The 71,867-nt window shown below is 44.0% G+C and overlaps 1 protein-coding gene and 1 pseudogene across 6 annotated transcripts; both read right to left on the bottom strand.

Moving 5' to 3' along the window:
* Positions 1–23,242: 23,242 nt before the first annotated feature.
* PCDH1 (protocadherin 1) lies at positions 23,243–46,131 on the bottom strand. Of its 6 annotated transcripts, XM_074212731.1 has the most exons (6): positions 46,037–46,131; positions 37,587–38,434; positions 32,600–34,795; positions 27,359–27,578; positions 23,769–24,153; positions 23,243–23,590 (listed from the first exon to the last, which is right to left on the bottom strand). In XM_074212731.1, the coding sequence occupies exons 1-6, from the start codon at positions 46,074–46,076 to the stop codon at positions 23,425–23,427; spliced, it is 3,855 nt and encodes a 1,284-aa protein (XP_074068832.1). In that variant the 5' UTR covers positions 46,077–46,131; the 3' UTR covers positions 23,243–23,424. The 6 variants fall into 6 exon arrangements, with proteins under 6 accessions (XP_074068832.1, XP_074068831.1, XP_074068833.1 ...); XM_074212730.1 differs by lacking the exon at positions 46,037–46,131 and having other exon boundaries at positions 37,587–45,337; XM_074212733.1 differs by lacking the exon at positions 46,037–46,131 and having other exon boundaries at positions 23,501–23,590; positions 23,758–24,153; positions 37,587–45,329.
* A 21,124-nt stretch (positions 46,132–67,255) lies between these two features.
* On the bottom strand, positions 67,256–70,556 carry LOC141506190 (chitinase-3-like protein 1 pseudogene; annotated as a pseudogene).
* Positions 70,557–71,867: the final 1,311 nt, after the last annotated feature.

Raw genomic sequence — 71,867 nt, 5'->3', positions numbered from 1 at the left:
TCAATAATAATAATTAATATTTAAAATATTTTATTTATTTTTTCAACTACCTGCAAATATAGTTTTCAAAAATTATTTTTGCAAGGTTTTGAGTTTCACATTTTTCTCCCTCCTTCCTTTCCTCCCCCTTCCCCTTTCAGAAAACAATCCAATATAGGTTATACATGTATATCATATTAAGTATGTTGTGCAAGAAGAATCAAATCAAAATGGGAAAAAAAACCATGATACATAAGACAACTTTTTAAAATAGAAGATAGTGCTTTCCGCCAGCTCCACCATATTTCAGTGAGTTTCCAAAATGACAAACACAAAAGGAAAAAGGAGAGGGACTCGATACATGTTTTCTAGGCCCTTTCATCCCTCTGGCTACATATATGCGCATATACAAGAAAGGTGATATTGTAGATATCAAGGGTATGGGCACAGTTCAGCAAGGAATGCCCCACAAATGTTACCATGGCAAGACTGGACGAGTCTATAATGTTACACAGCATGCTGTAGGCATTGTTGTAAACAAACAGGTTAAGGGCAAGATTCTAGCCAAGAGAATTAATGTGCGTATTGAGCATATTAAGCATTCTAAGAGCAGAGATAGCTTCCTGAAGCGAGTAAAGGAAAATGATCAGAAGAAGAAAGAAGCCAAAGAAAAAGGCACTTGGGTTCAACTAAAACGTCAGCCTGCTCCACCAAGAGAAGCACACTTTGTGAGAACCAATGGCAAGGAACCTAAACTGTTGGAACCAATCCCCTATAAATTCATGGCATAAATGACCTAAAAAATAACCAATAAAAGATTTCTTGAATTTTGGGGAAAAAAATAAAATAAAATGGAAGATAGTAAGCTTTGATCTAAATTTAAACTCCATAGTTCCTTCTTTGGATATGGATGATATTTTCCATCACAAGTCTTTTGGAATTGTCTTTGATTATAGTACTGCTGAAATGAATAAGTACATCAAAACTGATCTTCAATCAATGTTGCTCTTAGTATGGACAGTGTTTTTCTGGTTCTGCTCAATTCACTCAGCATCAGTTCATGAAAGTCTTTTCAGGTTAGTCTGAATTCTCATCCTTCATGATTTCTTATACAACAATAGTGTTCCATCACAGTCATATACACAATTTGTTCAGCCACTCCCCAATTGTTGGGTATCCCCTCAATTTCCAATTCTTTGCCAGATTGAAAAGAGCTGCTATAAATATTTTTGTACATGTGAGTTTTTTATCCTTTTTTGTGATCTCTTTGAGATAACAGATCTAGTAGTGGTATTGTTGGATCAAAGAGTAAAAACAATTTTATTACTCTTGGGTTAATTCCAAATTGCTCTTTAGAAAGGTTGGATCAATTCAAAACTCCACCAATAATGTATTAGTATCCCAGTTTTCCCACATCCCCTCCATTTTCCTTTTTAGTAATATTGGTCAATCTGATAGCTGTGAGATAGTCCTTCAGTACTTAATTTGCATTTCTCTAATTAATAATGATTTAGAGAATTTTTTCTAATGTTTGTAAATAGCTTTAATTTCTTCCTTTAATTGCCTTTTCATATCTGTTGATTATTTATTAATTAGGGAATGACTTCCATTATAAATTTGACTCAGTTCTCTATATATTTTATCAAAAACACTAGTTGTAAAAATTATTTTTCAACTTACTGTCTTCTTTTCGATCTCTATTGCATTGGTTTTATTTGTGAAAACTTTTTCAATCCAATGAAATCATAATTATCTATTTTGCATTTTATAATGTTCTCTATCTCTTCTTTGGTCCTAAACTTCTCCCCTTTCCATAGATCTGACAAATAAACTATTCCTTATTCTCTTAATTGGCTTTTGGTATCATCTCTTGTGTCTAAATCCTATAACTATTTTGATTTTATCTTTTTTTTTTTAGGTTTTTGCAATGCAAATGGGGTTAAGTGGCTTGCCCAAGACCACACAGCTAGGTAATTATTAAGTGTCTGAGCCCGGATTTGAACCCAGGTACTCCTGATTCCAGGGCCAGTGCTTTATCCGCTATGCCACCTAGCCACCCCATGACTTTATCTTGATTTAAGGTGAGAGATGTTAGTCTATGCCTAGTTTCTGCCATACTATCTTCCAGTTTTGCCTGCAGTTTTTATCAAAGAGTGCGTTCTTATTCCAGAAGCTAGAGTCTTTGAGTTTAATCAAACATTAGATTGCTATAGTTATTAACTACTGTTTCTTTTACACCTAATCTTTTTTGTTGCACCTAATCTAATCCACTGATCCACCACTCTATTTCATAGACAATACCAATACCAATACCAATACCAGTTTTGATAACTGATGCTTTATAATATGATTTAGATCTGGTATGGCTAGACTGCCTTCCTTTGCATTTTTTTTTATTAATTTCCTTGATATTCTTGACATTTTTGTTCCTCCATATTAATTTACTTACTATTTTTCTAGCAAAATAAAGTAATTTTTTGGATTTTGATTGGTATGGCACTGAATAAGTAATTTAATTTAGGTAAAATTATTATTATATTACCATGAGCAAATGACATTTGCTCAATTATTTAGATCTGATTTTATTTGTGTGAAAAGTGTTTAAAAGTTATTTTCATATAGTTTCTGAATTAGGCTTGGCAGGTACACTTCCAAGTTTATGTTGTCTTACAGTTACTTTAAATGGAATTTCTCTTTCTAACTCTTGCTTCTGTGTCTTCTTGGTAATATGTAGAAATGCTGATGATTTATATGGGTTTATTTTTATATCCTACAATTTTGCTAAAATTGCTTTTTAGGTGATTTTCTAGGATTCTCTAAGTATAACCATCATATCATCTGCAAAGAGTGAGAGTTTTGTTTCTTCATTACCTATTCAAATTCCTTCAATTTCTTTTCTTCTCTTACTGAATAGCTAACATTTATGTAGAACTTTAAAGTTTGCAAAATGCCTTACAAATGCTAATTCATTCGATCCTCACAACAACCCTGTGAGATAAAGAACAATTATTATCCCCATTTTATAGATGCAGAAACTGAGACTGAGAAAAATAAAGTAACTTGCCTGGGATCAAGGAGTGAGTGTCTGGGACAGGATTTGAACTCAGGTTCCAAACTCTTAACCACTGCACCACTTAGCTGCCTATTAAAGACCTTATAATTTATTAGGGGAATCCAGAAACTTATATCACATTTGTATACATGTCTATAACATGATGGAGCATTGATGGTGTGCAAAATAAAGTGGTACATAAAGGGGACACATTAACCAAATACCATTTTTTCTGGATGAGATGGAATTTTAGTTGGGTTTTAAAGGATGAGTAGGAAACAGCAAAGATGTGAAACTCATGGGGTTGGTCTAGGTTATAGACTTTGGCAAGAGTCTGGCGTGATCAATAATAAATGTCAGACCTTTGATAGAGAAGCTACAGTCATTAATGTTCAAGTGACATGAAACCCTCTTATTTCCTACTAAGGATTCCAACATCCTACCAAAAAAAGGGGTGGGGGAGGGGGAAACAGAGGTATTGTCTAGAAGAAGTCAGGCTTTCTAGACCAGGAAGATTGAAAATAAAATCTGAAATCATGGATCAAATCCTAATCAACTGGTGGTGAAAAGTGAAATTAATTGCCTTGGCCTTCTTCTGTCTTTATTATTAAATCCTACTAAACATAGTAAATGTAAGAACCCTGAGGACAGACTATTTTGATGTAATCTTTACATCTCCAAGCCCTGGCATTGTGTCTATCATACAGCTGAATTATTAAGTTGGATTGTCAATGGAAAATAAAATAACTATGAATCTCTGAGTCAAATATTTGACTCCTTCGAACCCTAATGTTCAGTAGGTAGACAAAAGAACTTTTTTCAATCATTTCCTAGGAAAAGTCAGAGAATGAGTGGTACCCAAATCATAGATCTCTCCTTAGATGAACTTTAGAAAAGATATGGAGTATACTTCTAACCTTTTCCCATCCTTCTGATTATGAAGTTCCTCTGGAACTCTCCCTCAAAGTTAGGTCATTTCCTAGTTAGGGTAAGAATGTACTGAGACTTTCATTGAAACAGAATAGTGAGAAAGAAAAGAGACCCCAGAGTTGTACCCAGACCATAGATTGAAGAAATCTGAAGGATTCTAGATGGCTCATCTTTCCTCTTCCATCTCATGCCACTTGCCTAAAAGACCCCTCCCTGTCCTGTTTTCCCTATCCCTGGTTGTTTATCTATCTGTTTACCTTTGAGCATGATGGTTTACCTGTAGGTGGGGTGGAGAGCTATATATGTATCTGTTGTCTCCATGTGTGGGTCCATCTGCATCCCCCATTGGATGCCTAAGTTAAATTGTATATTTCCGGAATCATCTGTTTGAATCACACGATCTTATTTTTAGACAATTGCTAATGCACAGGGTGGGGGGAAGAGCTTTAGGAAAGGGGAGGGGAGGAGGTAGAGAAAGCTAGTGAGGAAGTAGTTTGGAGAAAGTATTAGGCCTGGAACTAATGGGGCTGGGGGCTGTAGGGGAAATCACTGAGACTGTGGGAAAATGAGAGATCCTGTGTGGAAGGGAATTCCAGGCTCCCAGTATTCTGAAACTAAAGTTTGGATCTGGAGGGGGAAGGGAGAAGAAGGAGAACAGGTCAGGGGTCACCACTCTGGCATGTAGCTGTTTCCCTGGGGAGACTGAGGAGCCTGGGAAAAAAGCTGGAAAACTCATACACAGCCCTCCCCTGAGGCCTTTGGTGACAGGGAGAGAAGCTTCCTGCCTGGACAGCTCCCCCTTGCTCAGGACTGGGCCTTTAACCCTTTGGGTGATGTTGAAAAAGTGGATTAGGCTGCATCAAGTCAGGGCTCTGGTATGTCAAGACATGTGAGCACACCTACTTTATGTACATGTAGCTTCAGTTTCATGTACTCATATACCCATACAAGCATATCTGCCACATCTTCCTCTGGGTGCATATGAATAACAGAGCATAAACCCATTTACAGGCTGGGTTTGGCTGCCAGGTCCCTGCGTGAAGTCAGAACTATGAGAACTGTTTCAAGTTCTCTAAGGGAAAGAATATTCTAGGGGGTTAAGGAATCCTTTCTTTCATGGCAAATTAAAGTCCCCTCTCATTTAGACTATTGTAGCATCCTTCTTGCCTCAGGATCCTTGCAACTACAATTCATTCTCCATCCATTTGTCCAAGTGATTCTATTATAAAGCATATAGATGACTATGTGTTACTACCTGTTCAATAAACTCCAGTGGCTCCCTATTGCCCCTAGGACCAAATATAAATCCCAAATCTGGCATTTAAAACTCTCCATAACCTGAACCCTTTCTATTGTTCCAGTCTTTTTATACTTAACAATCTTCCTAGCCCTCTACAATCCTGCTATACTTACCTCTTTGCTGTTCCTCACACACAACTTTCCATCTGCTCTCTCCTTGCCTTTTCATTGGCTGTGCCCTCTGCCTAGAAGCTCTCTGTCTCCTCATCCCCATCTCAAGGAATCCCCAGATTCTGTCAAGACAGAATTTTGCCTTCTTCAGGAAGTCTTTCCTACAGGAAGACACATTATTTTACTTCCTGCATTTGTACCTTTCCTTCCAAAGTCATCTTATATATACTTGTATGTATCTCTAATGTATCTATTTATGTATGTGTTATCCTTCCCATTAGAACGCAAACTGTTGTTGATTTTTCTTGGTATCTCCAATGCAACACACTGTTTGACATATAAATTCTTCTTTTCTTTTTCTCTTTTTTTTTAATTTTAGGCAATGGGGTTAAGTGACTTGCCCAAGATCACACAGCTAGGCAATTATTAAGTGTCTGAGGCCAAATTTAAACTCAGGTACTCCTGACTCCAGGGCCAGTGCTCTATCCACTGTGCCACCTAGCTACTCCCATATAAATTCTTAATATATGTTTTTGAATTGATCGATTCCCTCTCTATCACCTATCACAGTGTATAATTGGCATTTAAATAAATGCTTATTAGGTCAAATTAAATCAAATTGGTATCCTATGAAGACAGATGATAAGGGGCATCTGCTAAAATTTGAATTTTTTTTTAATCTAGAGACATACCTACCACCCACCCAACAGTGAGGCACAGAGTATGGTAGAAAGAGTGCTCACCTAGAAGTGATTAGTGTTAGTTCACTATGACTATGGGCAATTAACTTGCTTCTCTGAACTTCCCTTTCTTTATCTGTGTAATTAGTATGAGAAATAGGAGATACAGTTGGTCTTTGAGTCAAGAAGAGGAGGTTTCAAATACCCACCTCTGACTATCTATTTAACTCAAAGCAAGCCAGCCCTCTGAGTGGATCTCCAAGATTGTAATCTGCACTCTTTTTGTGGTATCAAAGAATTTGAAATTGAGAAGGTGCCTGTCAATTGGAGAATGTCTGAACAAGTTTCAGTATAAGAATATAATGGCATTCTATTATGTGATGCTCTCAGAAACCTAGAAAGGCTTACATGAACTGATACAAAGTTCAATGAGCAGAACCAGTAGAACAATGTATATAGTAACAATATTGTATGATGATCAACTTTGATTACATTAGCTCTTCTCACTAATAGATTCATGTTGGAAAATGTTATCCACATGCAGAGAAAGAATTGATGGAGTCTAAATGTAAATTGAAGTATACTATTTTCACTTTTTAAATAGTTTTTTTCTTTTATTCTGTTTCTTATAACAATATGATTAATATAGAAATATTATTACCTTGAATGTATACAACCTATATCAAGTTGCTCTTCATCTGAGAAGGGAGGGGAAAGAGGAAGAAAATTTGGATCTCAAAAAATTTTATTAAAAATGTCTTTATATGGGGTGGCTAGTTAGCGAAGTGTATAGAGTACCAGCCTTGGAGTCAGGAGTAGCTGGGTTCAAATCCGACTTCAGACACTTAATAATTGCCTAGCTGTGTGGCCTTGGGCAAGCCACTTAACCCCATTGCCTTGAAAAATCTAAAAAAAAGTGTCTTTATAAGTAATTGGAAGGAGAATGAACTACTGTTTAAAAGGGGGGGAAAGAGATTGTAGGTTGCTTAGGTGTCAACTTTCATTGGTAGAAAGTTCTAGACCTGGAGCTTCTCTATCCATGAAATTTTTTTTTTTTTAGATTTTTCAAGGCAGTGGGGTTAAGTGGTTTGTCCAAGGCTAGGAAATTATTAAGTGTCTGAGACTGGATTTGAACCCAGGTACTCCTGACTCCAGGGCCAGTGCTTTATCCACTGTGCCACCTAGCCGTCTCAAGGTTTTTAAATTTTAAAAAATTGCTTTTAATATTACCACATTAAACTAGATCAGTAGGCCATGTAGATGTTCAGAGAGATATTCTCCTCTATTCCAAATTCAGGCTAGGAAGGCTCCTCTGGCACCCCTTCACTCACCTCCCCAAGAACTCTGATAACCTCTACTCTGATGGTCACTAAGACTTATAAGAAAAACTATATTAATATATATATATAATTTTTTTTTTAGGTTTTTGCAAGGCAAATGGGGTTAAGCGGCTTGCCCAAGGCCACACAGCTAGGTAATTGTTAAGTGTCTGAGGCCGGATTTGAACTCAGGTACTCCTGACTCCAGGGCCAGTGCTCTATCCATTGTGCAACCTAGCCACCCCTGAAAAACTATATTTTGTAAGTAAAGAAGTCATCTAGTCCAACCTCTATTTTACAGTTAAAAGAAACTGAGACCTAGGGAGCTTAAATGACTTGGCTGAGGTCACACAGACAGCTGAAGTAACTATAACTTCTCTGAATTCGTTTCCTCACCTGTAAAATTAGGCTAATAAAACTTGCAATTCCTACCTCACAGGATTATAATGAGGAAAACACTTTTGTAAAGCTGAAAGCATTATATATATATGTGAGTTTCTATTATTACTGTTGTTATTGTTATTATTACGTTTAGTTCAGGCTCTACCCTAGCCACTTCTATACCTAAAAGTCAAACTCCTTGTCTCTACAATTTGGCCTAATTTGGGTAAAAATGTATCTCTTGGAGCTGCCTGCCAAGGAACCGGGTTGGGGGGAGGGCAGTGAAACAGAATACTTGCCAGAGGCTCTGGGGTACCCACCCTATACAAAGACCTGGTCAAAAGCCAGGTTTTTGAGGTGAAGGGAAGGCTTGGAATGGGAAAGGGGGAGGGGGGGAGAGATCCACAGTAGGAATAAAATCTAGGCTAGATTCTGAGAAAGTCAGGGCATGACATGAGAAGAAGCTGTAGGGCCCAGCAGCAAGGTGGGTGGAGGGCTCCTGTGCTTCATAGCCCTCACAGCCCCCACCACCCTGGGGACTGGAACTGTTCAGCCTTTGCCAAGCTAGGACTGCATCAATATCAGGAGCTGCTTATCAGGTTATGGCTGAGCTGCTGTCTCTGCGTATTATCCGACCCATCCGTCCCACTACCCAGTTTACCTCGCCTGCCCCAGCTCTGGCGGCGCTAACTAGTTAATTGGATCTCACCTAAACTGGTTATAGGCCAAACCAATCCTGAATCTCTGTCCCTAGGGAAGAGGATAGGAGAAAGGAAGAGGGGTGGGCGAAGAGGAAAGGGAGGGGCAATGGCTGTGTTCTCTCCCTCTAGCCTTCTTTTAGGATGGGGAGGCTGTGCTTCATCCCCAGGAGAAATCCTGGTACCTGAGGCTATGGAGTCCCTTGAACCTTGAGTGGATCATTGCCTGGAATGAGAAGGGACTTTGGGCAAAGGAAACAGGATAGTAATCACATCTGGGAAACAAAATAGCAAAGAGCAAGGAATTCAGGGACCACAATCCCCAGCTGTTTGCTCAGAGGCATTACTCCAATCTCTTCAACTGTTTTTCATGCAAATATTATGCTAATGAATATGCAAATATATGAGAATGGAGGAAAAAAGAGGACTTGGATGTTTCTCAGGTTCACTCACACAGCTCAGCCTGGCCCTTTATTATTATTTTTTTTTAATGGGTTGGAGTGTGTCTATATGTGTGTATGGGAAGACTGCTAGTAAATTTACTCCCTCAGAAAAGTTTGTAAAACAAAAAAGTGAAGAAACACAAATACTGAAATTTAAACACTCAGAAAGAGATTGAAAATATTACCAAAACTAATGTCATCATTATTACCAAATCAAAAAACCTCTGTGGAACTTTTATTCTGTGTGACTGAACTATGATCCGAATTATTTAAATAAGCCATAGCCTCTGCCCTCGGGGAGCTTCCTTTCTACCCTCTACAATCTACATCAACAATAAGTATTTTCATTCCCTACAGAAATGATTTAATATTCAATGTGATCCTCAACACTGAAAATTAACTCTCTACTACTCAGAAACTTAGCGGATATTTGCCTGGTTAAACTGGAAAACAATCATAAAACCTAAGAAGGGTCTACACTTTGATTGTTTGGAGGTATTTTGGTTGACCAGGAATATCAGTTAATCCTCTGGTGAACAATAGACTTTAACCTCTGATCAAACATTAGCTCCTGTAGCTGAAAAAGCACCTGAAGTGAAGTCAGAAGGTCTGAATTGGAGACCCAGTTCTCCAATTTATTTTTTGTGTGACCTTGGACTAGAGGTTTTCAGTGTAGTTTGGGGATATGCAGGGCTCCCAAGTCCATTTAAGGGATTTCTCAAAGATATTTAAACAAAAGCATTTTGATGGGATGGGGGGGTGGCATCATTCCCAATAATTTTTAAGTGTAAGACCAAAAAGTTTGACCTCTGTCTTAGATAAATCACCTCACCTTTCAGGACCTCAGTTTGCTCATCAATAAAGTGAGGATAATGCTGTTATCTTTACTTACCTAATTGGCTCAGAGTGAAAATAAACAGAAATTGTCTCTGTTTTGACCTTAAATCCTAAGGGTCTTCCCTTTCAAGTTTATTTTTTTTTGACTATGTAAATGAGGTCATTCTTTTCTTTACCCCTTTCTTACCAAGCCTTAATCACTGAGTGGGTGTTATTTCAGTCTATTGAGAATGGTTTAAAGACCCTAGCTTAAAAGGCCAAGGTCTTCCAGGGTCCTCTCAATCATCCAGATTCTTTTCTTGTCACTAAATCTAGGTGGCTCTAGAGGAGAAAGTGAATACAGCCTTCCCTCACTTAAAACCAATTCACTTGCATGTCACGGCATCACATCCCTAAAAATCATAGTCCTCTTCAAAAATGAAGGATAATGGGGCGGCTAGGTGGAGCAGTGGATAGCGCACTGGCCCTGGAGTCAGAAGTACCTGAGTTCAAATGTGACCTCAGACACTTAATCATTTACCTAGCTGTGTGTCCTTAGTCAAGTCACTTAAGCCCATTTGCCTGCCCCCCCCCAAAAAAAATGAAGGACAAGCAACAATCTTTCATGGAAATAAGGAAGATATTTTGAAATTACAAAACTCCATATAAATGTGTTGTTAGGGGTAATATTGGGTGTGCCTGGGCAGCTAAGTGGTTCATGGATTAAAGTGCTGGACCCGATGCCAAGGAAAATTCATGTTCCTAAGTTCAAACTGGTCTCAGGTTTGAAAACTCACTGGTTGTCCTTGGGCAAGTCACTTATACCCCTATTTTCCTCAGTTGTCTTATTTGTAAAATGAGCTAGAGAAGGAAATGGTAAACCAGTATCTCTGCCAAGAAAACCCCAGTGGGGACACAAAGAGTCAGATATGGTTGAAACCACTAAACAATTGTATGTGCATGGTGTTAGAAAAAAATATCAAAATAGCAGCAACAGATAGACAGCCTTTGGGCTCTGAGATGAAACTATTGATGATTCCTATGTTCAGAGTGCTGTTGAAAAGGCCAATGTCAGTGCGCTGCCCTTCCCATACTAAAACGCCTTCGAAATTTGTTCTTTGATTAGTGCCTGCAGCCATTACCCAAAGTGACTGTTGCTGTTTGCAGCTCTGCCTCCAGGCCAGTAGAGCCTTTCTTCAGAAAGAGCTTTTCCATTCCTTAGCTGATACTCAGGGTCTGACTCAGGACCCCGCCTCGTGGCAAATACTCAATAAAGACTTGTTGGATTGAATTGGATTGCATTGAATCTAACTGAAATGAAGAACAGCTGCTGGGACACAAACAAATAAAGGGAAAGCAAGTTAGAAGCCCAAGGTCATCACCATCAGACTAAGCAGTTGGACAGTCATATTTTAATCTTGAATTGGAGCCTTGGAAGAGTGTCATTGAGAGGTAGGCTTCAATGGTAGGAAATGCAGAAAGACCTGGGTCCTCACCCTCAGAGAGCTTCTAAATGCATGGATGCCACGGTTCAGGAAGTCCTCTACCCTTTTCCTCTCTGACCTGTTAATGCTTATATTTTCTCTGGCCTTAGAGACTTGCACAGTTATTCAACAAACACTTATACAGTCTGTGTATTCAGGACTTTGCTAGAACAACTAAATTGCACAGTGGATAGAGTAACAGACCTGGAGTCAAGAAGATTTGAGTTCAAATCCACCCTCAGACACTTAGTGGCTGTGTGATTTTAGGTAAATCACTTAATTTGATTTACTGAAATTTCCTAATCTGGAGAAGGAAATGGCAAATTTCACAAAGGGTCAGATACAATTTAAATGACTGAACAAAACCAAAAAATTATAAGGTTAAATTTATTAAATACATGTGCAAGGCACTGGGATTACAAAAATGAAACAGTCCCTAATCTCCAGGATTTTTCATTCTACTGGGTGTGTGGGGGGGTGGAGATTTACAAACTGATTGGGAAAAGGAGTCTGCAACCATCAGAGATTTTTCTTGAGACTTTCTATTTTCATATTTTCATTGCTTCCAGTTTTCTACTACTACTACTTCCAATTTTCTACTACTAAATCCTGCTACTCCCAAATTCCCTCTAAACCCATATAATTTATCTAGAGGTCAAAAGATCCAACATTGTTCCTAATAAACCATATAATCTTAGACAAATCATTTCTCTAACCCTATTTCTCCCTCTGTAAACTGAGTCTGGACCAGACAATTTCTAAGATCCTCTGATGCCCAATGATTCTCCTCTCTAACCCCATTGTCCTTCTGTCCTCATACCTGCTCAGACTTCATGCTTGCAGCAGAAATCCACTCCAGAACCCTAAGGATAAATTCAGTGGGCAGGGGCCATGGGCAGGAACTGTGCCAAGCCAGGGAGCTTGGCCAGGAAGGAGTCAGCGCTGCAGATGCCTCCCCTCTCCTGCTGCCTTGATTAGAGAAATTGAGATGTTAATAATATTCCGAGATGCAAGGTGCTAATTAAAGTTAATTACTGTTTCCTTGTGAAGTAACCTCTCCTCGTGTTTACCAGGAACAAGTCTGCCAGCCGCTCCCCTGGCTCATGCCAATCACACTGACCGATGTTCATCCACTCTCCACACCCCTGTGGACTCAGCTGTCCAAACCTGAGGTCCCAGCCAAGTAGGGTAGGACTAGACCAACTGACCACTGTGCTCACCCTCTTTGCCTATTCACATACTAGGTTCTGCCAAGGAGCATAGTAGGTAGCCAGGTTAGCCCACTGGGGACTGTTGTGGAAACTGAAGGAGTCAATTTTTGGCCCACCCTTAACCCTTACTCTGTTTCATTCATAAAACCTTTTCCCAGCCTCAGTTTTCCAAAGCTCTGAATCTATTGACTGCCCTTGGCCTTTGAAAGTATAGTCACAAACATATAACACATGCAGTCATATATACACCTATATCGTAGAAGAAAATATTTATTAGTCTGTATGTTCATGAATGTATGATATGCAAACAGGCTATTCTTATTTATTTATTTATTTATTTAATTGTATGTGTACAAACTAACATTCCCTCCTTACACCTTCCCTTCTCTTCTACCTCCCTTGGCTTATTACTCATCTAGAAGGTATAAAGAAAAAAAGAAAAAGAAAGAAAAGGATCCCCCTCTCAGCTGATCCTGTGCCACAAAAAACTGTCCCATACTACACCTAGACCAGTTGCCTCTGTGTGTGTGCATATTGAGATGTGTGATTACAGTTGTGTCTCTGAACCTATACAGTGCTGGGAGGGGGGTAGGGCTTATCCCTTGGGAGTATTGTCCAGTTGCCATAACAACCATTGCAGGTATGAAATTCTGACCTTCCCTAAATGGTTGAGTGCTCTCTCTCTCTCTCTCTCTCTCTCTCTCTCTCTCTCTCTCTCTCTCTCTCACACACACACACACACACACACACACACACACACACACACACACACACACACCTTTAGCAGGAAGAGATACCTTATCTCTTGGATATCATTATCAGGGACTTCAGAAGGAAAAGAGATGGAAAGACAACTCTAACCCAAACTTTCCTCATACATATCTTTATTAAGTAACACCCCCCCCCCCAGAATTTAGAGGATCACTCTGTAAAGGATGACTAGAAATAGAGGGAATGAAGAAATTTGGGAAGGCACATGGACAAAACAGCAAGAGATTGGCTTTGACATAGGGTCTTCCTGGCCATCTTCTTATTTCATCTCCTGGGGCTTTTGTGCTAATGAGTTAATATTCCTGTCACCTTTGATTTGGAGCAAAGGAGACTCTGGAACGGCCTTAGGTAGGTAGAAAGTGAGCAAATAATTAAAGGGTCAGGAAGCCTTCTGCCCCTCACACTCCCTCCCCCATCTGGACCATCTGGCAGAGGATGCCACTCTAACCAATAAGGGTCTCCATAATCAGTAGCAGCCCAGCCTAGCTTTGAGCATTTCCTGTTTATAGGGTTGTTCCCTAGGATGGATGCTAGAGGGGGAGACATGGGACTGGGCATGATGCCCAGGAGAGATGGCGCCAAAGGTCTCTAAGTAGTCACAGGAAGCCTATTGCCCACTGTGTCTGCCAAACCTCATCGAACAGCAGCCCTAAGCCCTGAACCTCATCCTCCAGTCAGTCTTCTCCTGACCTTTTAGTCTCTCCTGTCCCCAGTTCAGCTTTTTCCCTGGTTCCAGTTCTCCCAGCCTCCTCCTCAGACCTGGAGCTATAAAATCTCAGCGGTCATCTAGTTCAAACTCTACCTGAAACAGGAATTCCCCTGCACCTGCCAACACAGCTCCACTTTCAAAGGAGCAGGGCTGATTTTTTTTTCCCCCTCTAGAGTTCATCTCTTCCCCTCATCTGCTCCTATTTCTGTCTCTGACTCCATCACCACCTTCTCCTATCAGAATATTATTGAGTCTAAGCAGATTTCCTCTCTCTCTACAGGAGTCATCTCTTTAGTAACTCTACTGGGGTCAGTCCAATGTATTCACTTCCCCAGAAGTTCCTCTAGGCTCCCCTTGCAAACAGTCTTACCAGCTCTCTTCACTCCCTCTAGACCAATAAAAGGATCCAAATTCCCCAGCATAGTATTGAATCCTTGACCCCATGTGAACAGCATCTTCTTTTCCTTTTCTCTTTTCTCCTCCAAACCTCTTCTCCCATCAAGAGTGTTCTTACCAAATTTCCCAGAGGACCTATTCTCCAAACATATGCACTACATACTCACTCAGTATCAGGATAGAATTGGGTAGGGGTGAGAGGGTGAGTTTCTGTTGTGAACCTGGAGGAGTTGGGTGGGGGGGAGATAAAAACTTACTGGCTTACCCAGCTTCATACTCCCAAAGTCTGGCAACAATATAGAGTTAACCCTCAGTCTAGAGCAGAGTAAATGCTAAACAATGACAAGGAAGACAGGTTTACTGCCCTCAAGAAGCTTCCAGTCCAACGAGAGCAACTAGACATAATCAAATAAACACAAACTGGGACAACAGTAAGGAACTTAATTTGTAGGTGTTATAGAGTAATTTTAGGCATACTGAATTTTGAATCTTTTAAAGTAATGAATAGAGGCTTTATAGTGTTAAGACAGATCATGAAGATACACAGATACTAGTACAAACATGTATCCAGATATACACACATTCAAGGCTTGCCTCAATAACTCCATACCAATTTGTCCTACCGTCCCATGAAATATTCATTCTTCTCGATTTTGCTCATCATTTACTATCTTCTATATAAATCACACCTTACCCCTACATTCACTCTATATTTGGGGAATGCAAGGTGGCAGGATTGGAATTGAGAGAAGGGTAAAGATCCAGAAGGCTCAAATAATCACTAGATTGGGTTAGACTCAGACAACTTGGGATCTAGAAAGATTAGAGATGATCTACAAGGGAAACTGTCCAGAGACCAGAGAAAAGAAAAAAAAAAAGGAGAAAGACAAAAGAGACAGAAATATAGAGGACTGACCCAGGGAGTAGTAAAGAATGGAGAGATGCTGAGGTAGAGGAGGTAGTAAGAGAATTTATTTTCCATTGTTTGGAAGCAAAGTCCATCTCTAATCCTGGTAGCCCTTTGAAAATCAAAGAGGGGGGTGGCTAGGTGGCATAGTGGATAGTACCGGCCCTGGAGTCAGGAGTACCTGGGTTCAAATCCTGTCTCAGACACTTAATAATTACCTAGCTGTCTGGTCTTGGGCAAGCCACTTAACCCCATTTGCCTTGCAAAAAAAAATCAAAGAGGAATTTTCACCAGCCAACCCCCATTCTCTTCCAGCCTTCACTTCCACTTATCCACACCTGTTTTTTTCTCTCACTTTCCTTCACTTCTTCTCTTCCCTCTTCCTCATTGTTTCCGGCAGAAATATCCTAACTAGTCAAAAGGAACTAAGGAATGACTTCAGCCTCCATATCAATTAGTCCCAAAAGGCAGAGAAACTTTAACCCAAATTCCACACCACTCCCTTTTATCCCCTCCGGGGCCTAGCGTGATCGGTCAGCTCTTTTTATGATCCCTCACATTACTTGTACTACCTGATTTTCCCTTTTTCTGCTAATCTATCCTTCATGCTCTACCCTCATCATCTTCAAACTCAAATCCCCTTAAACTTTGGCTTCCAGTCTTTCTACTTCCACCCCCATCCTATCTTTGGTCTATCTTCAGCTAAAGTCTTCAAGAAACTGCCTAACACTGCTTAACTGCTCATACTACAAGAATCAGGATGGGGAGGGAGGGGTGGAAAAGTATCTCTCACCCCCCCCCCCAGTATTGCCTTTGAAAGAAAGGGATTTCAGGTTTAAAAAAAAAAAGGAATATCTAATATCTTTCTAGATCTCTCTGCATCATGGGCTATGTCCCTCTGTCTTTCAGTCTTTCCTGGCTTCCTCTCTCCTTTCTAACATCCATGGACCAGGCCTTGTGGTTGCCATGGAGATTCAGTGCAGCTGGAATGTGAGTATGTGTGAGTGAGAGAGAGGAGCTGTGAGTGTGTGGTGACTGTGTGGAAAATATATATTCGTATCTGAGTGACTGACTGGCCTGTAAGAGAGACTGGACATATGTGCTTGTGTTTGTGTGATTTGATCTGGCCTTATTTGCTGACACCGAGACCCACCAGAAATAAAAACACAGAGATCAAGAGTTGAGAGAGGCAGATACATACATTAACATGGCTCCCAATGTTCTGTCAATCCCTTGGGGCAAATTGCTGCCCAGTTTCTTATCTGTCTCATTCTGCACCTGAAATCCAACCCAGAACCAAACTGAGTTTGGATATCTAAGCTCCACAAGAAGTTGGGTGAAGGGTTCCAGTGTGCTGGAATGGGACAGTGGATGGGACAGAAGAGCGAGCAAAAGCAGCCTCTGCATCAGTCCTCCATGGTTTTAAAAGCCTTTTGTCTACTTGTCTACCAGTCAATGAATTTGCAGACCCATAATAGGAAGGGCAGGAGGAACAATGGGACTAGATGTTTTGGAGAAGGAAATGTTTCTTACTTCAGCTAGAGCCCAACCCTAAGAGTATTCAGTAGCCTAGGGGAATAGAGCAGCTGGTAAGAGAATTAACCTGGTTAGATGGCCATTTGATAAAAAGCCACATCATCTCCTTCCAGGGGAAGGAGGGGATGGAAGAAGACAATAATAGCCCAAGTCAGAGGTCAGAGAAGCAGAATTGGAGGCACCCCTCCTCCTCCTCAGTCAACCCAACTTCTGAGCTCTGGACACTTTTCTTTGGAGCCTAAGGATGAAGACAATAGTTATCTTAAGCTAGTCCCTGACATTTCTTTACCCCTTTCTATTTTCCTTTCTACCCCCCCCCCTTCCTGATCACGAACATCACAATACAATGTGAAGATCTTGGTCTTGTGATTGGGGAGACAAGTCACTGGAGCTCTGGGACCAGAAGATAGATATTATTCTCTCCTATCTTGTCCCAGTTGGGAAACCAGTATCATAACCTACTTTATTGCCCTCCCTGCAGTCGCCCAAATGGAAATTATATGGATAAAAAAACTCTTCCAATCAATCAAACCCTCTTCTAGAGTGCCTTTCTTCAATTCCAGAGATTGGATTGGAGGAGTTAGCTTTCTGTCCTTTGGGTCACCTGACTCCAACAGGTGGAGTGACAAGGTAAGAGCATTGGCCTAAACTTTTTAGTCCTCATAGTCAATGCTTCATCATCCTGCCTCCTGCCTTTAAGGATTGGATTTCAGTAACTGGAGAGTTCAAGAGAATTTGTGTGTATGTGTGGGGGGGAAGGTGGGGGTAGAGGTGGCAGGTAGAGAAATGCAATCTGAGAATCTTGAGCAGCTCCTAATCCCCAGGACTGGAAAGATTGACCCAATCCTGGAGTTTTGAGGGTGATCCTAGATAGGGAATATCGTAGTTTCTTCTCTCCTTTTCTTCTGTTTTCCTATTCAGCCCACCTCTATCGCTTTGAGGCTAAGAAACACTATAAAACTCAGTGATATTATCTAAACATACCACTGTCACCTCACCCCCTACCCTCAATAGTGAATTATTTAGTTTATCTGAAGACCAAAGACCCAAGAGAGCCAGGTTTAGGTTTGCAGAGGTATATTGGACCCTGATCCAATCTAAAGCACCAGGTCCAGTGGAGCCCCAGAAGACTGGGGATGAAGTAGTGTTACTTGGAATTCCAGCGCTGCCAATCCCTCTCCAGCCGATTTCATTCGGCCCCCCTCCCCCCCCAGCAGCAAATCTGACTTTACTCCGAAGCTCATCCCAAGATTACTCTGCGTTCCACTTAATCTTGTAGGCTGCCGCGGCTCCTGGACATGGGTTCCACGAAAACCCTGCGCTGCACCAAGGGCCAAACGACTGCGACTAAACACAGCACTGGAGAGCTGAGGGGCTAGGCAAGGTAAAGGCCGGGATTCGTGCTGTCCCCAAAAGAAGAGCGGTCACTCAAGTGAACAATGAGTTGGAGAAGTCCAGATCAGAGATGGGAGGACAGGACTGGAGTGGGGGAAGGTAGAATTTCTGGTTGGGAATGGGTGTGGGGCAGAGAAGGGTCTTACTTGAGAAAGTGGCAGCAGATCAGAAAAAAAAATCTCTGGGAGGAACGCCTGAAGGCGGGGCTGGATCGGAAAACCGGCTGATCCGGTCTCTGTCCTTCGGCCTCCCCGAGAGCCAGTCTGTTTACCCAGGAAAGCTTTGGGAGGAAGGAGTGCTAGAGACCAGAGAGGGGGAGGGGAGCTAGGTTCTTCCCCCTACCAAAGGGAGCCTTTTTCTCTATTCCCTCCCTTTGGGATTGAGTCCAACTTCGAGGTGTAGTGAATTGTTGCCTTTTTTTTTTCCAAAGTGTGCAACTAGAAAGCAGAGAGGTAATTCCCACCCCTGGAGTTTCCCTCTAGGTCTCGGTCATCTCCAGGCTCTCGAAAGTAGGTGAACCCCAACCCTTTCCCTACGCCAGGACTCCTCTCTAAGACAACTCGGATCTGTACTTCACCCCCCCACCCCGGTGCGATTCGGCCCCTCATCCTTCAGAGTGAGGTGGTGGGAGGGAACGACAGGAAGGTTTTCCAATCTGCGCAGTTAGGGATGACTATGGAGTTCTAAGGATAAGACTACGGAGGAGCTGAAGAATGGGGGCTGGGAAGAAGGGGCTGTCAGGAAGCAATCCCAACATTCCTCAAGTCTAGGGATCAACCTAGTTTTCCGCTCTCCCACCTTCTCGACCCCAATCCGGAGGATGCAAATTGGACAGTGTCCAAAGACCGGCACCTCTGGGATTTCCTTTCAAAGGAGTGGGAGTGGGGGACAGGGTCGGTTTGAGTGAAGCCAGCAGGGCTACCATAAAAATGCTTTCATCCTCATTTCGAACTGAGCCCTAGCCCCTCCCCCTTTAGAATTGGGGTTAGGAGAGATGGGGATGGGCAAAAAGAAGAGCATTGTGCTCTGCCCACCTGGCCCTGTAGCCTCTTCCACTTGGCTCATGGGTGGATGGGGGGCATCTTAGGCATCATTGTGCACTTCCTGGGAGATCGGACCCCCAAACTCGGTTTCTCCCCCAGCCCTCCCAGAGCAGGGTCCTGAGCAGTCTTTCCACCCTCAGTCCCGTACGTAGTCTGTCAGTCCGTGTCTGGGCATCAGTACGAAAGAAAAAATAAACGCGGGTCCGGTTTTCACACTTTTATTGTAAAGCTTAGGAATAATTACACAGGTCTCTTCATTGACAGCTCAGCAAACAAACCGGAAACGAACCGAACCGGAGTGGGGATGGGAAGGAGAGAGTGGTGCCTGCGCATGCTCGAGGCGCGGGGTAGAAGGGTTTGGTGTGAGGTGCAAAGGGGAAAGAGAAAGAAAGACAGAAAGAGAGACGGAGAGAAATCATTACAAATCAACGGGATTGTGCTCGCAGCGCCGGGGTTGGGACTGGGAATTGGGGAGGAAGGGCCCTTCCCAGGGGAAGCGAGGCGATGGGAAGCGGCACGGACCAATAAAACACGACCCCAGTGTGGGCGCCCTGACACGCCCGAGTTCACCCCCTCCCCAGATGCCTCAGTGAAGAGACATGCCCCACCCCCCACTCCGAACCCCCAGGGGAGACACAGCCTCCCCTTCCCCTCTAAACCCCCCCAAGGGCAGAGACCCCCTCCCCCCAGCCTTCCAGGATCTCCCACTAAGAGAGACAGTCCTTTTCCCAGAGAAACCCCACGTGGAGACACTCCCCCCACCCACAGAAAATTTCTTGTGGCCAGATACTCGGTCTACTCTTGCTCCCTCCCCCTCATTCAGAGGCATTTCCCCCCACACCCAAGAGGAAACGCTCCTCAGAGATTCCCTAAGAGAGAGACACATTTTAGAGATTATTCAGAAGAGAGAGAGGCTCAATAGGTTCACCTGCCCACCCACCCTGAAGGGGAGAGAAATTCCCTAGGGAAGAGAAATACCCCCCCCAGACTAGTAGGGGAAAAACATGTCTCAGAGACCCCCTCAGTAGAAAGCTATCTCTGAGAGGAAGAGTCATTCTCCAGACACCCCAGTCCCACCCCAGGAAAGAGACATGCTCAAGAGATTCCCTAGGGAAGAGACATGCCAGAGACCCTCATACCCTCCAAGGAGGAGAGATGTACCCCTCCCAGGAGAGAATCAAGCCCAAAGATTCTACAGGGGAGAGGCATGCCACAGGGTTCTCCCCCTTCCTATGAAGAGACATGCCAGAGACTCCCATCCCTTCCAAAGGAGAGACATGCCCCCAGGGACATGAAAGGGGTAAAGGTATCCCCTCTAGAAACCATACTAGGGAGAACATGCCCAAAAATTCTTTAGGGAAGAAATGTCCCAGAGACAATCTCTGAGAAAGGGCCCTCAAAAGACCCTTCTTTTTTCTCCTCCCAATCCCAGATCATGCCTCAGAGATACTCAGAGAAGAGATCTCAGCTCCCCTCCCTTGTGAGAAGAGTCAGGCCAGATTGGGTGGGCTCTCCATCTCTCATCCTCTGAGCAAGCTCCACCTGTTCCCACATAAATCTGTACCCAAGACAAGGCATTGGGGAGGCTCCATGGAATAAGGACCAACACTGAAGGCATTGGGGAGGCTCCATGGAATAAGGACCAACACTGAAGGTCTGTCTGCACAGGGCACTACCCTCAGCCCCCACCCCCCTCCCCACCCCACCCCCACCTTTGGTTTTACCTCTCAGGTTGCCCCAGAGCAGTGGCAGACCCAGTGCCCCACCCCCTCCCAGAGAGCTAGAGGCTCTGGCCCCTTCCCTGTGTGTGAGGATGGCTCCTACTCTGTGCTTGTCTGCCCTGGTGGGGGGACCAACCCCTTCCTTTCTGGCTTAACAATTGTGCAAAATGCTCCTTTTCTCCTAGATGCTCAGAGGATCCTCTGGACCCAGACAGGGTCCCCAGTGCCCTAGTGACTATAGAAAGTACTCAAAGAAAGGAACCCCTGGAAATCAAGTGGGGTTTTTTGATACAAAGGGGCTCCCTTAGACCAAGGCAGAGTGCCCAGTTCAGAAGGGTTCCCTAAAATAGGTAGAGGTCCCAGGACAGAGGAATTGCCTAAGATCAAGACAGTCCCCGACACAGAGGGATTCCCTAGGACCTAAGCAGGATCCCCATAGGAGGGACTTCCTAGGACAAAGTTACCAATTAGACTAAGACTCAAGCAGAGTCCCTAGGATACAGTTGAGGTCTTCTCCCCATACCCTGGCCTGAATGTCTCCCAGATTATCATTCCTTCTCACCCCACCAAGGTGCTCGTTCTGATTAAAACTACAATCTTTCTCCCCACTGAAGGTAGCCTTCAAGGTCATAGACTGCTGTCCCCAGGAGGATCCTCTCCCCCCAGGTTATGAACACCCACCCTTCACTATTGCACCTGCCCGGCTGTGCAAGGAGAGGAGAAGGGGGAGACCCCTCAATCCTTCCCTCCCTCATCCCTAACCCATCCAGTGGGCCCTAAATTACAAGCCTGAAGGAATGAACCAATCATTCAACTCTATTTCTACCCACTTTCCACCCTCTACCCTGCCCTCCTGAGAGTATGTTTGCAAGGGGCAACCCTCCCCCCATCCCCCCAAGCCTTAGAGGACAAGGAGAGCCCTCTTTCCCCAGCACCATTACCCAAAAGACAAGTGGTAGAGGCTAGGGGAGAGGGAAGGGCAGATTCCTGGCCTTTGAGCTTTTTCTAGGGTGAGCTTCGGTGGAGAGAGGAGAGGGCGAGGCATGCAGAGGATTCAGTCCTAACCCTAGGAGCACAGCCCCCAAAGGTACAGGACCACCCTGCAGCCCACACCTCTTCCACACATTGCATCCCCTGAGCCCCATGCCCATGACCAAACTAGTCCAGGGCCCCCACCCTGAGTTTTCATCACCCCCCCAACCTAGGCCCCGGGGGAAGAGGGGTATGGCAGACTGGGCTAAAGTAGGTGGGGATGAAGAGGAAAGGGGGAGAGGGTTCTGTGAAGGAAAGAAAGAACAGCCAAAGGCCTTGGGAATGGAAAATAGGAGTTTTGGAGAGAGCTCCCTGCCCCTTTCTACAATGGCAGAGGGGTTGCCACAGCTGGTCAGATTGCTCTATCTCTATCCCATTTTCCAAGGCTGTTCTGTGACCATGGCAAAAGGGAGCCCAGGGAGCCCAGTCAGGGGAGGAAGGATAGCCCTGGGGCTCAGGCAGCTCTTCCAGCCCCCTGAGATCAAAGGCAATGATGGTTTTACAGGCTGAAGGGTTAGAGTCATGGCAGGGGCTTTTTGTTTGTTTGGGGATGGGGGGGGTAGGAATAGGACATAGAACCCTCCCCTCCAAGATGGGGACAGTGGGCAGCCCAGAATCAGCACTTCCCCCACCCCTGAGCAAACCTTCCCTTACCCCAAATTGCCTAACTAGGTTAGAGGCACCCCCACCACACACATACCTCTCACCTTCCAGCTGTCCCCCACCCCAGGCTAGGGGACCCTTCAAGTGACACCTATCTGGAAGCAGGGGGGGCAACCTCAGCTGCCTCTGCCCACCCCCCCCTTCCAGGGCACAGCGCAACAGTTCCAAAAAAATAGAGATTTGTATTAAAAAAAATTAAATAAAAGCCCAGCTCTGCTGATAGGCCAGTGTCCCTCCCTCCCCCCTCCCTTTCCCCTCCCTTTCCAGCTCCGCCCTCATCCCCATGGCCCCAGAAGTATTTACAACATGGAACAATAGGGCCAGGGTGAGGAGGGGCACTGCGGCTGGGGAGGGGGGGGCAACAGGCAGGCCCCCCACCCCCAGAGGGTCCCTAGACCAAAGACAACAACAACAAGAAAAGTTGCAAATCAGGCAGAAATGGGAACATCATTCCAAGGTCCAAGGTCCATATGTACAGATGCTGCATGACCAGCAGGGATGGGAGTGGGGGGTGGGGCTGGGAGGAGGGAGTGGAGCAGGCAGGAAGCCCCAGGGCTGCATGAGTGAGGGAGCCCTCCCACCTTTTCCATTGCCCACCCCCCACCCAACCCCACCTTTGGTAACTAAAGCCCTTTGAGGACCCCCACTTCCTGGACCCCACCCCACCCAAAATGCCCCCTTGTAGAAATCTCCAGAGAAGGATATTAGAGCTCTTAGATGCCCTGACCTTCCCCCACCCCTCCAGCCACCAAGGAGATAATGGATTAGTTAAAGGTGTATGGCCCTTGGACTCCCTTCCCTCCCCCTGGAAGGATGGGGTAATCCCCTGGAAGTTTGGGGGAGGGAATTTAGTCATTGAGAGGGGACCCACCCAGGATTCCAACTCTGCAGTGGCTTCTGCCCCCCAAGGTGGGCAGGCTGGGGGAGCTGGACACAGGAGAGGTGCTGAACATGGCGGATCCAAGGCCTGGTCCCCATGTGGGGCAATGTGTCTCCCAGAACGGGGCACTGGACCTGTATGAGGATGATTGGATTCTACTCCCAGGGCCAGGGAGAAAAGAGATGACATATAGGAAGTTAGTGACCCTGGGATTGGCTTACCCAAGGGATTGATTGGAGGGGACAGGGATACCTGGGTACCCCCTTGGCAGGTGAGGGGCTGGACATGGGTTGGGGCTCACTTGGGGCTCACAGGTAGATTTCTCGCTTGGCCGTCTGGGCAGAGGGTGTGGCCGCCGGCGGGAAGTCCGAGGTCTGGGTGAGAGGGATCTCCTCCAAGGTAGAGTCCTTGCAGGAATCATGGCTACTGTTGGAGAAGGCACTGTACGAGGGCAGCAGGCGGACGGGGGCCATTTTGGTGTTGCGTTCTTCCGGGGGGCTAGGGCTGCCGGCGCCTGCGGGCTCCTGCCCGCCTCGGTCCTGGTAAGGCACGAAGGTGGAGAGTTTGAGGGCGCTGCTCTTGGACCGTCGGCTTGGGGAGGACTGGCCAGGCATCCAGCATGTGTCCGAGTGGCCAAATTCACTGCACTCCCGTGTGCATGTGCCCGTCATGGCTACATCAGGCAAGGGTCGAAGGTCTGAGAGGAGAGAATAGAACCTTATTAGGAGGAAGGTCACACACACACACACACACACACACACACACACACACACACACACACACTCTCACTGTTCTTACTTATCTTTAGTACTCAGTTACACATAGAAGAATCAGATTCTCTTTCTTAATCTCACCCTTTTCATGAGTGTACCTATTGAGTGTACAACTCAGTCAACTTAAAGTGTGTACACACACACACACACACACACACACACACACACACACACACACAACACAGGCCCCTCCCTTCCACCACCCCTGCCCTGGCTCCCCACCCTGAATACTCCAGGGAACAGGAGTTGGCCGCCTGACATCACCAGTAGCCAATGTGGTTGCTGGGCAGCAGGTCTCCACGGAAATGACTGGCACTGGGTGAGAAGTTCCTGAAGCAGCTGCCCCCTGTCTGCCCTCACCTGGGGATGGCAGCAGGTAGTGAACCCCACCCCAATTCCCTCATAGGTCGGCCTCAGGGATATAGCTGGAAAGGTGGCCGATGCCCAAGAAAGGAGCTCCTTTGGCACCACTCTATTCTGACTTGGCCTCTTGCCCAAAGAGGTACCTGCTATACAGTGCTCATTATTTGCCTCTTGAAATTCTGGGGCCCTGAATCATAGGTGAAAAAGACAGGAAGACAGGAGAAAAGATCAAGCTGCCCACCTACCTGGCGTCTCTGCCTCATGGCCTGCTCTGGCCAATAGGCTCTGTTTGGGCACAAAAAGGAAGAGATGGCCCACTGGAGATTGTGTGTGTGTGTGTGTGTGTGTGTGTGTGTGTGTGTGTGTGTGTGTTGGGAGTAGGGAAGGGATCAAAAGTGTGAGATTCTGAAATGAGGACAGGGAAGAATTTGAGACCAAGCAGGTGGAGAGAGCTCAGAACTTTGATTCAAGGGCCTAATCCCTAAGTAGGGGGCCTAAGACACATAAAACTTTTAAGAACTTTAAGTCTGAAAGGTAAAGATCCAGGAGACTGATAATAGTCAAGAGATCCAAGGTTAACTCCAAACGGAGAAACTATGCTTAGTCCCTTATAACATACAGTCATTCTATAGTCTCATTGACAGTCTACACAAACACTCTGACCCACATACCTCAATACCTTCTCCCCAATGTTCTTTCCTTCTACACTTCTAGCCCCACTGGCTCTTCCACACACTGACCTCAGTGATGTTTCCTGCAAACTTCATGACTTTATTCCTCCTCTAGCTGAAGTTCCAGGGTCATCCCATTTTCTTCCCTCTCTACTTCATTTACACTACCTTCTCTCTTCCCAGGGGAACTGATCTAAGTACTCACGACTTTTGACCTCCTTACCCAGACTAGAGAGCCACAAGACCACTCTGGGGTCCTCTGTCATTGTACTCCTTCACAACTCTTGTGGCTAAGGGTAAGTCCTTTGAATATTTGGTGTTTTTTTTAACATTCCCTGTGTCCCCTTATTGTTTTTAATTTTTAATTAATTAATTTATTTATTTTTGCAGGGCAATGGGGTTAAGTGGCTTGCCCAAGGCCACACAGCTAGGTAATTATTGTGTCTGAGACCAGATTTGAACCCAGGTACTCCTGACTCTAGGGCCAGTGCTCTATCCACTGCACCATCTAGCCACTCCTCCCCTTATTGTTAATGAAATCCTTCACAGATCTTGGGGTATCCTCCCTAATTTCAGGATATTTCATTATTTCTAGGGTCCCCTTGGCCATTCTCAAGTTCTCTTCATTATTCATGGCACACAAAAAAGACTGGGTTTTAGAGTCAGAAGACATTGGGCAAATCACTTCATATCTCTGAGTTTAATTTTTCTCATCTGTAAATTTGAAGCACTGGGTTAGATGATCTCTATCTTTAAGGGTCCCTTTCAAATCTGTATGTGGATTCTTTGCCATTCTGAAGTACCTTAATTCATCTCAGTTTTCTCATGTTTCCTCATAAGTCTTGGGATTACCTGTCTCACTGACTAGGAAATTTTTTTCTTTTCAAATCATGTTTATTTAAAACATTCTTTTCTTTTTAAATTTTGAGTTGCAAATGCTCTCCCTCCCTCCCCCACTCACTGAGAAAGCAGGCAATATGATATCGTTATATATGTGAAATCTTTTTTTTTTAGATTTTTCAAGGCAATGGGGTTAAGTAGCTTGCCCAAGGCCACACAGCTAGGTAATTGTTAAGTGTCTTGAGGCCGGTTTTGAAATTAGGTACTCCTGACTCCAAGGCCAGTGCTCTATCCACTGCACCATCTAGCCGCCCCCATATTAGGGAACTTCTGATGGGAATTTCATCATTCTCAAAAGAACTACCATAGAAAGCCTTCACTCTAACCCACAAGCAAAATACTCAAATTATAAGTATTAGCCCAAAGATTAATAAAAATGTGCATACCCTTTGATCCAGCAATACCACTACTGAGTCTATACTCTGAAGAGATTATGAAAAAGGATAAAAACATCACCTTTACAAAAATATTTAAAGTAGCTCTGTTTGTGGTGGCAAAGAATTGGAAATTAAGTGATTGTCCATCATTTAGGGAATGGCTTAATAAACTGTGGTATATGTATGTGAAGGAACACTATTGCTCTATTAGAAGCCAGAAGGTATGGGAATTCAGGGAAGCCTGGAAGAATTTGCATGAACTGATGCTGAGTGAGATGAGCAGAACCAGAAGAACAATGTACACCCTAACAGGAGGGTGATGATCAACCATAATGGACCAGCTCATTCCATCAGTGCAACAATCAGGCAGTTTTAGGGTATCTGCAATGTAGAATACCATCTGTATCCAGAGAAAGAATTGTGGAGTTTGAACAAAGTCCAAAGACTGTTACTTTTAATTTAAAAAAAAAATCATTATCTTATTAATAAATTTTGCTATCTTTTATACTTAATTTTTTTTCCCTTAAGTATATGATTTCACTCTCATCACATTCAACTTAGATGCATGGAAACAATGTAAAGACTATCAGACTCCCTTCTGTGGGGGGTGGGGGGAGCAAGATTAGGGGGAAAATTGTAAAATTCAAAATAAATAAATTTAAAGTGGAGGGAAATAAAAATTAAAAAAAATTATTATTAGGAAATTTCTCTCTTCTACCCAACTCACCCCTCCTTTAGAAATATACACAGGCATGCACGAACATACACACACATACACACACACATGCACACATACAGGGTTGTTTAGGTGTCCTCACCATTCTCAGGATGCTCCATCTCTCCTATGCTGCCATCAGGGGTGGTGCGTTCATAGTGGTCCTCAGGCAGTGCCAGGGGCCCAAGGCGGGGGCCAGAGGATGACTTGCTAGATGGTGTCTCTGATTCCTCTAGCCCACTGTCATAGTAACTATGCTGGGAGGGATCCTGCAGCTCCTGGGCCTGACTAGTCGCCGAAAAGGTGACCCGGCGGTGAGGTAACTGTGGAAAGAGTTAAGGTTACAATTGGTCTTGCCCAAAACCCATACAGAGCCCTGCAGTGGCCATGCTCCCTCACCCTTTATCCAGCCTCCTTAGATGCCAGCAAAGCACCCTTCCCCAGGCCCCAGCAAAGCCACCATCAGCAAAGTCCCCACTACCTTTCCTTTTTCATGTTACTCTTCCCATTCTGCATTCAGATCCAATCACCCCTTGCCTATGATCTGGAAGCTCCCCAAGGGTTAGACTCCCTTCTGAGCCTCTCTTATTCCTCTCATCCTCTCATCTTGTTTATGAGACTCTCTAACCTGAACCTTAGAAAGAAAAGGAAGCAGGGAAGAGGTGAAAGGAAAGAAGAAAAAAATGACAATCTAAGTAAGAGGAAGGAATAGGACCCAGGTAGCCTAGCTCCTAGTGTAGTAGTTGACTTTCTAGACTCAATGGCAATATTGCAATTCCTTTGGTGGGAGAGGGGGAGTCCAACTGAAGGTATCACATTCCCAACTGGAACCCTTCCTGCTACTAAGAACATGGCTAGAAAAATTCAGAGAATAAGAACTTCAGTTATTCCTAGATCAACAGGGAATAGGTTGGAATCCTAGAAGGAAGACACTGAGAAAATAAGTGTACCCCAGGAAGTGATCTGAAGAAATGAAGGCCTGAAAGGAAGCAGAGATTAGCGAAGAGTTGGGGGCAAAGGTTGGGCAGTATGGAGTCTTGTTCAGAACCAAGAAACTCTATGGGATCAATGATTAACTAAGAAGCCTAAGAGTTTGGTACCTGTCATTTGGTACCACCAATGAGCCATCCAAGCACTCCCCTGGGACTGCCACCAACTAGGAATGAGGAGTTGAAGAGGCATTAGGGAAAAACCGAGTCAGAGAAGGAGACAGGGATGGGGTGGGGTAGGCTTAAAGACATGAGAAACCAGGATACTTATTTCCCCTTTTCCTAGTTTTGAGTCATCATCCTTAGTTCTCCAATAGAAGCACCTTGAGCCAGAGGGGAAAAAAGATAGGCAAGACAGACCATGGGAAGGTAGCCTAGGAATAGACTATAAGCTCTGAACTCAGTTCTCTCTACCCATCTCTGTCTTCTTCAAAATCCTAGTTTCTCATCCAAAGGAAATGAAATATAAATATCAATGAAGCTTAAAAACAAAGCAATGAATTTGAGGTGCTTTACTGGAGAGGAAACAGGGGAGAGACAGAGAGGAAGCCAACCCCAAATTACTCCATTATTAGAAATGCAATACCCACCCAAGATTCCCTAAGTATATAGGTCTTGATATCAGGGGAAGGAATGAGTCATGGATTCTGGTCATTTCAGGTTAAAGGGTATAGAAAGCAGGGTATGGAGAATGAACTGGAATCAGAATGGTGGCAGGGGTGAAGGATTTAAATGTGGTCAAGGTTCAGGCATAGATTCTGTTTTCCATGATCTGCACTGTACCTCTTTTAGAATCTGACTATTCTTACACCTTCAACTATCTCTTTAGATGACTCCCAAATTAGCATCAATATTCCTGAGCTTCAATCTCCTATCTCCAGTCACTCATCAGATATCATCTCCATGGTCATGAGGTAGTCAACAATTGGATATGGAATTAAAGAACCTGGGTTCAAATCTTGTTCTCTTCTGTTTACAGTATGTGTCATCTGGGGGTAAATTATTTTCCTTCAGGACCTAAATTCTTTCATTTGCAAAATGAGAAAACTATGTTAAGATCTTTTCAAGCTCTAAATTCTACAATATCATAATATAAATGAACCACCATGACTTCATAGTCAATTATAACCAAAATGTCATTTTTCTCCTTCAAACCAGTGTTCCCTTCTTAAATCCCTGTTCATCAATTACCAATACTCTCAGTCAAACAGGCCCAGAACCTTAGTCTCATTTGTCTCTCTTCTCAATTTTCCTTGTAGATTGCCTTGAATCCATTCCATTCTTCCTCATAACTATTGCCCCAAGTCAAAGTCTTTACCACCTTGGTCCTAGATCATTACAATTGACTCTTCCTGTTTCTAACCCATTTAACATAAGGCAAGATTAATCTTCCTAAAGCATGGTTCTGATGTCACTTCCTTTTAAAAAACCTTTCATGCCTCTTCATGTCCTAGAACTAGCTTCAATTGTAATGGTCAGATCCCATCATTCAAGGACGTTTGGCATGGCCCCAGTCTACCTCTGTAGCTTGTCTCTCTGCTTCAACATTTTTGTCACCTCCTAACACATCATACACATTCCCACTCCCCACTCCATCCCTTTTATTTAGCCCATTTTCCTTGCTGAGAATGGCCTATTCAGGCCCTCCCACATATTGAAATCCTATCCTTCCTTAAAGGACCAGCTCAAGCCTCAATTCCTCAGGGAAGTCTTTCATGATCTTCCCAGCCCTTAGTAATTCCTTTCAATTCCAGTAGCAATCATTAGCCATACTACTCATGTGGCACTTACCCAGACATGCCTTCTGAGACTTGTCTCCCCATCTAGACTACAAATTGCCTCAGCTCATCTTATACATCTTCCTGACCCCACCCCCTAGAAAAACAGGAGAGGGCCCTTTTTTTTTTTGCACACAGTAGGCACACAATAAATGTATTCTTGAGGACGATGTGTACTGGGCATTGGGGTGAGTCTGGATGTTTTAGAGAATTTTAGTAAAGATGGATTTAGGGGTAGGGAATAGAGGAACAAGCTGATTCCAAGAATTTTCTGAAGAAAACCTCAGAAAAGGAGAAAGGGTAAAAATGAGAGGAGGGGAGGAAGGGGGTGGGAAATGAAGTGAGGAAAGGGAGATGAGAGGACAGAACAAGGAGAGAAGGAAAGGGGTGGGGAAAGTGGAGAGTAGGAGCAGATGTGGCATTCCTGTCCAGTTGTATACCAAGTTGAATAAAACCCTCTAACAGAGCTGAAATGCCTTCTGCCTCACCCATTCCTGAAACTGGAGAAAGGGTCTGAATATTTGGAGGATACAGGAGGATCAGGATAGTTTGTGGGCAGAATTCAAAGCTTGGAGTTGCTGGTCTGTGGCTCCTGGGAGTGGCTCTAGCCTCCCCGTCACCATGGAGATGCAGTCTTCTCTCACCTTGTAGCCTCCCCTAGGATCTGGGGTCCCTCACCCTGGCCTTGGATAAAGCATTTCCCTCCTCCCCACTTCCCTGCACACATCTTTGAGCAAGTGAAGGCATACCCAAGGGGCAAGAAGTGAGAGATGGAGAGAGAGTGAGCGTGAGCAGTGCTGGGAGGCTAGAGTGAAAGGCTGGAAGGAACAAGGAAAAAGGCTGCAAGGAGGAGGGTGAGTTGGAGAAGCCCTTAAGCCCCAAACAAAGTCTGAGCCTTTCCTACCACACTGGGGTGCACAAGGCAGGCACCTTGGAGCAATCTGTATAAACATTTTTGGTGGCCAGTCCCATTCCATCTCCTTCATTATCCTTTCCTCATACCCAGTCTCCTTCCTTGCAGCCTCAGTGGTGGGGGGGCACAAAAGGTAATATGAATGCTTTTGGGGGTTGGTGATGGGTAAGGGAAGGGAAAGGAGCAAGATCATCAGGGGACATAAAGAAAAGCAGCCAAGCTAGCAGGGCATTTCTCCAAGGATCTTCTGCCCACCTTGGAGTCCAGGAGGCTCCCAAGCTTTAAAACAACCAACCTCAAAGCCCTCACCTGGGGCAGCTGGCCTGGGCACTTCATCTGGGACCTGGATCTTCTCAGATTGAGGTGGGATGCGGGTGGGGAGAGGATCAGACCAGGAAGGGTAAGGGATCAAACAATTCAAGACCTTGGTTAAAACTCTGTGATGGGATCTAGGCCTGGAAGTTGATATGTCAGAGGATTCTTCCCGCTTTGTAGGTGAGGAAGGTCAGAGAGAGCCCTATTCCACAGAGGGCTTGGATAAATTAGGAGACAGAGAATTCTACTGGGAGGCAGGGTGAAGTGGGTATCATTCATTCCTTGGGAGAAGGGTCTTTCCAATTCTATAGGAGTTTGGGCCCAAGGGGGAAGTGAGTTACAATAAAGGATTCTGGTGTAGGGCATAGGAGGGGAAGACAAGGAGGCTAGGGTGACATGATATGGGAAGGGGGAAGTAGGAAATGATGGGATATGGGATGGGAATGAAGGGAGGGAACAAGGGGATGCTTCCAGTCTCTCTCACTCCTTCTCTCAGTTCCAGGTGAAAATAAGAAACAAAAAAACTCCAAAAATAGAAACTTTATTTTCAGTGACAGAATATAGAAATGCTGGGGCCCAGCCCCTGAGAAGCCCCTGGGCTGGTTGGATATGACCCTGGGAAGAGGAACAGGTTAACATACAGCACACAAAAAAAGGCACAAATGGAGTTGGTGGGTGTATGTGAAGGAAATCCACTGTAACAAGAGACCCCCCAACTCTCACTTCAAACCTAAACTAAGACAGGCCTTGTCACCCAGGCTCCCAGGACTCTGGCCTCAGTGAGAGATCCTGAATTCAGGAAAAGCTCAGTGCCTCCTCCCCCCATTCATCCTCTCCCTGTCCCTACCATCCCCCTTGAAACACCCTATACTTGGAAGTAATATCTCCCATGGACAGGAAGAACTAAGACCAGGCAGAGCCTCTTCCCTGAAGTGGAGATGGAGGAAGCCACATGGACTAGGAGCAAAATATCTTTTGCTTCCTCTCTCTCCATCATCAGGGAACCACTGCCCTTGCTTGATTCAAAAACCTCACTGCTCAGGTACCTATGATGTACCCACACCTATATTAAACTGGCTTGAGACTTCCCCCAACTCCTTGTTCAAAAAATAATGAGAAAACAGACTGCTAACCCCTTTCCTCCCATTTGTGGCCCCACCCCAACCCCTCAAAACCTAGGGGCCCTCTAGTATCAGGGATGTGTGCATGTATGTATGTGTGTGAGAGTGTACTTAGGGGTAATTGCTGATACATCAGTAGTTCACTCACTCCCACACTTCAGTCCAAATGGCTCCTCGGTAGGGGTGGGAAGGGGGCCGGGGGGTGCTGAGCCTCAGCGACTGGCCTACCTGCTTGCTGGGGTATTTGGGGGGGTTGGTGCGATAGCTGTAGTCCGAGTACTGCTCCGAGCCCGTGGACGTGGTGTCCCCGGTGCCCACGAATGTATTGGCAGGAGGCAGATCTTGCACCACCTGGTGCTTCTTGGAGGCTGAAGGAGACTGTGGTTGTAGCTGGATGGAGGGTAGTGGTGAGTTGGAACGATAGTGGCGTCCCAGATCAGGACTGCCTGGTGGGTAATTGAGGGGCAGGTGAATGCGGGGACTGTCGCCAGGCGCATCACTCATCAGGTTGAATTTGAGGGATTTCTGCAGTCCAGTATCATCTTCATCCTCCACAGGTTTCACAGGTTTGGGTGATTTACTCTTTCTGCCCTTGCTCTTGGGACCTTTGGTGCCTTTGCCACCTGGCTTGGGAGCATACAGATCCTTGGTTTCCTTCTTGCCAGCTTGATAGCCACTCTTGGCCTCTCGCTGGCGGCAGTAACGCACAAGCACAGCCAAGGCAATGAGCAAGGCCACAGCCACTACACCAGCTACCACACCAAACAGGATGTTGCCACGCTGCTTGGAGCGCTCATATTCTGGATCACCAGCTATGTCAATGTCCAGTGGTGTGTCCAGGCTATGACCAAGCAGGTTCTCCAACAAGGTGCGATTGGCTAGAGTATCATTGACATAGAGGTGGACCAGTGCAGTACCATGACGAGAGGGTTTCCCACGGTCACTGACCTTCACCACCAATCGGTGGAGCCCGTGATGACGCCGTTCAATTTCCTTCTCCAGAGTGATGGCACCAGACTGTTGCCCAATCTGGAACAGCCCGTAGGGGTTGCCGCCTGCAATGATGTAGGCGAGCTCAGCATTAATGCCCGAGTCAAAGTCTTCAGCTGTGACCTGGCTAACTGTCTCACCAGGCCGGGTCTGAGGAGTTAGCAGCCTGTGGGAGGTATTAGAGGGGGCAGTGACATAGGGTGCATTGTCATTTTCATCTAGCACATTGATGGTGACTCCAACATAGGCTGAGCGAGGTGGTACACCCCCATCCACAGCCTTTAGTTGGAAAGTATATGTGCTTTGCTGCTCTCTATCAAAGCTCAGACTGGAGAGGATGGTACCAGTGCCATTCTGGATGACAAAGTCACCATTGTCTTGTTCAACTGTGAGCTGCACACGGGCATTTTCCCCCTTGTCCCCATCAATAACAGTCACCATGCCGACAGGGCTTAGGGCTGGCATGTTTTCCATCACAGAGAAGTTGTAGCCACTCAACATGAACTTGGGGTCATTGTCATTACAATCCAGCACATTGACGAGGACTGTGGCTGTGCCCTGAAGGCTGGGGTTGCCTTGGTCTGCTGCCACTACCTTCAGTTCATAGCTGTCCCTTTGTTCTCGATCAAGGGATGTCTTCACCCGAATTTCACCACTCTCAGGTGAGATAGTAAAGAGGCCCTTGGCAGCTGGCTCGGGCTCTAAGGAGTAGATCAGCTGAGCATTGGAACCAGAGTCAGCATCACTGGCACTGACCTCAGTGACTAAGTCTCCAGGATTATTATTCTCAGGGAAGGCAACTTCAGTGAGACTCTGGGTAAAAACAGGGGCATTGTCATTCACATCAATCACCTGCACCTTGAGGGAGTTGGTGCTGGAAAGTGGGGGGTTGCCAGAGTCCACAGCCACGATCTGAATAGTATAGTCTTTCACCTTCTCATAGTCAAGTGGTGTGGTGGTCTGAAGGAAGTACTTCTTCTTGCTATCACTTCCAGTCTCACTGGCTTGGCGCAGCTGGAACGGGACATCCCCTGCCACCACGCACATGACAACTGCATTCTCTCCCTCATCACGATCTGACACCTGCACCAGGGCCACAGCCGTTTCCTCTGCCACATCTTCTGATATGTTAGCCATGCCATCCTGGTGAGTGACCAGCCCAATGCCCCGAATCTCAATGGAAGGTGCATTGTCGTTCATGTCTTTTACCGTCACCACCACTTGAGCACGGGCACTTTTGGGATTAGCCCCTCGATCCTTGGCTAACACAAAGAAGCGAAGGACGCTCACATCCTCCCGGTCTATGGGACCCTGAACTGTGATCAACCCCGTGGTTCGATTCAGGCGAAGGAGCCTCCGCACAACCTCAGGAGCCTGGTGGAATGTGTAGTCTATTTCTGCATTCACACCCTGGTCGGAATCATTGGCCTTTACCTATGAAGGTGGAACAAGAAAACATAAGTGGAGTAGATTTAGGATCCGGGACTATTCCAAAATGGAGAAGGAGGTGAGGAGATATATGGTGGTTTAAGGAGCAATGCAGTGAAGGAGAAGATTGAACATCAAAATAGATGTCCTAGTCTCAGCTCTGTCAAAAACTAGCAATGTAGGAGCAGTTAGAAGGTACACTGGCCCTGGAGTCAGGAGGACATGAGTTCAAATGCAGACTCAAATATTTGATACTTAATAGAGGTGTGACCCTCACTGCCTCAACAAAAAAGAAAAACAAAACAAAACCTAGATGTGTAATTCTAAGCAACTCATTCAACTTTTATGAGCCTCAATTTCTCCATATATGAAATAGGGTAGTATTACCTATATCTGCCAAATTTATGACTCCTAGGAAGAGTAAGTATTAAAGTATTTTAAAAAAACAAAAAGTAGAACACAAACGTAAAGAGGTATTATTATTATTATCTGACTCCCATATCTACTCTGGATAATGAAAGGGGACTGAAAAGCAGAAGGGGGGGGAGGCTGACTATGTTTGTGTATGTGTGTGTGTGTGTGTGTGTGTGTGTGTGTGTGTGTGTGTGTGTGTGTATGTACTAGCCCCAAGCAAGGGGTCTCTTTCTAAAGCAATCAGGTGGGGATGTGGGTCAGAGGGAAACAGTCAGTGCCAGAGGCCTAGCCAATACCGCTCTGTCAAACTGGGGGAACCGGTTGTGGAAGCTGCCAAGGAGTACTGCAACATGAGGAAGCCGGGCCTCAGCCTGGGCTGCCACTGGGGGCTCCCTCAGTCAGGAGGGAGGAGGGGCTGGCAGAGGGCCATGAAGACGGCTGGCTGCTCCTGCCTGACAGGCTAGGCTCCCAACACCAAACAATAGGTTGTCTGTCCCTGCATGGTGGGCACGCCCTCCTACGCCAACACCAACGCAAACCAAGGCCCCATTCAACCCAAACATGGGTGGCATCAGAGCACTAGGCAGGCATGATGGTCACAGAGCTGAGCACCATCCCATCATGGGCTTTCTCAAAGAGGTAGCATTGAGAGACAGAAGTAGATGGAAGAGGAGCTATGGGGTGGGTAGTATTCTCTGGGGCCATACTGGCTTTCCCAAGGAGCTAACTACCCTAGAAATTTCATGCAGATGTCTAGAGGGTCGGTCAAGAAGACTTTCTGTTTCCCTAGTCCCAGCATAGCTCCAAATCTTGAAAGACCTAAAAGATTCTCCCTCTTCTCTTGAGTTCCCATTTCTTCCCTCTCCTTCTGCAGGTCACTTCCTCTCATATGATGGTACATTTCTAAGATAATTCTGTTTTTCATTTCTGTCTGTCTCTGGCATCTGTCTCTCTGGTTTTTTTTTTTAATCTGGCTTCTCAATCTTTGCCTTTACCCTGTCTCCATCTGGATATTTTTCTTGGTTTCTGTCTGTCTCTAGAATTCCTCCATTCCTGTTTCTCTATATTCCCCACATCTTTGCCCTTTCCTGTCTGCTTTCTATCTTTGTCTCTTTCTCATGTTTTTCTTCCATACCTACATCATTCCTTTCCTGTCTCCAATTTCTCTCCTATCTTTACCTGTCACTTCCTGACCTCTTAGCTTCCAAATAAATTTGAACATGAGTTGAGGGATGGGGGAAAAAGGGGACGGTGTTTCAGGCTTGGCAAGGTCATAGGCCTGAGACCAACCTGGATCTGCCCATATTAGACATTTCTCTCTTCAGTTTTTTCCCCAGATTCATGGACTTGATCTAGATTTTTTTGTTATTCTTACCTCCCCAAATTCCAAAACACTCCAATACTTCTAATTTCTATTCCTTTCTTCTCCCTTCTACAAGTCCCTTCCTATCCTATGGCTGTAAATCTTTGTCTAACTGTTTTTCTCTGTCTTTCTATCTATCTCTGGCAATCTCAGTTTCTCTCTAGCTTTCTCACAGTCATTGCCTGGCCCTATCTCTATCTGTATATCTTTCTTGGTTTCTGTCTGCCTCTAGAATTCTCCCACCCCTGTTTCCTTTGTATTGTACCTATCCTTGGTCTCTCTTTTTACCTTTTTCTCAGCTGTTTCTCAGCTGTACCTGCCTCTCCCTGTTTCTCATTTCTATCTCCCAATCTCTCAAGTATTATCTCTGTCTTTCTTCAGTTTCTATTTCTATTCCTATATTTTTCCAAGTGTTATTTCCCTCCCATTTCTTTCTGTCCCTGTTTCTCTTTTATCTATATTTCTCTATCCAAATTTCTTTGTAAGGCCCTAAGATTCTAGTGGGGGGGGCGGGGAATAACTCCCTTCTACTTCAGATCTCAAGAGGAGGTATATCTTAGAGAAGATAACGGTGTCCAGAGAAGAATGACCACAGGGCTGAATTCTTCCCCTGCACCCTGACTTCAAAGGTACAGTTCATGGGAAATTAGACAGGAGCAAAGGTTGGCAAGAGGCCAGAGTCCAAGATGACAACAGGAGATACACCTACCTGTCTGGAAAGATGGCTCCCTTAGTCCTAGACAATGGCCCTAAAAGTCCAATTGGCCCCTGGGGTTGTTCCCATGGTTTTGCTAAGGGGAACCTTTAATCAATGAACCAGATATCCCTCCCTGAGCCAGCTGTCTAGCTTCCTAAGCCATGGGCTCCCAACCTGGGAAAAGCTAGTTGGGGAAACCAATTAGGAGGACAGAGTACACTGAAGGGCCAGGAACCAAAGGCTATTTTCTACATTGAGCAGCCTCAAATTATGAGAGCCATCAGAATGTGTGTATGGAAATCTCACCTGATGTGTGGTCTCACCTGGATGACAGAATGACCCACAGGGCTGTTCTCGGACAATTCTGCCTCATAAGAGGGTCGCTCAAATTTGGGTGCGTTGTCATTGGTATCCAGAACAGTGACCCGGAGCAGGGCACTGCTGACCCGTGGTGGATTTCCCCCATCTTGTACCTTGATAGTCAGGTCATAAGAGTCACGGCGTTCTCGGTCCAGGTGGCCCATGACAATGAGCTGTGGCTGCTTCTCCTCTTGGTCTTCAGCTACTTGAAGCTCAAAGAGCTTGTCAGGTACTGCCTGTAGCTCATAGGAGGCGACACCATTGGGACCAGCATCTCGGTCAGAGGCCATAGGGATGGGAAAGAGGGAGCCCACATTAGTGTTTTCTGGAATCATCAGTGAGATGACTGGATTGGCAAAGTTGGGTGTGTTATCATTGATGTCTTGCACTTCAATCTGGCCCTCCAGGAGTCGGGGACTGCCGTTCTGAACCAGGTCTGTTATTGAGACCTCAAATTCCAGGATGCAGGGCTCCCCAGGCAGCTGGTTCTGGCACTCACGAAGTCCCTCACGGTCAATGGAGGTCTCAGTAGTGAAAATGTCACCTGTCTTGCCATCCACTCGAAGGTATGGGGCGCCTACTTCCAGCTTATACAGGTGTCCCACATCTGGGAAGCCATAGTCAGCAGCCAGGCTGCCGATGAGTGTATTGGGTGGCTGTTCTTCCTGTACCTTGTACACCACCCTTGTGGCAGCTCCTGGGGAGGGTGCAAGTAGTAGGGCCAGCAGCATGGGGGGTAGCAACAGCCTCCACCAGGAGCCGAGGCTAGACCTTGGGGGCCCCATCCTGGCAGGCAGCGGGGTCGGGAGGGCTAGGATAGAGGAAAGATACACAGGCAGACTGTCAGCTACAAACAACCCCTTTCTTTGGAGAACCAAGCCCCCCATCTTGGGTCTGGCCCACTCTTGGGCAAGAAGCCCCAGTCTAAAAGCTAGATTCTAATTAGCAGGTGGGCTCAGTGGCAGAAATAGAGAGCAGTTGGGAATCCAGGTAAGAGGCAAAGCAGCTCCCACAGGAGAAACACCCTGAGCCAACTGACAGGAACTCCCCAGTTCAGCTTTCTTTTTTCCCTCTCTGACTTTGCACCTCCCTCACACTAGCACCTCTACTTAGTTACTCACTGTAATTACCCTGATACTGAGATAGAGAAGGAAGACAATACATGGAACCTCTGTCCAAAAGGTTTTCTATTCTGGTGTGTCTGGAAACTCCAAATATACCCCTAGAGCTTATAACCACTACTGATGCTGGCATACTGAAGGGCAAGCAAATTCATGTCATTTTGTAGGACAGTCCTTTAAGGTTCAAGACTTGCCGGGGGGAATGTCTTAGTTCACTCATTGTAGAAGTTCTTAAGTTGGGGTGTGTAAAATTGGTTTTGTTGTTTTCTTAGATTTTGATTATTGTATTTCGATATAATTGGTTTCCTTTGTAACCCGATATATTTTATTTTCTATATTTAAACATATTATTCTGAGAAGAGTTCATAAACTTCACTGACTACTGAAAATGTCTGTGACGCAAAAAAGATTAAGAACCCCTGGTCAATAGCCTTTACTTTACCAACCACACAGGGACTTCTGCCCAGTAAATGAATATGAATTTAGCAAAGCTCTTCAGGAGTAAAGGAGAACAACTTAGTGATGAGAAATGAAAATGGTATATGCCATGCTTGTGACTGGTTAAGACAAGAGTAGAGGCCAAAATTGGGGTCAGAGCTAGAGGTGGGGATAGAACAATGGGGAGTTGCCCTAGCCTGTCCTGACCAAGGACTCAAGCAGGTTGGACTAGGAGAGTAGCTGCCAACCTTTCTTGAACTGCCACAAACACACATACCCCTCCCTCCCTGCCTTTATTTTCACCACCCCAAGTATACCCAATCTTTCCCAGTTCCCTTCTGTCCTTTCATGTCCACCCTACTTCAAAAGAAAGAAAGAGTGGGAAGAAGGAAGGAAGAAAGACTGAGGTTCAGGAACCTTATTCAATTCCAATAAAAGCTATTCAGCTTGATATCCAAGACCCTTCATCAATTTCACACTTCTCCCAGTCTCCCATTCTTCTATCTACTGAATCTTCAGTAGAATCCCCGGTATAACAATGTCTTCCAAGTCTGACCCAAGTCTCTCCCCCTTCCCCCACGGGAAAAAGAGGTACTAGATTTTTCTACTTCATTAAAATTCAAACTCCTTGACCTGGCAACTAGTCTACCCCCAATCTCTGGGAAGAGTATGAAGCTAAACCACTTAATTCAACTCTTTGGGTTTCAGTTTCCTTCCATGTAAAATGAGGGGACTAGGTTATAAAATTTCTAAAATCTCTTATAGTTATAAATTCCATGGTCCCATGATTTCCAACTTCATCTAGATTCTCCTAGGACAGGATTTCCTAATTTTTTTGTATGTATCATAGACCAGTTTGTCAGTCTGGCAAATTTTACAGGCTCTTAAGAATAATGTTTTTTAAAATGCATAAAATAAAAGCAATGGGTTTACAAAGGAAACGGATTAGCTTGGAAGCTATCAAAATATTTTATAAAAGTTTCACAGGTCCAAAGTCAAGAATTTCTAACCTAGGAGAACCCCTCAGATGCAGCCCAATTAGTATATTAACCTTGTCCCCTCCAGCTTTTAATTAACACCTTAGGCAGGTGAATTACCTTTGCTCCCCCCACCAATGAAAAAATTTAGCATTTAAAACTCACTTCAAGAAACCACTACTCCAAGAAGCCTCTCACACTAATCCCCTCCCTTCCTCTGAACTCATAACATTTTTTTGTATCATCTATTAAGCAACAAATCAACTAACAACACTTCCATTATTATTGGGGTTATTATTACTTAACCTTTCATCATTCTTAAGTGTTATCTCCCTACCTAGACAGTAAATTCCAGGGACTACATACATCCTCTATCTCTCTTTTGTATTCCATACAAATAAAACTTCACTCTTAACTAATTGAGAACAAAGGAACACACCTTCATTATTGGCACCTACAACCACAACCATATACACATACCCTAGACCCGTCACCCAAGATTCCCAACTTTTAAGGTAAAAGGAATCATCAAGTATCTGGGCTTAAAGCTATCCTATCAGTTCTGAATTTGAAAGCCTTATCTTGAGGGCCCTGTCCACAATTTACTGTACAACTCTAGAATAGCATAAGACATATATTTGAATGAAAATATTTGTAGCTTCTAGTGCTATACTCAGGAATTGAAGAAACAGCATAAGAAATACAGGCTAGGTCCCCTGGATAAGAAATAGAAGCCATAGTTCCAAGAATTTCATAATGACCAGAAATAACAACCCCTACAGATCACAAAGAGCTCCATGGGTTTAGGGTCAGAAATTTTCTTAGCCCTCTGGGCTTGCTACAATTAGTTAGGTTCCCAAAATGGGATAGAAGATAAGTCTACAGCAGAAGACTTCGGGAGGAGAGGTACTGAGAGATCATACTATTAGACCCTACATACTAACCCAGAGGGACCTAGTATTCTAGGAGAGAATTAGAGCAAGAAGTATCTGTAGGAGGAGTGAAAAAAGGGATTCTAGGAAAGGGGGTCAAGGCCAGTGAGGCCATAGCAGGTAAAGATTAGGTTGAAAAATAAAGGGGTGGAAGCGGCTAGGTGGCACAGGAGATAGAACACCAGCCCTGGAGTCAGGAGTACCTGGGTTCAAATCCAGTCTCAGACACTTAATAATTACCTAGCTGTGTGGCCTTGAGCAAGCCACTTAATCCCATTGCCTTGCAAAAACTAATAAATAAATATTTTTTTTTAAAAAGGGGGTGAAACATGAAGGGAGAGCCTGGCGACATAGAAAGGATGACTTTGAAAAGTGATTAGTACATGGTTTGGAACAGTCCATCTTTAGTGAGAACTTAGAAGCTGTGAGCCTCTGGTTACGGAAGCCTCTGCTTCCCTGGAACTTGGGGGGAGATAATCCCAGAAAAGGGAATAATGCTGATATTTTTTGGGAGAGAGGAGGGAAAAGAGTTATGAGAACCCTAGCTCAACTCCTGCTGAACTGGACAAGAATCACACTAATACAGAAAGGCCCACAGGCAGAGACTGGTTTCATTAGCTTGGGTGGAGCTGTAAAACAAGTGACAAGCTAGTTCCCTGCCCAGCCCCCCACCCTGGACTTTGTCCTAGGAAGATATTGGAAGTTATCTACCCCAGTCAGAAGCTTAGGAAATTTTCTTTCCAGTCCTCCCTCATTCCCCACCCAGATTCAAAGAAAGAGCTCTGCCCCTCCCATCCACCCAAGAGATTTCTCATCCACCTGGGAGACGGAAATCTGGTTGTAGGAACTAGGGTAATGGGGAAGGAGAAAGAGTGAGTTCAGATTATTGAAAGGAAATGGCTTAATCAATCTGGATTCTAAAGCCTGAGGAGGGGGTATTTTGAGAAAAATCTGCTTATTCTGGAACTGGGAGGAAAAGGAGAGGGAATTCCAATGGAGAATAGGGACCTGTTTTCAGGTCTTCAACCCACCTTACTCCTACCAAATCAGAAGGTAGCTGGCAGGGGGGTGGTGGAGGGAGAGGAAGAATCTATCAAAGAGAGGTGGGGAGAGGGAGGAGAGGAGGGAGAAAGAGAGAGAGAGACAGAAAATCCTTTTCCTTGAAGAGCTTAATAGTTTGAGGATGGTAAAAACACACCCAAAGCAATTTAAGACAAATTACAGAACAATGTATCAACAAATAAAAATAATAAAGTACTAATTAAAAGTATGAGGACAAAGAAGAGACAAAAAAAAGTTGTGATCATGAAGTGAGGGTGACCAAGTCACTGGTGATTTTGTGAAGGTTTCTGGAAGGAAATTGTGAGATCAATTCCTATTTCTTTTCTTCATGTCCCAAGTCCCTTAGTTTTAAGTTGTCTCAAAAGTACATCTACTGATGCCATGCCATAGATTCTGGATCTGGCCCCATGTTCCAGAAGTCTCAGGAGACAGGAACCAGACTCATACTGTTCCCTTTACTGCCCAGGGTGGGCCTTTATTTTTCCACTATCCTTTTTTTCTAAATCAGTCACAAGTTCAAGCTAACTTGCATTTCCCAGAAGGCTGATCTTCCCTCCTCTGGACATATTTTCAAGTCCCATTGCTAACCTCCTTTTTCCTGGAAGATCTATTCCAGGACCCACTGAAACTTTCTCTTCACAACATGCCTCTCTAGGCTGACCAGGTATCTTAGTATTTGAAACTCTCCTTTGTGCTGAATGGACAAACTGAATCTTTCCACAAAATACACCTGGTATTCCCCTAGAGTAAGTGGAACTTACTGTCATATTTCCCACCTGTCAGTGATGGTTCTCTGCCTTCCTCCTGAGCAACAAAGCAATTTCAAACTCAGAGGAAATGGGCTCTAAGGAGAGGGGGAGGGGAACCTAAGGGAGAGAAAAATGAAAAGAATGGGGGAATAGTTTCTGATGTGGCAGGGGCAGTTGGCCTGGAACCTAAATGACTGGACTGGGTAGATATCTTCTCCTGAGAACCTGAGAAGACTAAACAGTAAGAGTCTATTATGCCTTAACTGGAGAAACCAAACCTTCAGAATTTTCTTTTTTTTTTTTTTAAGTTTATTTGCAAGGCAAATGGGGTTAAGTGGCTTGCCCAGGGCCATACGGCTAGGTCATTAAGTGTCCGAGGTCAGATTTGAACCCAGGTACTCCTGACTCCAAGGCTGGTGCTGTATCCACTTGGCCACCTAGCCGCCCCCGCCTTCAGAATTTTCTGACCAGTTTATAGGTAAGGATTTCCCCCAATGTGAACATTACCTCCCTAGGAGCTCCCTGAAATGATCCCAACTCTTCAACCAGGAGTAGTTTTAATTTAGCATTCCATCTAATCAGAACAAGAAGCTCAAAAGCTAAGAAGGAATGTCAGGATGATGTGGTTAGATGGGGAGGGAAGGGTAAGGGAATCACAAAAGTTGTATCTCAATAGGAGTGTGGGGGATAGGGGGCATCATTCATTGGCAATTAATCCCAGGGAATGGAGGGAAGGGGGAGGGAAGCAAAAGACACTGGCCGGAAGTGGGGGAGGAGATGAATATGCCCCTGGGCCTCAATTTCCTTCCCTCTCTAGGCCAATTCCAGTCTCATTCTAAAGTAATTAGAAGTCCTCAACCTTCACCTTCTCTCTAGGGGCAGGTAAATCCCCCCAAAAATAGGCAATGGGGGGAAATTCTTCCCTTTCTCCTATTCCAAAGGGGAATGGGGTGAAAATGGAGGTCAAGCATAGAAGAGTCTGGACAAATAAGAAAGAACTAAGCCAGGAGGGCAAAGTGTGTTCCATGTTTTACCCAGTATGACTTTGCATGTCTCTCTGAACTCAAATGTGTATCTTTCAAAATAATGGTCATATGTAGATGCATTACTGATCCTTTAAGCACTGGAGCCTCTTCTGCTGGGCTGGGCATGACTTTTATGTGACATCACTGTCTTTTTAAAGGCCAGATCATAAATCCAGGTGTGCCCTGGTGACACAGGTGTGTTTGGGTTAATGTAGTGACACAATTATGTGTGGGAGCCAAAATAACCATTCCTTGGCAGAGATGGGGTTAACATAACCACATAGGGCCACCTTCCCAGACTAGGTGCCAGGCACCCAAGACTCCCAGAAAAGACCACTCTTAAAGCTTCAGTCTCAACTGACAATCAAATGAGTATAGGGTGGATCAAAGGACTCAACTGAGGATTTGGAGGAAGGGGCAAATGTTCCCATGAAAGCTACATTTCCTCAAACATCAATCTACTCTCTACTCCACTAGGTAATTTTCAAACCAAATATCTCTTCCAGGTCATTCCCCTTGTATTTGTGGGTTCCCCCACCACCACTAAATGAATGTAAATTCCAGATTAAGGACTGCCTTCATTTTTTATGCCTCCAGTTTGGAGAACAGTACTTATCACATAGTAAGTAGTCAATAAATGCTTTCTGATTCATTCATTTATTCTGTCTCCCTCCGTACCATAATCAGAATTACTGACTGATGAGCCCAAACTGTAAGCAGAGAGGATTTAAGATATTGACTACTAGAGGGAGATGAGGTTGAGGAACCGGCAGCATGGAGAAGGACCCTGGGTGAAGGGAAGAAACAACAGTCTGAATCTTGAGCAGAGAACCGAGGAGTAGCAGCAGCAAGAGCTCTGGCACGCCTGACATTTATAACAATGTCGTGATTCAAGTAGGAAGACTACAGGGCAAATCAGGGGAACAGGGTCCCTGAGGGGTGGCCAAAATAGCCTTCTCCCATCCCAATTTAGTCACCTGGGGAAAAAAGGAGGCTGTGTGTGAAAGACAGAGACAGTGTCTTGGGGAGTGTACTGATAGGTAGGTGTAAGTGAACACTGTGTTAGTGTGTGTGCCTGTAGGGTGTGTGAGAGAGAAGCACAGTATGTTGTTAGGGTGTATGTGAGATGGAGTGCTGGGGTGTGTGCTCACCCTGATGTGTCTTCGTGTTTCTCTGAGATGTTTTTATGTTGATGCCTTTGCATCAGACTGTGTAATTTATAGGGGGGGTCTATATCGCAAAATGGGGGTGGGGGCGCACTAAGAAGCGCTCCAGGGAGGCACAACAAGTGTTATTGAGGGGGGAGGGCTAGAGAGGTGGTGTGTGTGTGTGTGCGTGTGTGAAGGGGGAGCTTCACTGGGTAGATCGCTCTATAGAGAGCCACCTCCCTCCCACCGCCCAAACGCCGGCAGTGCGCGTACCCCGCAAAAAAAATCATGCGTTTACCGCATCCCAACCCCCGAGCCTCTCTTCTTCCCCGGCCCCCAAGCTCTCTTCCCCTTGACGCAGCTTCTAGGTTCTGCATCCATTCCCCTGCCCACTCCCAGAGCTGGGACTCCAGGCGGGAACTGGTCCAGGCAGCCGGGCCAGAGCTAAAGATGCAAAGCGGATTCGCCCCCACCTACCCCCAGCCCCCAAGACACACACACACACACACACACACACACACACACACACACACCCCAAGACTGTGGGAGACGAGGGCAGTGGAAGAGGGCAAATAGCAAGAGTACTCCCAGGGAGCCCCCTCCCCCGCCCACCACTGCCCCCCGCTCCGGGCACCTCCCTTCCTGCGGGCCTTAACCGGGTGGGAGCGCCCCCGACACCAAATCTCGTTCCTTGCCCCTGGTCTGGGGGGTGGGGTGGGGAGGGGGATAATCCGCCTCAGGGGACCCGAACATCTGGGTTGACCAGGAGCAGCCACGGAAGCAGGGACACGATCCCCCAGATCACTCTCTCCTTACCCCCACCCATCCTCCCCATCCATCCTTCACCCGGTCCCCTCCCCCACCGGGCAAGCCGGCCATAGCCGCTCCGGCCGCTCGGGTCCGGTCTCCGCTCGGTTCCTGCAGCCGCCGCCGCCGGGGCACGGGCTCCGCCGCTCCTTACCCGCCTTGAGGCAGCGCCGGCTCCCGGCTCCGCTGTCCATGAGCCGGCTCCAGGCGGGGCTCGGGAGGACTCAGCTCGAGCTCCAGGCGCACCAGCCCCGGGCAGCTCCGAGTCCGCGCCGAGCTTCGGCTCCTGGAGTGTGTGAGGCGGCAACGGCGGCGGCGGAGCGAGCGGAGCGGAGCTCGCAGCCCGGCCCGCCCCCTCCCTCCCTCCTTTCGTTCCCTCCCCCTCCCGGCCTGCCCGCCTCCCTCCTCCCCTCTCCCCCCGCAGGGGGGTGGGGGGTGGGGGTGGAGCTCCAGGACCAGTTCTGTGCCCAGAGGAGACCCCCCCCAACAGCCCTGAAATCACAACACTTGCACCCCCAAATGCCCCATCCAATTCCCTCTACTGAAGACTCCCGAACCCCCGAGAACTAGATTCCTGGACTCCGCTCTCACTGGGTCCCAGACCCATTGCCCCCTGAATTCTATCCCTTACCACCAGTTTCTTCCCCCCCATTCCCATTCCCGCCCTGTGGCCCCTGTGGCTCCTACCCGGGTCCAGCACCTGTCACCCCAGGGGATATAGAAATGAAGATGGAGGAGGAAGTGTGCCTCCAATGTATAGCGCCATTTCCCTCGGGACCCTTCTTGGTTTTCTAACCAATGATTTCTATCCCCAGACCCCGGAGTTCATCCTATGGGTGCCATCAGGTTTTTGATGACTTAGGAACGTCCTCCAGAAACCTCTATCCACCCACAAGCTCCACTCTCCAGGAGACGCAATGGTCAGACTTAGTGTCCGCACTGGGTCGTGGGGGTGGGGTAGTAATTGAGGGGTAAGAGGAGGAGGGAACAGAGCAGCCCTAGAGGAGTCTCTATAAAGGTTGTGGGTAGAAGATTAGGCTGCTGTGAGAAGGCTGAGATAACACAAATCGGGGTTGGTTTCTACCACCCCGCCCCCCACTCCCTACTTCCCCAGGAGCATTCCAGTGTCCCCCAGTACCTGCCCCTAGAGGCAGCAGAGCGGGGCCACGCGGACACAGTTACACTCGAGCTTCCCGAGACACGCAGCACCCGCGGTGATGTAGTGTCATATGGAAAGGTACCCATGCCACTGTGTCACACGCGCGGTGCCGCACGCACACAGAGCCCCACACTCCTGGTGTCACACATGCACAGTGTCACACGCAGTGCCTCACATACACGCAGGAGTTCTCACGCTCCTACTCTGCCGACTTCGGCTCTCTGGCTCCACCTAAAGGCTTCTGAACCACACAAACACCCGACATACACCTCTAGAGGTATCTGATGATGGGGACAGAGACACACAGAGACAGAAATAGAGCGGAGAGCTTCATTTAGGGGCAAGGAGAGGGCTCTTCTTTCCCTTACTTTGCATTCCATGTGGTAAGATAAAAAGGGAGGGGGAGCATGGCAGAGGAGATTGAGAAGACCTTCTATACAACCCATATTCCCCACCAATGACACCTGATTTAAAGATGAGACCTCTATTTCAATCAGCTACTAACTCACCCCACCAAACTAGAGAGATGAGGGATAACAGATCTCAACACAAGCATGAGAAAGAGGTCCGGGAGAAACAGTAATAGAAGTGGCCACTGTTTAATCATTTCTGCTTCCTCTACAATGTTCTATTCCCATACCTCTTGTCTACCTATACCTTCATTCCTGACTACTTGGCTTTCTGTCCTTGTTCCCTTGTTCCTTCATTAGTGTTCCAAATCCTTTATCCTTATCTCCCTACTCTTTTGTTTATCCCTGACTATCTTTGTAGCTTTTATTTCTACCTCCTTGCTGTATTCTAGTCATTTGACTCCAAATTAGGTGCTTTTTTACTCTACCCTTATATCTTTCATCCCTGTACTCCATTCTACTCCTTTTCTCTATTTCCCTCATTCCACCATTTCTCTGTCCTTTCTGGCTGTCTACTTCTGTCTCTTTGCCCTTGTCTCTGTCCTTTTATCTTTTTATACAGTCTCTGGTCCTGTAATTCCCATTCTTCTGTCTTTCCATCTCACTCTCCTCTCCTTTGTCCTTCCTCTAGTTTGAAACTGGGTTTTTGATGGTTTGAAATGCTGTTGGGATGACTGAGGGGTGGTTGAGAGGATGGAAGCTGCCAAGAGAAATCTTTTCCAGAGAGTCCCCACCCCACCCAGATCAGTTTATTTTTCTCTCTCAACCCCTAAATGACCAGTCCTCATCCTCTAAGACGCCAGAGTTGATTCTTGGGGGGGGGGAGAGAATATTGTTAGATTTGCCTCTTTGCTTTAAGTAGAATGGAAGGCTAGGCCAACTTACTGCCATCATCTTGACTACTTCCAGATCCCTCTTCCTCTCCTCTCTCCCCTTCTAGTGAGATTTAGGTTAGAGAAAGCAATATTAGAGAAGAAGAAAATGAAGTTGAGAAATAATCTTTAGCAAGCAGAACTGCCCTCCAAATCCCCCAGCCTCCCAACCCCGGCCCCCCAGCCACACGCAGCAAACCCGGCTCCCGTCTGCTGTAAGCCATTCAAAGGCTCCTCTGTTCTCTTCTGCTCACTCAGGGCTCCACAGGAGAAGCAGCCGCAGAGCTGGGCAGGAAATGCTAATCACACAGATGTTCTCCTCCAGTCACTGCTCCTCCACAATTAAACCCAAATCTTCCACTGAGTGGAAGTTGCAGAACCGGGCTAGACCAGCTCCAATACCTACCCACTCTACCATCTCCCTGTCCCACATCCTAACCTTCAAAGGATCTTTTCCTAAAAACTTGGGGAGAGGGGAAGCAAAACCCAGAAGTAAAGGGGTACCCAAGAGAGATGGATGTGATCTAGACTCCCTTAAGGGAATGGGCAGGTGGAAAAGATATAAACTGAGGAAGGGGGCCAGGATTTTAGAGGAGGAGAGAAGTGGCATCTGAGGAGACAGAAGACCAGATCCTGGCTCCACACCAGACTGGGAGGGGAAACTGGCTAATGAGTTGAGCAGCTGGGAAAGGGTTGCTTTAGTAAGGCAAAGTATTACCCTAGGTCCTGGGATTGATAATATCTAGAATTGTAGCTGGAATATTTTTTTTTGTCTAGGACTATGCAAAGATTTTTTTTTGGGGGGGGGAGGATTAGGGAAAGGGTTGGACTGAAGCTGGGATGCTCCTGTGCCTAAGACTGTGACTAACACCTGTTTTTTGTAGCTTTGGATATAATTTCTCCCTGATTTATGGCTGGAATACTGCCACCTGGTATTGTAGCTGGAAGTGTTGGGTTTGGATAGAATATTGTTTCTTGGAACTGTAGATAGGAAACAGTTTTCTTGTGTTGTAGCTAGGATGCTGTTGCCTAGGAGTTGAAAAGCTGTTGCTTAGGATCCTGGTACCTAGGACACATACTGTCCTTAGTTCCTTACCAGGAACTGTAGTTATGCTACTCTTGTAGTGAGATTTTAACTAAGAAGCTGCTATTACCTGGGCCTGTAGCTGGGATTCTGTAAGAAGCATGTACTGTGAAGCTTGGCTGGGAGATGCCAAGGAGCCCAGGGTGGGGGCTGCTGCTCCAGGGAGGCCAGAGCAGCTGCTTTGCTGCGGAGCTGGGAAGCCTGTTTTCATTACTGTTTTAACTCTTTTTTTAACCTTGTTTTTCTCTCGGCTGCACTTTCACTCACTCATTAATTTTGGTATTTTTCTCACGGTGCCTCAGCCCCTGTCACGGCTGCCATGGCAACAGGAGGCAGTGTGCACAGTGCCAAAATATCTGATCAAAAAATAACCAAAATAAGCAAACGCCATGGCTGTTCTAGGGGTTGTGTAGGGAGGGAGAGTGCTCGCAGCCCAGGGAGATTCTGTGATCCTTAGGGACTTCCTTTGCTTCCTCCATTTTCCCTTCAGAGTTACTCTGATGTCCCCTCCCCCAGAGTCAGCACCCTCTTTTTCCAGAGCCTCATAGCTCACTCCTCTAGCCTGAGGCTAACATTCCCAAGAGAATGAGTCTCTGGACCAGTCTCCACAACTAAAAGACCTCATTGCCCTTGTTCCTGTCATCTGTACCAAGGAATCAGGTTTTTCCTTCTTGGGAGAACTGGAATGAGCTTTCCAGACTCACTCAGGCTGACTCTCCTCTCCCTTACTTCATGCATTTCTCCTGCCTTTCAATATTCTTCCATGTCCATATCTCCCCATATGATCCCAAGCTAACAATCTCAATGCTTCTTCCTCAGTTCTACCCTCAGAAAGGTTCCTGATTGAAAGGTGAAGAAGGGAATACTCAGCTTCCATCCCCTATGGTATATTCTCTTCTCCTATCTTTTGATCTCCCAAACTCAGTGTTATGTGGATTGGGAAAAGGTGTCCCAAGTATAGCAGGCTTCCGGGGACCTCTGCCTTCTTCCAAAGAGACTACTTCCAACTCTATTGAAGGAGGTTACTTTGATGGATCTATTGAGCAGTCCATTTAGATCCCCCCAAACTATACCATCAGTTCCTTCTTTGTAATTCCCTAAACCTGGGATCTCTGAATTCCAGGGGGGAGTGGGGATTCTACCTCTCACTTCTCAAATAGTCCCAGGGGAAAGAAGTTAATAATAATATAAGGGATTTGATGGAATAAGAAAAATTCCTTGGGTTCCATACAAGAAAATATTTTCCCTTATTGATGCCTTAAATTCTGTCCCCCCCCTTCCCATGTCTAATGAGCTACAATCCCTATGAGCTGGAAAATCATGAAGTATTCCCTCTCTACTGCCAGCTCTCCTTCAACCACATCTCTGCAGTCTCTCCCATTCTTTCACCTCCACTCTCCCCACCCGAGATCTGTAAAAACCTCATTATATACCCCTTCCATCTATTCCCTTCCCCCCCCAAGAATGGTGGAAAATTCACCTCCTGCACCACCCCCCTTCTCTCTTGTCCCCTCCCAGCAAGTGTGGAGGCCTGCCTCCTGGCAGAGCCTTCCCAGCCCTGTTTCCATGGAAACTGGGTAGGCTGTGAAGTAGGGGAAGGGGGAGCTGGGACGGGAAGGGGGAGCAGAAATCTCGCCTCAGGGGCAGCCCAGGAGGGCATTGGAGCTTTGGGCAATGGGGGAAGGAGGTAAGACTTGGTACCCTTAACCCCTTCCAGACAGACGTCTTAGCCTTAATTTTTCTTTGTTTTTTTAAATGATGAATGGAGAAAACACAAGATTGAGAGTGTAGCTTTATGGAGAATATCTTTGGAGCTGCTCTAACCTCATACTCCCTCTTTGCTGGCCACCTAACAAGGGAAGGGAGGTCTGGGGAAAATGTTTCCCTTCCTGTCCCCCCCCCCCCCCCATCTCAGTGTTTGGAGGCCTCCCTCACATTCACCTATTTAATAGTTCCTGTAGGGAACATGGAGAGGAAAGTTATCAAGCATTTTCCCCTATGATGGTTCCATTGCCTATCCCCCTGAATTCTAACCAACTTCTCCCCCAAGGATCCTTTAGCACTGAGACTTGTTTTGGAAGAAGAGTAGAATTCTCAAGAAAGAAAAAAGGAAAAGGATAGAAGAGGAAACTTGAGAAGGTTCCAGCTCCATGGAACTCCCAATGACTTCCCTAACCTTGCCTCCCCAGGGTTGCAGAGGGGACATGGATGGGGGAGGAGGACAGGGAGCCCCAGGGAAAGAGAGCCTGCTGTGACCCCGTGGCGTGCTGCATTCAATAGCCCATTGATCTCTGGGGGCTGAAGGCGCCATTGTGCCCGGCTTGGGGGCTGGGGGGGTAGTCCAAGGCGATGTCAAAGGGAAGGAATGTGTCTGGCTCTGATGCCCTGGGGGCTCTAGGCTCAGAATCTCAGCCAGGTCCTTCCTCTTGGGTTCCTGAACACATCTCAGCTCCAGTATCCACCCGCCTTCCTCCAGCAGTCACCTCTCCTCTCCTCTTTAAGGGAATCTTAACTTCACCTTCTATTCCACCCTCTTTGACCCTCTTCTTCTTGACCGGGGTTCATCATCCAGATAGACACACACAGCCCGGCATGGAGGCTGGCCTGGTCATCAAAATTATATGCATGGAAATGAGGCCCTGAAAGAGGAGCTGTCCAGCAGCTCAGCTCTCAGACAGGTTGCCGAGCTGCGGAGGAAGCATAGAATACTGAGGGAGTGGGAAGAAAAAGTGACCAACTTTAGGAACAGAAAGGAAGCGAACTCAGAGTTTGTTTTCTCAACATCACGGGAAGAGTATGGACTCGGGTTCTTCTACTTTAGGAGATCTAGTGGATTCCCTGGACTCCGTGACGTTATTGCCTCCTCCACTGCCGCCTCTTCCGTTGAATGATTGGGGTCTCCACAACTGGAAGCCCCCCCCCCCCCGCCCCGCCAGATGCTGGATCCAGAGATCTGGATCCCTAGGTGTTTAGATCAAACCTAAGACAACTCCTCTTCTAAGAGTTAATCCCCAGCTGGCTGCTCCCTGTTCCTGATCCATAGCTTACTGGGTCTAGAGCCCCAGGGCCAATATCTACATATTCTCTAGGTCCTTGGGGTTTGATGGAAGAGAAAAACTGACAATGGCGTCTTGCTACTCCTCTTTCTTGATCACCCTCCCCACCACATATACACATATATGTTTCTCTCAGAGCTCTGCGTCTCTCTTTCCCTGCTCCTTTTCTTTTCCCTCCCTTTTCCCTCCCTGCTGGGCTGGGGGCTGCTGAATTATCATTTCTCAGCTCTGCTAATGTGCGCCCTGCTGTGAGGAGGGATCATAATTCTGGGAGATGATTAAGTTTCAAATTGTTTTTCTTTGTGTTGTTGGAAACCAGACTTTAAAGTGGCCCCTCCTCTAATAGGGGACCTGGCCCAGCCTCAGTTCCCCTGCCCTCCTTCCTTAAAAAAAAGGTATATAAAGTTCTCTCATATACACTTGTAGATTCTACCAAGCCTGACCCAGGAACTGTAAGGTTATCTTCCCTGTCTCTATACATTTTTTGAATTCTTTAATTTATTTTATCCTTCTCTATCCTCACTCTACCTCTTTATACCATCATCTCCCTCTCAGTTGTCTTCTATTCATGTTTAGAGAGTTAGAAATCTTTCTTCCCCACCCCCAAGCAATTCTTTTATTATTCTTACTTTCTTAGGTACTTGCAGTCTTTAATTCATACTCTGTCCCTCAGCTTTCCTTCATCTCCTGTCTTTCTGCTGACATTTATTCATTCAACTTTCATTCAGAAAACATCTAATAAGCATCTGATATTCCACAGGCACTGTGCTAGGCACTGGAAATGCCTAGAAAAGAAAAATCCTCATCAAAAAATTTATATTCTGGGAGGATGAGAAAGGGGAAAAACATGTACATGTGCAATTTACATTTTTTAAGGGTTTTTTTTGCAGGGCTAATGGGGTTAAGTGGCTTGCCCAAGGCCACACAGCTAGGTAATTATTAAGTGTCTGAGACCGGATTTGAACCCAAGTACTCCTGACTCCAGGGCTGGTGCTTTATCCACTGTACCACCTACCCACCCTGAAATTTATATTTGCAAATGTGAAATGATCTAAATAAACATCCCAGTATTATTGTGAATGGCAAGAAAAATGAATTTTAAGTCATTCTTGGGTTTGAATGTCATTTCTCTTATTTACTATGTGTGAAGACCTTCAGCAAGGCATTTCATCACCCTGAGACTCAGTTTCCTCATTTGTAAATTGAAATGGTCAGACTAGGCTTTCTAAAAGATTCTAAACATAAAGTAATGTGAGGAGGATTCAGTAGCAAATAAGGAGACTGAAAAGGACCTTATGGAGGAGGCAAACAGCTAAGTGGCCTAGTAGAGGAAAACCTGAGTGCAAATTTGACCTTAGACATATACTAGTCGTGTAAGTCACTTTGTTGCAGGAGAAATTGGTATGGCCAATAAAGATTGAGAACTCTTGTGAAAATGAAAGAATTTACCATTAACCCTGGAGTTGAAATAACTCAGGATTTTTATTTGACAAGCCTACAAAATTCACAGATTAAAATCTTTTTTTTTTCCTGGAGGGACAGAAATCTATTTTAAGGGGCTTGAGGACAGGATGAATAACAAACGACTAGGCAAGGTATCTGAGGGAAAGTGAAAGGAAAGTAGCCAAAAGTCCAGACTACATGGAGAGAATGCCTTAAGCTTGGGTACAGGCTGAACAAAAAAGTTTTAGGTGAGCCTGCCTGAGGGTAAGGGAGAAAGGAATTGAGGCCATAGTTGTCCAGCTGCCTAGGCCTAGGAGCATGTTTTTAATTTAGAGAAAGTGGCCATCCTGTAAAGGGAAGAAAAGAAAAAAGAGGATGCCCTCTTCTGTGAACTCTTACTTGAATGCATTGCCATAGTGGTTTGGCTAAGGATGGCACTTGGGGAGTGGTTTAGTACCTGGCTCCAGGTACTGTCCAATATACACACTACAGGGGTGGCCCTCCAAGGAGTGACCAAGATAGTATTCATTGGGCTTGGGTGATGGAAGGTCTACACATGAATTTTTCCTGTCCCAGAGTGCATGACCTTCAAATCCAATATGAATCATTTTCCTGTGTCCTGAATCAACTTAACCCCCCATTTGCCTGTTTTTTTCATCTACAAAATGATCTGGAGAAGTAAATGGCAAACCATTCCAGTATCTTTGCCAAGAAAACCCCAAATGTCAGACACTACTCAACAACAAAACAAAAAGGAGGTGAATGAACCAAGTTTCCTTGAGAGAAGTTAAGTATTTTAAGAGTCAGAAGTGAGAAGACTTTTTTGCAAAGATATTGATGGAACCAGAATGTCCAATTCAGGTAATGACAAGTAAGTCAACCAATTTGTTTGTATGGTAGAATGATTAAGGGGGAATGAAATGATGTACAATAAGCATTCCACTTCACAACTTAGCCACTCTATTATTTTGCATTAGTTACATATAAACTAACTAAAGCTACCAGTGGGCTTTATTCATCTTTCTATCTTTTTCAGTACTTAGCATAATGCCCTATTTGTAAATAGTGAATATTCAATAAATGATTATTGAGTAAATGAATGAGAACATAAGTTCTGATGAAAGTTGTTCACATGTGTTTATTTGTGGGTATGTGTGAAAATGTGCATATAAATTCAATGAATGTATATTCACTAGGAAGATACCAAGTGGAGTTTAAGTTGCTATAACTGAGGGCCGCTGTTATCTTGTTTTCTAGAGAAGTTCTCCAACATGTCATGGTCTGAATGAAATAACACTACCTTGGGCAACCATTTTTTTTTTTTGGTTTTTGGGCAATGGGGTTGAGTGACTTGGCCAAGGTTGCAAAGTTAGGTAATTATTAAGTGTCTGAGGTTGGATTTGAATTCAGGTCTTCCTGACCCCAGTGTCAGTGCTCTATCCGCTACGCCACCTAGCTGTCCCAGCAACCAAATTTTAAAGCCTTTGGTAAGCATATTTGGCTTACTCCCTTTATCTCCAGATCAGGGTATCACCCTATGTATGCTCAGTCCTGATAGACAGATTTCATATTAATAGTAAACTGAAAATTGACTGGCTGCTACTGATCCAACAAATCAGACAAATGCATGCGTGCATACACACATACACACACACACACACACACACACACACACACACTGTACTCTACTCCATATGATAAGAGGAACTGAGGATCACTTCAATAATTCATCCCAACCCCACTTCTGATATTGATACAAAGCTAATTTAATTTGGGGAAACCAGAGAAAGTAGGGAAAGAATTGTACACTTATTCACCTGCCATTTACAGTCACTCAGCTGACTTTCTGTTGCCATTATATAGACTATAGACCCCCTGAACAAAATGGAGCCTCAGGAGACCACCCTGTCCAGCCCCTACTACATACAGATGAGTATCTCTCTAAGTCCTTCAGGTTAAATAAGTCTTTATTCTCTTCTTTATATAAGGGAGGCAAGTGTGTACAGTGGAAAGGGTATGTACTTAGAGTCAGCACACATGGATTGTAGTCCTTCCCCTGTTACTTGGTACCTGTGTGACTACAGGCAAATCTGTGCCCTCAATCTGTAAAATGGGATAAATACTACTTGCACAATCCATTTAGGATTGTTGTAAATAAAACAACTTAATGAATCCTTGAGCATCTTGATGGTAGTTAGTGCTATACTCTTTATATCCCCAGGGGCTAGACAAAATGCTGACATTTAGAAGATACTTAATAAATGTTTGTTGATTGAGTATTATTGTTCAGTTGTGTCCAGTTCTTTGTGACTCTGTGAACCAAAGCACACCAATGTTGTTCATGGAGTTTCCTTGGAAATGGCACTTGGAATGATTTACCATTTTCTTCTCCAGTTGTTTGAGTAATCATGAGCTACTATTATTATACCTCTAGGGACAAAGACATCACACTTTCTTCATTGATTTAATACCCTACTTTACATCCAATCAAAATCTTTGCTGTCTTCATGAAAAGACAAAGATGGACAGTAGAATTCAAAACACAGGTTATGTCTGCTCTTAAGGAGTTACAATGTTTAGTTGGAGGATCGAGATTTAAATCTATGTTCAGGTATTTACTAGTTGTGTGATTTAACCAAGTGACATGCCCTCTCTGGATCTCAGTTTCCTCACCAAATAAAATGAAATGGTTGGAAAATATCAGGTCCCTAAAACTCTTTTATCCAAAGCTGTTATAGAATTCATACAATATGAGAGAAAAAAGAAAAAAGAAAATTTTAATTCTATTGATTTCTTTCACCAGATTGACTGGTTATTTTAATGCCTTGTAGACACAGTCCAAGAAACACAATTTAAGACTGACCACAGAAAAGTACAAGTTATTGTCCCATTTTGGTCTCAAGACAAAAAAGGATCTAGAGTACTCAGGATTTTCTTGTATCTGCCAGTCAAAATGGAGGCCCTACTGTCCTCATCAGAGCTAATCAACCCCAGAGTTGGCAGCTTTTGCTGAGAGGCCTCTGAGGCATCTATTGGTGATGTTATACCATTAGTTGTCAAAGGCAATTCTGTTTTTTTCTTCTCCCTTTTTCCTTCACTGCTTGTATTCCTTCTCTTCTACCTCTGTTTGGGCCTTCATCCACCAGGGTTGTATTTTTACATATGCTGGCTTTAAAGAGAGGTAATGTGCTGCTAGAACTTGCTTAAGATTTTTTATTTTTTGTTATTTTAAACCAACTTGTCTGTCCACTGGTCTCTGGGTTGATGAAGAGTTAGTATTACTTTGGAGGACAACCAATTTTCTTCTTCTCAAGGCAAACCAGACCCCTCAGACAACTTCTTTCCTGATCTGAGATTCTTCATGATAATGATGGCAGATGCATCATGACATTTAACTTCTACAAATGTAAGGTTTAGAATTGGCCTTTCTCTAGTCTCTGTCAAGCAAAGGAATTGAGCCTGCTTGAGTGTGTTTCTGTAATTTATCTTCCCAACACTCCAGTTATCCATATGCTTTTCATCCTTCAAGGCTCAGTTCAAGTTCCAACCTCCTCCCTGAAACCTTCTCCCACTGTTCTTGTACTCATTGAGTCAATCTCTCTCCTTTAAATTCCTTCAGTACTTACTCTCTACCCTGATCATTCTGCCCCCTAATCAGAGACTGTGTCATGTTGTTATTTAACTGTTTCACATCTATGTCTTGTTTCTTCAGTGAGATTATAAACTTACTAGCAGCAAAGTCTGTGCCTTATACTTTTCTTGTATCATCAACTCTTTAGGGATAGAGGCAAAAACAGATAGGCACAAGATTGGGGAGAAGAATAAACCTGGAACATTAGTCTTGAACCTTGTGGCTGAGCTCAGGGTCCTTTTCAATTTTGCAGAAAAGAGAGATTATGTCTTCACTTCCTTTCAGAACCCCCCCCATAAGTGACAAGTGTGGATATCAGTGAACATTGTTGGTTGTCTGAAAACTTAATTCTCTTATTTATTATTTTCATTATTATAAACTTAATAATTATAAAATTATAGATCTAGGAGGTATGTGAGGGACCTTCAAAGCCATCTCAGGGAAATTTCTCATCTTATGAATAAGGAAAGTGGAATTCATGGATTTTCTCAGGTCACACAAGTAGGGAGTGTCAGAGGTAAGATTAGAACCAAGAACTGACTCTAGAGTTGGTTTTCTACTGAGTTTATATGCATATACACACATATATCTATATAACATATATGCATATATATGTATGTGTGTGTGTGTATGTGTGTTTAGTTTTGAGATCAGGAAAGATAGTGCCAATGGAGAAATTTTGAACATGCTAACTTCTATTTATATCCCCTTCCCCTACTTCTAGTAATAATATTCTATGATTCTAGAATTTCCTTAGAATTTGATTCTGTACCAATGGGACCAATTATGGAGCAGATGTGGAAGGACTTTCATCCACATTGACACCATTTTGGCCTGAAGAATTTGGCTAGAAACTAAAATTCATGGTTTTTACAGCTTGTTTGCAATATTTTTTAAAAATTTTGGCCCTTTTTATGGCAACTTGTGTCATAAAAATGAGTTCCACCTAAAACCCATCACTTTAGACAGACATCTGTTATTGTATCTTTATTACATTTAAAATATATCTATATCATTTGGAACTAATAACATCCATTTAGCATCATTAACAATAGATGATTAACTGAATTTTTAAATGTCCTTATTAAATTGACCAGTTGTTTTGGCATCACAAAGAAACAGCCAGGAATTTCATTCTTCCCTACTATGTCTACATAAGTATCATCATATTGTTTCTGATCTTCCTCTCTTCTACCTTGACCTCCTGCAGTTAATCAAAAAGCTTTGGCCAAATTAGTTTCCCTCTCACCCTCCTTCTCAGTTGAGCATATGATCATATTTCCAAACCTGCATTGTCTGCCCTACACTTGTTGCCTCCACTAACTATAATTCAATTTTACCATCCACTCAGTGCTATCAACCAAACACACACTCACATTCCATTAGACAAGACAATCTAATGGAGAGAACACTAAACTGGGATTTAGAAGAGAGATCAGGGTTCTTTTTTTTCAGTTTAATCATTATCTAATTGTATGAAAAATCCTTCTCCATTTCTAGGCCTCACTTTCCTTGCCTCTTCAATGGAATAAATAATTGCCCCCCCACACACACAAATGCTTTGAAGATCACTCAATTCATCAAATGTATTTAAATCATCTATATGAGCGCCCTAATCATATGTGAAAATATTGGGTTCATCAAGAAAGACAGATTTGTTCAAGTTGTTCTGAGGACAAAAATGGTCAGAAGGCTGAAGATCAACAAAGGCTTTCTTGGGAATATCCCTCTTGGGGCTTGGACTGGTCTCAAAGACTGGGAGCTCCAAAAAAAAAATGTCCTTGGGGTGGGTAGGGTACAACAGAATATAATTGAAAAGTGTGCTACATGAATGACTAGCTGGAGTAGGATGGGGCTGCATACAGGAGAGCTGCTTAGTATGTATTCTGAACCGAATGAAACTAAAGTGGGTATTGAATGGTCACTGAGCATCCTCCTCATTCTAGGGGCTCCCATTGCAGTTACTGAACAAAGGATACCTTGCTCTTCTATCCCATGTATGAACAGTTTATATGGATGGTATGGTGCCCTTCTCTCTGAGCTCTTATGTTCATAATTTTTTTTTCTTTCAATGATCAACTTACTAGTTGTATAATAGCCAGAGTTTGCTGTTATTTTGGGAGGGGGAATGAGTCTAGATCTGCAATTTCAACAGCAAAAAAGGATTCTTGATTGAAAGCTCCCCCTTCCCACCAATGAAGATTAGCTGTTCATCTGAAATGTATAGTTTTAGAGAATTTGCCTGTGGCAATGGTATCACTCTCTTTTTTTTTTAGGGTTTTTTTTTTTTAAGGCAATGAGGTTAACTGGCTTGCCCAAGGCCACACAGCTAGGTAATTATTAAGTGTTTGAGGTCAGATTTGAACTCAGGCACTCCTGACTCCAGGACTGGTGCTCTATCCACTGTGCCACCTAGCCACCCCAATGGTATCACTCTCAAATAGAAATGTAGAGGAATGCTGCTATTAAATCATACCTAAGGATCTCTGAGAGTAACATATTGACTTAGAAAAATAACAATATCTGTGTTCTATTGTTTTTTAATTTATTTTGCTAAAATATTATCCAATTATATTGTAATCTGATACAGGCTTAATTAAGGAGTATTACAGGATGCAATGTAGCCTTCAGGTCTCCTGTTTGACATTCCTAGCCTGGAGCACTGAGAGGTCAAGCAACTTATCCATGATTCCAGCCAGCCAGTATGTATCTGAGGTGGGATTTGAACTCAGGTTAGTATGTATTGCACAGCAGGCTTCCTTGTGCTACATTGCTAAGTTGTTCTTATGCTAGTATTCCTCCTCCGTTCTCGAAGCATACTGGATGTTTCCTTTCAGACAAGTAAGTACTCTAGAATGGAGAATCTATAGAAGATCAGGGGTGGCTAATTGAGCCCTCTCAATTTATAGATGTAGAAACTGAGGTGCAGATAGTTTATAAAGTAAGTTAGTAGACCCTGGACTAGACCCTGGCCTGGACTAGAAAGGACAGAAAAGGATAAAACCACACTAACCAGTCAGTAGTTTGATAGGATTTCCTTCTCTCTCTACTCTCTTCCCCCATCTTCCTTCTTCCTCTGTTTCTCATATCTCCTTTTTCCTCTCTCCTCCACTCCCCCCCCCCCAACTTCACACACCTCTCTAGGCAAAATGGCAAGTCATACATTCTGCAGAACAATCTAGGCAGACACCCAAAGTTGAACATCTATGTTTACACAGTGACCCAACTCCTGCAGGCATGATGCAGAACGGGGTTTCTTCCCTGGAACGGGGATCTGTACTTGCCAATTCAAAGGAAAACCTCAGCCCTCACTGGGGAGAGAACAGGAGCTACTGCTGAATTCCCAGTCTCCCAACTAAGAGGCTGAGGCAGCAATTTGATGGAAAAAGCCCGGTGGCTTCCAGAGTTTATTCTTTTCTAGAGCTTTATAGCAAGATTTCTCCAAAAAGCTATATTAAATAAATAAAACAAAATTCAGCAGATGGGAACATGAATCAATGAAAACTCCCATATGAACGTGAAGATTTATGTCAAAAAAAACAAAACATCAACATCTGGGAGCTGCCGTGTCTCCTCTTGGCTGCTCGTTTGGAATGGATTCTATATGTCGCTTTACGCCGCTTTCAAGCCCTGGGAGAGGACAAAAGAAATAAAGAATGAAGGCCATTAAAAAATACTCATTTTTAATCAGAAATAAACACTGTTTTCACCCTCAAGGCTGAAGTGAACGTGATCTAGGCAGCTGGAGAGCCTAGTAGTATAAACTCTCAAATGCTGGAAAAGATCGCCATCTGCAGTACACCTCGAAAGAGAGCAGGAGCTCCCTCCATTTTTGTTCCCACGGCCTTGTTCTTTGGGGGTCCATTCAGATTGCTACAGCAACAACGCTGGCTCGCTCTGTCTGTCTGTCTGTCTGTCTGTCTGTCCGTCCGTCTCTCTCTCTCTCCCTCCCCCCCGCCCCTGCCCCCTCTCCTAAAGCTATGCTCTAACAGTTTCTCCAATAGAATCACTCCCTACTGTCTATCACATGATATGCCATTCAGGAGAAATGCCGCAGGTCTGTGGCATCCATCAAAAGATTGCGATTTTGTAGTTGCATTCTCAACCAGGCCACTTACCCCGACCCAGCCTCCTGCCACAGACTCCATTGGAGTTTCCAGCTTACTTGTTCTCACCAGGACTTGGCTGGGTTGTCTGCTCAGTTTGAAAAACAGTGGCCCCAGGAAACTTTTAAATTAGAATGCTTCAGACCAGAATCTGATCCTTAAAATAAGACTTTTACTTTTCCCACAGAAGGCTGAGGAAGAGGATGGAGGCCCGAAGACAGCAGTCAAGGAAGGAAATCCTTATTTCCAGACCTCACTTGCAGAAGAGTATCAACCCCCATCCTGGGAGAGAGTAGGGTGCTATCTTCACTTCAATTCCTGTTACACAGGAAAAGAAGAGCAATGTCAGGGAGGAGAAGGGAGAAAGGAATGGATGCAAGTAGCACATCTTCAACTATGAACACCTTATTTAAACAGCAAACTTGGCAAGTGGGATAAAGGGGAACTGCTCAGCTGAGCTAAAAACAGGAAGAACACGAGTTCCAGTGCTACTAAATCACCAGAGCTGGGAGGTCCCAGTGCAAAATCCTAGCTAAACTCCCTGAGGGTGTTACTCTTTCCTTTCACACCCCATCTCACAGCCCCCCTTGGGGTTTTCTCCTTTTGTTTTGTTTTCTTCCTACTATTCAGATAATCACTTTGTTCTTAGACAAAACTTCACCCTCCAAACTCTTTGGTGGTTCAGATTCCAGTGCTGAGTAGAAATGATTCTTTTGTCCAAAGTCATCTCTGTCAGTCCAAATGAAGAACATGTTTCCTGCCCTACTCTCAGCTCAGCTTTAGCAAGGATTGTGATTATCATCTTCATCACCATCATCACCATTAATAATATTTATGTAGCATATATGTACAGCACCTTAAAGTGTTACATAAATAATATTTTAAGGTCCTGTATATATATATATATGTATATATATCTCTTTTGATCCTCAGAACAACTCTATAAGGTAGGTGCTATCATCAGCATCATTTTATAGTTGAGGAAACAGAGGCCAAGAAAGCTTAAGTGACTAGATCACAGTCAGTAAATGTCTGAGACTGAATTTGAACTTAGGTCTGACTCCAATTTCAACTCCATGCTTACAAGTTGAGTTGCCTTGCTGTTTTATAACAGCTTTGTTCTTTAGTTCTACCACTCTCCAAGTTTCATAAGAACATACTGAAGTAAACTCTATATTATACAGTAACAATCCCAGAAAATGGAATGGATCTCATTACCAAATTTTGGTCCAAATTATCCTTACTATTCATAAAGCTTTTTTTCTTTCTTCATCTATACATAAGCATTTATTAATTGCCCATGATAGAACAACCCTGTGCAGACAAGTTGCTAGGCTCTAGGCATGCCAAGACAAAAATCAAAATAGTCTCGGCCTTCAGGAGATTACCATATGTTTGGGAGAAAATAGGTAGCTTGATGAGTTAACATAAAATAAAGTTTGACTGGAAGAAGAACACTAACAACAGGAAACCAAGAAATGTTTCTTTTAGGAGTTAGCACTTTAGCTAAGTCTTGAAGGGAGCTGGATTCCAAGAGATGGAATGAGGGAAGAGCACCCAGATTGCTATATAGGGAGATCATGAAGTGAGACCATTAGGAGAACAGCATACTCACTTTTTTTCCTCATTAGAGCTCCTCCCAGTAACTGCTACTCTGCCTGGATTCATTTCTCAATGATTGCAAATCTCACCCCCTTCAATTCTCTCTACTTTTGTGATATTAAATACTAAAGAGAAACTCCCAATGACCCCTGCAGTCCCTGCTGTTGTCCTTTCTCTCTTTCCCATTCACCTCAATATTATTCCTCCTCCAATATCTTCTAGCTCATTGTGCCTTCTGGAACTCCCACTACATGAAAAATAAACTACCCTTCTTGAGATCTCTTCCTTTTGGAATTGCCTTCCATATTCTAGTCCTAAGACCGGGCTGCTCCCAGATAATGCATTCATCACAAGCCTTCCCTTCTAGTACTGTTTGTATCTTCTTTTATATTCTCCCTCCCCAATTCAAGGGTTCCAGTGAGGGAGTCAGAATACTCTTTGCTCCCTTTGCCATTTCCAGATGTTCATTATGTCACCATCACTCAGCATTTACTCTTCTTTTTTTATTTTTATTTTTTTAAATAATTTTACAATTTCTCCAATCTTGCTTCCCTCCCCCCACCCCCACAAAAGGAAGCCTGATAGTCTTTACATTGTTTCCATGCTTACATGTTGATCAAAATTGAATGAGTTGAGAGAGAAACTATATCCTTAAGGAAAAAATAAAATTGAAAAAATTGAAAATTGCATAATAAGATAACTTTTTACAAAATTAAAAGTCTTTGTTTAAACTCCACAATTCTTTCCCTGGATACAGATGGTATTCTCCATCACAGATACCCTAAAATTGTCCCTGATTGTTGCACTGATGAAATGAGCAAGTCCATCAAGATTGATCATCACCCCCATGCTTCTGTTATGGTGTATTTCTGGTTCTGCTCATCTCGATCATCATCAGGTCATGCAAATCCTTCTAGATTTCTCTGAATTCCCTTCCCTCCTGGTTTCTAATAGAACAATAGTGTTCCATCACATACATATACCACAATTTGTTTAGCCATTCCCCAATTGATGGACATTCCCTCAATTTCTAATTCTTTGCCACCACAAACAGGGCTGCTAAGAATATTTTGTACAAGTGATGTTTTTATCCTTTTTCATCATCTCTTCAGGGTATGGACCCAGTAGTGGTATTGCTGGATCAAAGGGTATGCATATTATTACTGCCCTTTGGGCACAATTCCAAATTGCTCTCCAGAAAGGTTGGATGAGTTCACAGCTCTACCAACAATGTATTGGTGTCCCAGATTTCCCACATCCCTCCCAACACTGATCATTATCCTTTCTGATCATATTGGCCACTCTGAGAGGTATGAAGTGGTACCTCAGAGATGCTTTAATTTGCATTTCTCTAATCAGTAGTGATTTAGAACAATTTTTCATATGACTATGGATTGCTTTGATTTCCCCATCTGTAAATTGCCTCTGCATATTCTTTGACCCTTTGTCAATTGGGGAATGGTTTGGGGTATTTTTGTTGTGGTTGTTTTAAATCTATTTTTATTAAAGATATTATTTGAGTTTTACAATTTTTCCACCAATCTTACTTCCCTCCCCCACCCCCATTTGTTTGTTTTTTTAAATTTGACTCAGTTCTCTATATATTTTAGAAATGAGTCCTTTGTCAGAAATACTAGTTGTAAAAATTGTTTCCTAATTTACAACATGTTTGTTGTTTTATTTTTTTTTGTTTTGCAAGGCAGTGGGGTTAAGTGACTTGCCCAAGGTCACAAAGCTAGGTAATTATTAGGTAAAATTTGAACTCAAGTCCTTCTGACTCCAGGGCTGGTGCTCTGTCCACTGCACCACCCAGCTACCCCTACTACATTTCTTTTGATCTTGGTTACAGTGGTTTTGTTTGTACAAAAGGTTTTTAATTTAATGTAATCAAAATCATCTAATTTGTTTTTAATGATGTTCTCCATCTCTTCCTTGGTCATAAACTGCTTTCCTTTCCATAGATCTGACAGGTAAACTATTCCTTGATTTCCTAGTTTGCTTATAATATTGCCTTTTATGTCTAAATCCTGTACCCAGTTTGATCTTATATTGGTATAGAGTGTGAGATGTTGGTTTAATCCAAGTTTCTGCCATACTAACTTCCAGTTTTCCCAACACTTTTTATGGAAGAGAGAGTTTTTATCCCAGAAGCTAGACTCTTTGGGTTTATCAAACAGCAGATTACTATAATCATTTCCACTATCTCTTTTTCAGCATTTACTCTTTTGAGGTTTACAGTATCCAAATTTATCTTCCAATCCACATCCTGGTGGTTGTTATCAACCTCCTGACTTTCTCAATGAATTCAGTATCATTCTCCACCTAATTTCTGCCCTCATTATAGGGTACTTCAGCACATTTGTTGATGTGTCCTCAAATATTCCAACCTCTAGGTTCCATGATCTGATTAACTTCCATGACCTACTTTTCCATTCTACTTCAGCTCCACACAGAGATGATCACACTCTTGATCTTGCCATCTCCCTCAAGGGCTTCACATTCTTGATCAAGAACTCTGAAATTACTTTATCCAATTACAATCTCCTTTAATGCCATTTCTTCCTATTCCTCTCAAATTTTTCTGTGGCCTATAAATTCTTCACCCCTCAGTTATTTTCTAAGCTATAACCCCTACTTGGGTTACAATGTCATTGCTTTCTATGTTGACCCTTTAGTGAATCAGTTCAACTCTACACTTGTCTCTTCAATCAATCTTCAATCAATTGATCATATGTTACATCAGTGACTTACAAAATGTCAAACTCTAATCTTGGTTTACTCCCACCATCCTTTGGTGTCTGTGCATGTTCTTGTCTTTACTGTGCTATTTCTCTCATACCTTTCTAGGCCAAATTCCTTCAAAAAGTTATCTAAACACAGAGATGCTTCCAGTTCTTTTCCTGTCAGTCTCCCATCACTCTCTCCAAAATTACTAATAATCTACCAATCCCCAAATCTAATGGTCTTTCTCAGTTTTCATTCTCCTTGGTTTCTTTGTAGCACTTGACAGAATAGATCACCCTCTCTTGAAAACTCTGGAATTTTGGGGCACTTTTCTTTCTTGGTATTCTACCTGTCTGATCACTCTTTAGTCACCTCTATTAAGTCATTGTTTATATCATGCTTACTAACCATAAGTTAGCAACTATAGACTCTTTCTTCAGCTACTTTCTCTTCTTTCTCTGTTTTAAGCCTGGTTCCCATAACCATTAATCATGAAAGTAGCCACTTTGGAGAAATTCACCATTCCTACTACCACCAATATCAACTGACCGCCAACAGTCACTGAAGGGTTTAAAATGTCAGGTTAGGAATACTGAGGGAAAAACAGATGGTGACATATTCCAAAGGATTCAAAATACTATAACTACCTTAACCACTGGTTCTCTTGATACTCTAGAGGAGAGAGCCCAGCACCTTATACACAAGAGTCTTAGGAAAAGTAGCACTCCCCATATCACCCATTCCCTTTTAGGATGATCCCTTACAGCCATCATCAAAGGGAAAAACCACTGCAGAAAAAAGGGGTAAGCCCTCCAAACTATTATCATCACCACCAAATGATAATTTCCATTTAAAGATAGACAAGTATAAGAACCCAGCAAATTGAAACACCCCCACAGGGTGTTATATCCAACATGCCCCTTAAAGCAACTGTCAAGGTGAATAAATCTGTAGGTGAGACCTAGAGACTCTGCAAGTTCTACAGCCCTTATCTCCTTAGCAGCCAAAGTTACTGAAGAACTAGAAAAACAAAGTTCTCAACACCAATGTCCTTGGAACCATCAAATGGTTCAATGAACTTAAAGCAAGTCAATAAGATTTTATTAAGTATCTACTGTAGGATGGGTAGAATGCTATGTAGCAGATACAATGAAAAGCAAAAAAAAATCCTGCTGTCAAAGAATTCAAGTATGGTGGAGGAGACAAATGATAAAAAAATATAACCTTTTATAAACAAGATGAATACAAGATAAATTGGAGATAATATCAAAGGGAAGGCACCAAGATTAATGAGGACTGGGAAAGGATTCTTCTTGCAGAAGGTGGGACTTTAGCTGAGACTTGAAAGAAGCCAAAGAGTCAAGAATTGGAGATGAGGAGAGAGAGGGATCAAGACATGGATGGGATGGCAGTCAGTAAAAATTCATGGAGCTAGAAGATGGAGTGTTGGAACAGTAAGGAGGCCAGTGTCACTGGATTTCAGGATACATGGAAGGGAATAAAGCTTAAGAAGACTTGCAAGGTAGAATAGACCAAACAAAGGATTTTATCATTGATTTTGAAAGTAATAAGCTAATTGAAATTACTGGATGGGGGGGTGACATAGATCTGCATTTTAGAAAGAGCTGTCTGATAGCTGGGGGGAGGAAGGAATAAGAAACTTGAAGCCAGTGTTACCAACCAGAAAGCTGCTATTATTGCAGTAGTCCAGGGATAAGGTGACAAAAGCCTAGACAAAGGTGGTGATAGTGTCAGGAGAAAAGGGGGAATTTAAGAGAGAGATCAGCAAGGTAGAAATGACAAGGCTTGACAAAACTGGGGATTTGGAAGTGAGAGTAAGAAGATAAGGATCATAGCCAACATTACCAGCTTAGGTGACAGTGAATATAGTACCCTTAATGGTAATAAAGAAGATAAGAAGGAACAGTTTGGGGAGAAAGATAAGTTGAAATACATGTTGAATTTGAGACTTCTTTTGGACATCTAGTTAAGAAATGTTCAACAGGCAACTGAAAACATGAGACTAAAGACCAGGAGAGAAGTTAGAACAGGATATACTTATCTAAGATCTGAAAATCATCTGCAGAGAGATGAAAATTGAACCCAAAGGGAATTAAGAAGATCATCAAAACAACTTAGAGGGAAAAGAGAAGAGGGCCCAGAACAGAACCTTGGGAGACATTTATGGTTAGTGAGCATGACCAGGATGAAGATTCAGCAAAGAAAACTGAGGAAGGAGGAGAGAGCAGTGTCATGAGATTGTAAAGAGAACAGAGTATCAAGGAAAAAAGGGTGATTGAAAGTGCCAAGTGCTATAGATACAGTCTATTAGATTTGGCAAATAGGACATCATTGGTTATTTTGGAAAGAGGAACCTCAACATTTGATGAGGTTGGAAGCCACAATGAAGAGAAAGGAAGTGGAGGCACCTACAGCCTTATCAAGAAGCTTAGCCATAAAAGGGAGGAGAGATAAAGTTATTTAGCCATTGGGAAATATGAGAATAAGAAGACACAGACAGTATAGAGGGGGAAAGATAAAAGATAAATGAGAGATTAAAAATAAGAGGGATCAATTTGTGAGATAAGACAAAATAGAATGTCATCACTTTTGTTTTGTATAAGCAAGGGGAAGGTTCACCTCTTCATGTGAGATAGTGGATGAAGGAGAAGATAATGGTAGAAGGTATCAGAGGCATATAAAATGAAAACAGGCAGCAAAATGGATTAGAAATAAGATTCCAATAATGTTATTTACAAGAGAAACATTTGAAACAGACACCAAAAAAAAAGTTAAAATAAAGGACTAGGGGCAGCTAGGTGGTACAGTGGATAGAGCACCAGCCTGGAGTGAGGAGGACCTGAGTTCAAATCTGACCTCAGACATATAATAATTATGTAGCTGTGTGGCCTTGGGCAAATCACTTAATCCCATTGCCTTAAATAAAAATATATAAAATAAAGGACTGGAGCAGGGTTTTCCAGTATCATGTCTCATACTAATATTCAATGATAAGGTTATTTACCAAATTTCCTCATTGGTGTTCTGTCTGTGGGGATCTCATTTGTTTATTAGTTGCTTTTGAAATACTGAAAAAACCCCCACCAAATTATATAAAACAAACATTCTAACATTTCATCCCTTGGTAGTGGTATGTAGGTATGTGGGGGGGGGGGGAACTATACTTGAACCCTGGTGCCAGACTAGAAACATAAAGGATAGGAGAGAGGGAAGGATGATAAACTGGGGTCTAAGGAGAGAAGAGAACATCCTTGATGGCTCCTGTCAGGGGAAAGGGCTTCTGCTTGCAGAAAGTGCCCTGGAAATCATCCAAGTCAAGGGCCCACACCATGGCTCCTGCCAGTTGAAAGGTCTTCAAGAACTGTACCTTTGATTTGACACTTTCCTGATCCTCATATCCCACCCACTGGTTGCCTTTTGTGGCATAGGGGACCTTTTGTTCCAAAATCTGCTTAACAGTGGCCCCATAGAGGAATTCACAGACCTCATAATAGGCCAGGATCCCTGACATCTTGGTATAGAGTCCTGGAGTCCCATCTCCCACAGTTGCTGCTCAAACTTCAGATTCTGAGGAGGCTAGGGTGAATGTATTCCCAAAGGTTGGGATACCCATGACCAATTTGCTGGATGGAGCCCCCCTTAATAGTATATACTTTACAGCATATCTCACATTGCTGTAGCTATTACCCTTCTTTCCTTTGTACAGGGGGCTGTGATGTCCTGTGGTCTTTTCCCAGGCTCCATGGAAGTTATAAGTCATGAAATTGATAAAATCCAAGTACTCAGAGATCTTGCCGATGTCATAACCTTCATCAAGTTTGACCCTCCCAGCTGGCAGTGCTGCACTGAGCAGAAGTCTCTTCTTTCCAGTTCTCTGAGCTTCTTTGGAGAATTCAGCAGCCATTTCCTAAAAAGCTCTTCCATTTTTTTTTTACTTGATCCAATTTAACCTTCCTTAGGCAGTCTACTGGCACTCCCTTTCTCCCAGGAACTCATCATATGCACCAGACTTGGTGCATACACACTACCAGGTTTTGCCCTATGGAACTCAGAATTTTAGATCTCAAACTATCCTCAGCTTCCACCTCTCCAGAAACAAGGACTACAGCTATACCATACCAAGCTGCAAAGTTGTTTTTGTTTTTTTATAGCATTATAAGTTTCAGCAAAATACAGACTCCCTCTGCAACTCAAGGAAACATTGTGGATTCAATCAGAATATCCATGCTATGTAACTTTTATAAACATTATTTGTGAAATCCATCACTTGGAATTATATCTTCTGAATGTTTCACCCTTAAATTTGTTTGTACTAAATAATAATTATCCAAGAAAAAAAGCATAGTTGATTAGTTGATTTTTATATAGCACTTTAAAGTTTGAAAAACATTCCCTGATCTATTATCTCATTTGAGCAGCACAATAACAATTTGGTGAGATAAATGCTAGAGAATATAAATTTTACAGATGAGTAAATTGAGGTTCAGAAAAATTAAGTGACTTGCACATAGTCAAACAGAAAATAAAGATTTTACCCCAAATCTCTATTGACTTCAGGACTTTTCCCATCACTTTGATATCTCATAAATCACTATTATTTCTCCATACCTTTAAAACCTCTTACAATACAGTACCATTCAGTAGAACATTGGAGCTTCATTACCTGGAATGAGTCAAGAAGATAAGCCAGGTGACTTCCCCCCAAATATGGCTACCTCACAGTACAGTTCAGTAAATCCTAAAGCCCAATACTGAACCTACATGGACCTATATGAAGTAGTTACCTCCCATATTATAAAAGGCATTCACTAATTATGAGGCAGGCTTCCTTCTCTACTACTCATCCTTCCAGAAAGGGGGAAAAGGAAATACTACTACCTCTCATGCAGTAGTAGATATAGTTCCTGGATTTTGAGTCAAGAAAAACCAGGTCCAAATCTTTCCCTACCCTTCATCCCTCCCCTTATCAGTATGATTGTAAATTCAATTCTAAATCTATGATTATATTATCCCACCCTCATCAGGGCTTTATCCTTCCCTCTCTTCTAATACTTCTCATTCAGGGTTTGCTTATGTATCTAAATATTAACTCGACTTTGGCCTGAAGGCTTCTTTCTCCATTTACCTAACACATATTAACCAAGCCCTTACTCCATGCACAACATTGTACAGGAGCTAAAAGGAATGAAAACTAAAACAATGACCTGGTTCTGGTCCTGGAAAAGTTTTCAGTTAAATAGGAAAGATAGTAAATTTGAATAACAAGCAAAAATCTTTTTTCTAAGTACCTAATATATGGAAGCCACTGATTTTGAATATATTGACAGAGAGGAGGGATAGAGGACCCAAAGCCTCACATCTGGTTCCCTCATTCCATCTATGAAAGGACTAAAATTTTCCAGTGTTTTTTTGATGCAGTCAATGTCCCTGACCCACTATTCTCCACTCCTCCTCCTCCTCCTCCCATACCCCTTCCCATTATTGAGGACCACCATGGAGAGTTCCAGGTCTCTCCTTCCCTAAGAATTAACTTTGCTTTAAAAGGAGACAAAGCTGTCCACTGGGACTTAATTGGTCCAAGTTTCTCTCTCTCTTTTTAAAGTTTTTGTAAGGCAATTAGGTTAAGTGATTTGCTCAAGATCACACAGCTAGGTAATGATTAGTGTCTGAGACAGGATTTGAACTCAGATCCTCCTGAATCCAGGGTCAATGCTCCATCCACTGTGCCACCTAGCTGCCCCTCCAAGTTTCTCTTAACAAAACTTCTTCTTCCTACTTCCAACATGAGATAGGCTCATGCTCTTTCTGGTACTGGTACTAGTTTTACCTAAAAAGAGACAAAGATGTTCTGGGACTTGATTAAGCCTGTTCTGGTGA

The sequence above is a fragment of the Macrotis lagotis genome, chromosome 1, assembly GCF_037893015.1.
Source record: "Macrotis lagotis isolate mMagLag1 chromosome 1, bilby.v1.9.chrom.fasta, whole genome shotgun sequence".
In the NCBI taxonomy this organism is placed as follows: domain Eukaryota; kingdom Metazoa; phylum Chordata; class Mammalia; order Peramelemorphia; family Peramelidae; genus Macrotis; species Macrotis lagotis.
This window is presented reverse-complemented; position numbering and strand designations above follow the sequence as displayed.

What these genes read in the sequence shown, in the direction of transcription:
- PCDH1 (XM_074212730.1), bottom strand. Translation starts at nt 38,510, where the DNA reads ATGGGGGGCTTGGTTCTCCAAAGAAAGGGGTTGTTTGTAGCTGACAGT. An exon ending in CCAAATACCCCAGCAAGCAG is followed by an intron (nt 27,579 to 32,599) that starts GTAGGCCAGTCG and finishes CTCTTTCCACAG; the next exon opens with TTACCTCACCGCCGGGTCAC. An exon ending in GCCAAGCGAGAAATCTACCT is followed by an intron (nt 23,591 to 23,768) that starts GTGAGCCCCAAG and finishes ATCCTCATACAG; the next exon opens with GTCCAGTGCCCCGTTCTGGG.